The following is a 72,089-nucleotide window of genomic DNA, read 5'->3' as shown; positions in this document are numbered from 1 at the left end:
GGCATTATTTTACTGTCTATATAAAATAAAAGATTTTCACCATTCATATCTCCACGGTCTATATGGAGATATGTTGGCTACCTGGTCGGGGGTTAAGGGAACGGTTTGGTAAGAGTCTTGCCTTGTTCAGTGTATAGATCCTGCAAGGACCTAGGTCAAATTTAGTGGACCTCCTTCGATACCCACCGGTATTGGATGGCGGGGGTCCAAACTCTTTAATCCCCTCATATGTAAGCTACTATTAAAACTTTAACCCGGCTACTTAGGACTGTATCCCTGCTGACTCAGACTACTTAGCCGAGGGTAACGTCACCTTCAAAAGAGGGGCCTACCACATTATGCATTAATAACTTAATTAATTATCTTTCAATAATCCGACCCTTTAGGATTGTATCCTTGCTGACTCAAACTACTGGGTTGAGGGTAACGTCACCTTCAAAAGAGGGGCCTACTACAATAACTAAGATAATCTCTTAAAAAGTGCAAAAGTGCGGAAATAATCAAAGGTTACACTACACACGAGTCGGATCCAAGTGATTCATCTTGTCTATCTGTTTTTACTTTTATTTTATTTTTCAGCATTTTATTTAGTTTTATTTTTCTAGTTTAAAAACCTTTTTTCTAACTTTTGATTTGATTAGATGTTGAGGATAAACCGGTATTAAAAGCTCTTGTGTCCTTGGACGACTCGGTATCTTACCAACACTATACTACGCTCACGATGGGTGCACTTGCCCATATGTGTGTTTAGTGTTAGTAAATATCGTGTTTTATAAATTTAAAACTTGGCTAAAAAGTGTTAAAGGGCTTAAAATATACATTAAAAATATATAACACCACACACACATCACTATGTAATCAAACTTGTATATTCTCCGACATTTGTGTTGATTTGATTTTAATACATGTTGCAGGGAATTGATGATGATATTCGAAGAAATCTACTTAGGGTGGATTAGAAATGCACCTAAATACTATGTTTTGTATTTCCTTGTTGTTTGATTATGCTATGAACAAGTTGTTGTAATTTCCTTCCAACGATGTATTTTTTTATTAGAAATGAAATGAAATCTTGTTGCTTAAATGATTGTCACAATTAGTTGTTATGAAGTCACAAGCAATCTCGTTTTCGTCTCACTCCGATGTTTCCACCATTGGTTGGGGTATGACAAGGTTGTTCAAAGAGCAGTGAAACATATAATTCTTCAGTTCTTCACAACCATTGTTGCCTTGAATTCTAACTGCCAAACATCATATATCAAATTCACATCATAAGTAATTAAAGTAAGCAATGAATGGTGCCTAAAATTTCTTAGTTGATGAGCATTTGGTTTACTTTCACATTAAGTTTGTGGAACACCATTTTAACTTTTTATGTCAAAAGTGCTAATTATTGTCTAAAAAACATAGACTCCTCACAAATATATGATACATGAATCAATATAAGCAAAATTGTAAATAAGACAAGGCTTAAATACATTTGCAAGACCACATAATGGGAATCCAACAATATATAATGATACATGAATCAATATACGTAAAGTTGTAAATAAGACAAGACTTAAATACATTTTCAAGACCACATAATGGGAATCCAACAATATTTAACAAAATCAAACTATAGGCTATAGGTGTTTCTGCATAGCAATGTGCGACTCAAGCGATCATCTCACATATTGAATAAATAATCATTTGAATAGTAAATATCACATAATAGTAATAGGTTGAAACATATTCAAGTCAAAATGTATCTTATAAAAACATGTCCAATCATTTGGCCTTATCTCAATCTATGTTATAACTCCTTAGTCACGTGTAAAGAAAATTGTGCTTAAGAAGTGCAGGCCATTGACTAATAAGATGCTTACTATATTGCATATCCTTCTATATCTCTTGTTGTATCAGCTCCCTAATGGGCTGATAGGCAGCAGTGGTACACAAATTTTGTATTCTCCCAAAAGCCCTTGGTTAAATTTAGTCAAGTTTGCAGATAAACAGGTATTAAACCAAAATACTACCTTGAGATCACTTGATGTATATCCTTCTGCCATAATGGAAAGGTCTCTTGAATTCAATCCATCATCAATCTGTTCTTTTTCCAAAAGAGTCTTCAATATCATTTCCCTATTTTCCACATATGGTAGTCCAACCATAAATCAAGCTTTTTCATCACATAAAAAGAACACCATTTGTCATTTTCTTAACTCTAAGAATGTAAATTATGCAATTAGATAGTTATGTTAGAATTCCTATGATCTTTATGGAAAGAAAAACGTTATTTAAGCTAATCTGAGTTGGTTCCCGTCAATATGATGATGGCGACAACTTTGACCATGTATGCATACAAATTAGTGGTTTTCCAATAACCTAATTGTTAATTTAATCTATACAGTCAAAAATTTCCTAAAAAAAGGCATATCAATTAGGGCATTTAGTTCTACTTTATAAACATGTAATCAAGCATGCTCAATTGAAAATAATGTATCATCCACAAATTTGAGTTCGATCAAGCTTCGAACTTACCAAATTGGTCATGAAAATCAAAGCAGGGTATCGTTGATTCATCATCTGCCACTAACGATGAATTCGCTGATTATTGGTCATGACACAAGAAACTAAAAACAATTTGGGGCGAAAGGTAAAACCTTGTCATCGTGGTGGGCGTCGAAATTTAAAACAAGGCAAGTGATTTTACGGTTTGAATGAGTTCAGAGTGTTCTTGATGAGTGTTGGTTTCATCAGACCCCTCTCGGTGATGGTGGAAAGTGATGATGGCGTTAGGAAAAGATGAGACATACCCCTAGTAGTATAGATAACAATGTATTATACCTAGATTGCCTCTGGTAGGTATCTTAAAATTATGTTGAAATTACCCTAATGTCCAAAAGATGCTTTATTTAGTATATAGATACACACGCATAATGATGTTCAATGGGGAACCTTAAAAAGTTGGGAATTGGGAAACCAATAATTTTAAATGTAAAACACATATTAAATAAAAATAATTTTTACATATTTTTTAGAGCTTTTACATATAAACATACGTAGAAGCTATTCAAATAAAAAAAACTAATTTTGTAAATAAGAAAAAGCGTATGCTTTTTAAGCTGTTTTTTATTTTTTTATTAAAATTATTTTTACATGTGTTTATATGCAAAAACTTTGAAAAAGATTCGACGAAAATCATTTTCTTACACATAGAAATGATTTTATATGAGTTATTTTATTTATTTTACACATGGTTCTCAGTGTTTTGTTGTTCCCAACGAAATCAGATATATATATATATATATATATATATATATATATATATATATATATATATATATATATATATATGTGTGTGTGTGTGTGTGTGTGTTTGTTTATGCATGTTTGTATGCATGTATAAAGTTCAAATACTATAAAATGAAAAGGGAGTTGTTTTGATTTTTTTGAGTAAATTGCCAAAATCGTCCCTAAAGTTAGCGCATGTTTGCCATTTTCATCCAAAACAACTTTTTTGTACCATATAGTCCTTCACTTTTGGGAATTTTTGCCATTTTCATCCAAACGTCTGACTTATCTTTTTGCCAAAATCGTCCTTGAGATTTGATATTTTTTGCCATTTTCATCCAAATGTTTGATAGAAAAAATAAACCAAATTAGATGTTTGGATGCAAACTGCAAAAAAAATCTCAAAACTGAAGGACTATATGGTACAAAAAAAGTTGTTTTGGATGAAAATGGCAAACATGCCCAAACCTCAAGGACGATTTTGGCAATTTACTCTTTTTTTTACTCAAAAGTTGTTCAACAATTAAGGGGCTCACCAGTTCAACAACTATCTGTAAAAAGAAAATATAACTATTCCAAACCAGCGTTGGTTCAACCCATACAACTCGACCAGTTAGGAGTTTAGTTCCACGTGTTGCAACCCCCGACCCCTAACTCTGGGAACGGGCGGCCGCGAACCAGTATCAGTGGTATCAGTGTTTATCAATTTGTCAGCGGAATTTACATCAGGACTGTAGTTAGGAAATAGTTTATCAGAGTGAAACATCACATCTTTTATAATAATAAATACATGGGAAATTCCCAAGTTTCCATTACAAACATGTTTATAGGGATAAACCCTAATTTATTGAAATAAAACATCTTCTTTATTTAGGTAACTTTTATAGCCACTTTTCCAAGCCTTCAATGCTGTCCAACTGGCTTCTAATTGGCTTTCACATTTTGTTACCTGAAACGCGTTTAAAAACATTTTATCAGCAAGAAATACTGGCGAGTGAATCCCAGTTTAATCAAGAAAAGTTTTATCATTTTACAGCATTGAGGGCTATCCAGCAATTACATTTGTTTACATCTACTTTAATTACCACCCACGGTACTGTCAATCCTGACTGGTGGTAATGTTACTACTCACAGTGTAGTAACAAATTTTGTATACAAAACCCCAACATACCGATGATAATTGTAGAACTACAAATACTCAATCACTGTTAATTATAATGTAAAAACACAATTGAGGTTTTGTATAAACAGTTTACAAAAAGAAGGAATTACTCACATTGCTAATTTAGGTATTTCCTTGTGATTTCCTAATTATAATCTAATAAATTAAACAATGCACACGCGTTAGTATAATAACCCAATTTACATTAGTTATACCCTCCCTGAGACAGAACTCCAACGACTGAGTCAGGCAGAGCCTTGACATGCGTTAGGGTATCCGGAGTGGTGATCGGCAAAAGTCGGCAAACGAGTTTACCGACGCAGTAAACCACCGCCAACAAGATGTTTGCCGATTTTGACTTGTTTGTGTGGTGATGGTATGCCGATGCGGGGAGGGAGGATAGGAGAGAGAAAGGGGGTGTGTGGGGTGGGGTCCATTCCAATCTCAACCAATCACACTTTTTTCCTTTTTTTTAAAAAGAAATAGTTTACCACTTCACCAAGTGTCTAACCATTGCCAACACTTTTGAGCATATTTTACCACTTTGACATGGCACACTCTCATTAGTTGATTTTTTAGTTTGCCACTCTCAAGTGTCTAACCACTCCTTATACCCTTACGGAGCACTAGATCGATCGTGCAGCGTATCTTTAATACGTAACCGGGGGTTATGATACTTACAACGAGGCAGAGCTTCGCTAATTAGGGGGGTATTATACCCTATATAATAATTACTATTCCGAATTTTAGAGAGAAAGATCAATTGTGAGCGATTTGTGAACTGAAGCCAATGGCCTCTATTTATAGGGTTGTTCGGATGCTTTCTCGCGCCTCGCGACGGAGGCCGTCGCACCCCGCCAGGGCCGCTAGGGTAGGCCCTATCTTGGCTGACTCAAGGGGTAGCCTCGACACGCAGCCCGCCACGTGGTGGCACCGGGTTAAGCCGGGTGGCCAGCTGTTGCGGCCCGCGAAGGACTAGGAGGGATATGTCGCGCCCCGCGAGCGACATATATTATTGTTTTTATTTGATTTTTTGTTAAATTAAATGTATTTGGGGTCCACTTTTCGTATACGGGGTGTATTTTAGGGCGTATAGGGGTGCTATAAGTATTTTAGGAGAGTTGTTATATCCTCCCCACCTTGTTTTAGAACTCGTCCTCGAGGTCTACTGGAACAGGTGTGGATATTTCCTCTGCATCTCTGATTCAAGCTTCCAAGTGAACTATGGTCCTCTCTTGGAATCCCATTTTACTTTGACTAGAACCAATCTCTTGTGTTTGAGATTCTTGATCTTTCTGTCTTCAATCTGTAGGGGTCTTTCTACAAATTTAAGTTTCTCATTTACCTCTATGTCCTTAAGAGGTACCACTAATGATTCATCTGCTAAACACTTCTTGAGATTACATACATGAAATACATCATGTATTCCTGCCATTTCCTCTGGCAGTTGTAGCTGGTAAGCTACTGGTCCTATTCTTCTAATAATCTCCAAAGGTCCAACATACCTGGGGCTTAGCTTTACCCTTTTGATGAATCTAACTACTCCCTTCCATGGCGAAACTTTTAATAATACCTTATCTCCTACTTGAAACTCCAATGGCTTTCGCCTGTTATCAGCATAACTCTTTTGTCGATTGCGTGCTGCTTTTAGCCTTTCCTTGACTTGAATAATCTTGTCCGTTGTTTCTTGTACTATTTCTGGTCCAGACAGTTGCTTTTCTCCAATTTCTGCCCAACAGACTGGAGTTCGGCACTTTCGTCCATAAAGTGCTTCAAATGGTGCAGCATTGATACTGGTATGATAGCTGTTATTGTAGGAAAATTCTATTAATGGTAAATGATCGTCCCAATTTCCTCTGAAATCAATTACACAAGCTCTAAGCATATCTTCCATGGTCTGAATTGTCCTTTCGCTTTGTCCATCCGTTTGAGGATGATAAGCTGTGCTTAGATTTAACTTGGTTCCCATTTCTTTTTGGAAACTAGTCCAAAAATGAGAAGTAAAACGGCTATCTCTATCAGAAATAATAGATAAAGGAATTCCATGTAATGAAACTATTTCATTTACATACAACTTGGCTAACTGTTCCATACTGAAAGTTTCCTTCATCGGTAAGAAATGAGCAGACTTGGTTAATCTATCTACAATCACCCAGATTGTATCATTACCTTTTCGTGTTTTGCGTAATTTGGTAACAAAGTCCATTGTTATCAATTCCCATTTCCATATTGGCATTTCTAATTGCTGCAATAAACCTGAGGGTTTCTGATGTTCAGCTTAAACCTGTGAACAGGTTAGACACTTGGCAACATAAGCTGCTATATCCTTTTTCATTCCTATCCACCAGAAATTCTTTCTTAAGTCTTGATACATTTTATCACTTCCAAGATGTATCGTATATTTAGACTTATGGGCTTCTTTTAATATTCGGTGGCGTAGGTTTCCTTGTTTGGGTATCCAAATTCTTTTCTGATGGAATCTCCAAATTTCATATGTTCCTTGTTCTAATTCCTTAATCATTCCTTTCAATTTTTCAGTATCATCCTTGATTACTGATTCCTGTACTTCTCTAATTTGCTCGTTTAAATCTATCTACAGATTTAACTTAAGAGAACGTACCCGTCTAGGCTTTTCATGATACTTTCGACTTAAAGCATCAGCTACTACATTAGCCCTTCCTGCATGGTACTGGATATTACAATCATAGTCACTAAGAATTTCCATCCAGCGTCTTTGTCTCATATTTAACTCCTTTTGGCCAAAAACATATCTTAAACTCTTGTGATTGGTGAAAATGGTAAATTTACTACCGTAAAAGTAATGTCTCCAAATTTTAGGGGCAAAAATTATGGTTCCTAACTCTAGATCATGGGTTGTATAGTTCTCTTCATGATTCTTAAGTTGTCTAGAGGCATTAGCTATAACCTTTTGATGTTGCATCAACATACATCCATAACCTAATTTACACGCGTCACAAAAGACTACAAAGTCTTCAGTTCCTTCTGGTAATGCTAGTATGGGTGCGTTGGTTAATCTTTGCTTAAGGATTCTAAAGGCTTCTTCCAGTTTTGGTCCCCATTCAAACTTAACAGATTTACAGGTCAGTTTTGTTAAGGGAATGGTTATTCTAGAAAAATCTTGGATAAACCGTCTATAATAACCTGCCAGTCCGAGGAAACTTCTCACCTCCGTTGGTGATTCAGGGACTTTCCATTTAGTAATCGCCTCGATCTTTGTGGGATCCACATGAATTCCTTCATGATTAACTAAATGTCCAAGGAATTGTACTTCTTCTAACCATAATTCGCATTTCGAAAATTTAGCATAAAGCTTTTCTTTTCTCAGTAATGTAAGGAGTGCATGCAGATGCGCTGCATGTTCCTCTTTACTTTTAGAGTAAATGAGAATATCATCTATAAAGACAATTATGGATTTTTCCAGATATGGTTTACATATTCTGTTCATCATGTCCATAAATGCAGTTGGGGCATTGGTTAAACCAAATGGCATGACGGTAAATTCATAATGGCCATACCTTGTCCTAAAAGCAGTTTTATGAATGTCCTCTTCCTGTACCTTCAGTTGATGATATCCTGAGCGTAAATCAATCTTTGAAAAGAACCGAGCTCCTTGCAGTTGATCGAACAGATCATCGATTCTCGGTAATGGGTACCGATTTTTAATCGTGACTTTGTTCAATTCTCGGTAATCAATGCATATACGCATTGATATGTCTTTCTTCTTGACAAACAGAATTGGTGCTCCCCATGGCGATGAACTAGGCTGTATGAATCCTTTCTCTAGAATTTCGTCCAATTGTTTTTTCAGTTCTTGCATTTCTGCTGGGGCCAAACGGTAAGGTGCCTTGGCAATTGGTGTTTTTCCTGGTAGCAGGTGAATTCTGAATTCAACCTCTCTATCCGGTGGAAGTCTAGGTAGCTCTTCTGGAAACACATCTGAGAATTGAGATACTACTGGAATATCTTTTAATTCCTTTCCTTTAGTGTTAATGATTATGAAAATCATATACACTAGTGATCCTTTTCTAGCATAACTCGCTGTTTTCATCACAGAGATGAATTTCGTGGATCGAGATGGCTTATCTCCTTTAATTATGATATTTTCATCCTTTGGTGAATTTACTTGTATTGATTTTTGATCACATAAAATACTGGCTTTATTGGCTAACTAACCAATCCATTCCTAATACAATATCAAATTCAGCCAAATTCATTGGGTTAAGATTTGCAATAAAATTTTGGTTTAAAATTTCTATTCTTGCTCTCTGCAAGATTTCAGTGATCTTAATGGATTCTCCATTTGCCTTTTCAACCAGACATTCTTGTGGAAGTTTAGTTAGTGGTTGATTGAGAAGTTTGCAAAAGGAAGTATTAATAAAACGTTGGTTCGCACCAGAGTCAAATAATACTTTAGCAAAAACATCATTAACTAAAAACGTACCGGCAATCACGTCTGGAATCATCTTAGCTTCTTCGGCTGTCAGAACAAATGCTCTAGTATTTTTAGTAGTCTTGTTATTCATGGCTGGAGCTAGTTTCGGACAGTTCGGCTTAATATGCCCCTTTTCTCCATAATTGAAGCATACTCCATTGCTGGGTTTCTTCCTACAGTCTTCTTCCTTATATCCTGGTATTTTGCAGAAGTTGCAGTATGTGGACCATCTTCCTGAATGCTTCTTCTTGCAGGCCTTACAATAAGGTGCAGAAGTAGAACCTACATTCTTCCCACGGTTGGAATTACCGTAGCGAAATTCTTGGGTAAGCTTTTGGGCTAAGTTCTTCCTCTGGTTTTCTTCTTGTGTACGTACCAGTTCATTAATCAAGGTATTTGCTAATTCTACAGCTTCTTCTATGGTTTGTGGTCTAGCTGCCTTGACTACGTGTCTAATCTCACTGATTAATCCCCAGATGTAACGGAAGATTAATACTGGTTCTGTTGAAGCTAGGGTTGGCACTATTCTAGCATATTCAAAGAATATGATAGTGTAACCCTTACAGTCAACTCCAATCATTCTAAGGTTTAAGAACTTATTAGCTATTTGTTCTTTCTCATTGGGAGGACGGAATTTCCTTTCGACCATGTTCTTAAACTCAGTCCATTCCATATTATTGACTCTGTCACTCCCCCTAGACTGGAGAATAGTGTTCCACTATTCTAGAGCGGCATTCTTAAAAAGATTGGAAGCAAACATGATTTTATCTTCCTCTGCACACTTGCTGATTTTTAAGACTGCCTGAGTCTTTTCTATCCAACGTAGAGCTGCAATGGCTCCTTCATTGCCAGAGAACTCCATTGGTTTGCAAGACCAGAATTCTTTGTAAGAACAACCATAAGACATGGTTCTTCTTCTTTTTGGAATAGGCAATTGAAGTATTGGTCCATTGTTTACGTTGTGACTGGGTTCAGTAGGTGGTCATTTACTTCCACTATTAGTTTTGTTATTTTTTGCTTCTTTAATTGTTTTGATAATATATGGCATAGCGTCTATAATTCCTTGTGCCACTATGTGTTAGATGGCACAGTTATCTAATTGGTTCCCATTATTATCGTTATTCTGGTTTTCCTGATTCACTTCGTTGTCCATCTGGATTATAACATTTACCATGTATTAATATCACAGAATAAGATCTAATGCAAACAATCACGCAAACAAACACATTGATCAAAATCGTCGAGCATTGCGACATATACTCTTTTTCATATATATCTATTACAAGCTACAACCGGAATTTAAAACATACTAGTTATGCATCAGTAAGTATTAGGTTATCTATTTAATTGTTTTTTTTCAAACTACACGAATTTATATATATATATATATATATTACTAGGGTTTCATCCAGTATTGCATATTTCGCTCGTCGTACTTCCACACGAGCTTTTCCCCTATTTGTCTTATCCTTTCTCCTTCATCCCCTAACTCCTCACCAAATGTGCGGAGTTCCTGCACATTTTCTGTACTCATGGGTGGTGGTGGTGCGGGTATTGGGTCAGGGTACTGGGGCATCGGTTCTTCATATGGGTATGGGTTCTCTAGGATTTCCCGAATATACTAGTCGTTATCCCAATATGGATCTAGAGGGTCAAGGTTAGGGTAGGGTGCTACAGGGTTGGGTATGGGCTCCTCCCGTGGGTAGAGTTCTCGATAATCCCTATGGTCGTCCTCCCATGGGTCATAGGCTAGAGGATTTGGTGCTGGGACTCTAGGGATTTCGTTTGAGTCGAAGGCGGGTATGGGAATCTGGTCTCCTTGGCTATGCAGTTAATAGCGGCGCTATAGCGGTGCTATAGCGGTTAGCGGACTCCTGGGCTCGTAGCGGTCCAAATAGCGGTTGGGCATAGCGGTTCCACTATTAGCGGTGCTATAGCCCGCTATTTGGCCGCTATTTGTAGACCTGTATAGCGGCTAGAATAGTGCTTTTAGCGGTCAGCCCAAACTTAATGAAAAGCCCAATTTATTTAATTAAACCCATTACTGTAAAAGGCCCAGATGTTTGATAAAACCTAGATACGACCAATTAAACCTAAATTTATTATGTTCAACGACCAATGTTGGAGCGCACACTGGTTTGAGGTCTCTGGAAGCAGTTCATCATCATCATCAGGAAGCTGTTCAAAGCTGATAAAAATCCGAATCAAAGTTGTTCATCACTTTATGTTTTTATGTTTTAAAGTGGAGACATTACCACTAATATTTGGAATGATAAAACTATGAATTTTGATATTACTATTAATATTTTTCAAAGACATATATATATATATATATATATATAAATACATAAATTATACATGGTATAAAAATTACCGCTATTTTACCGCTTTAACTGCTTAGCTCCTTGGTTAGGTTCTATCTCCATTGGTTGTGTTGGGAATAGTGGTAGTGGTTGTGGTGCCAGTATCTAGTCTAGGTTTGGGTCTGCTGCAGTGGTGGCTAGTATGTGAAAGTTGGCTAATCGCCTATTGACTATGTCTTGGGTCTGGGCGTTCATCTCCCTATTAGTTGCTGCTAAAGCTCGTTGCTGCTGTAACTTCCTCATTCTTTTCCTACGCTCGTGTGCTCCCTGACTGAACCATCCTCTCTTTTTGGTAGGTAATGGCTCTTCGGATTGCGCCTTAAATATGAAAATCCCCTCTTCTGTGTCAGCTGAATACCTGAAGGGGTAGGCTGGGAAGAAGTTCCTTCATTTTTAGGAGAACTAGAAAGTTGACGATAGGCGTCCGATGGTCCTTGATCACTCATACTGTAAACTAACAAATTGTCAAATAACACAAAACAATAATACACAGATATGCACATAATTATTTCCTAACACAATTAAAATTTTGGTGTCAGCAGAACACTCATGTGGCTGAAATCAGTGGCTGTAGCTCTGATACCACCTCCTGTCGCAACCCCCGACCCCTAACTCTGGGAACGGGCGGCCGCAAACCAGTATCAGTGGTATCGGTGTTTATCAATTTGGCAGCGAAATTTACATCAGGACCGTAGTTAGAAAATAATTTATTAGAGTAAAATACCACATTTTTTATAATAATAAATACATGGGAAATTCCCAAGTTTCCATTACAAACATGTTTATAGGGATAAACCCTAATTTATTGAAATAAAACATCTTCTTTGTTTAGGTAACTTTTATAGCCACTTTTCCAAGCCTTCAGTGTTGTCCAGCTGACTTCTAATTGGCTTTCACATTTTGTTACCTGAAACGCGTTTAAAAAACAATTGAGGTTTTGTAAAAACAGTTTACAAAAAGAAGGAATTACTCACATTGCTAATTTAGGTATTTCCTTGTAATTTCCTGGTTATAATCTAATAAATTAAACAATGCACACGCATTAGTATAATAACCCAATTTACATTAGTTATACCCTCCCCGAGACAGAACTCCAACGACTGAGTCAGGCAGAGCCTTGACATGCGTTACGGAGCACTAGATCGATCGGGCAGCGTATCTAATACGTAACCGGGGGTTATGATACTTACAACGAGACAGAGCTTCGCTAATTAGGGGGTATTATACCCGATATAATAATTGCTATTTAGAATTTTAGAGAGAGAGATCGATTGTGAGCGATTTGTGAACTAAAGCCAATGGCCTCTATTTATAGGGTTGTTCGGCTGCTTTCTTGCGCCCCGCGACGGAGACAAGAGGGGCCGTCGCGCCCCGCCAGGGCCGCTAGGGTAGGCCCTAGCTTGGCTGACTCAAGGGGTAGCCTCGACACGCAGCCCGCCACGTGGCGGCACCGGGTTAAGCCGGGTGGCCAGCTGTCGCGGCCCACGAAGGACCAGGAGGGAAATGTCGCGCCCCGCGAGCGACATATATTATTGTTTTTATTTGTTGTTTTGTTAAATTAAATGTATTTGGGGTCCACTTTTCGTATACGAGGTGTATTTTAGGGTGTATAGGGGTGCTATAAGTATTTTAGGAGAGTTGTTATACCATGTCTGGCCAGTCAGTGGCGGAGCTTGACCAAAAGTTCCGATTGGGCGAAAAGTCATGGGACCCAATTTATATATTGTATAAACATTTAGGCAAAAATAATTGGGGGGAAAATCCTATATAATTTTAAAAATTTCAGACGAAAAATATGAAATTTTACACTTCTAACCGAAACATTCGGGGGGGGGGGGGGGTGCACCCCCACTTTACACTATGCTCCGCCATTGTGGCCAGTCCAACTGGTTTTAATAGCACTAATTAAACCTCACGTGTGCCTAATTAATTTCGAATGACTGAAAGTTTGATCGAGAAAATTTTATTGTATCAATCCTTAATAGAATACACTACAAGAAAACGAGGCAATAGAGGCGACGGTTGTCTCCTCTAATGATCCAGATAGTCGCGCTATTGGTAATAGTGGCGACAAATCGTCGCTATTGTAGTGCCTCTATTGATGGGATTTTATTGACAACATGTCGCTGCTATTGGTCTGTGTCGCTGGCGACACTTCGTTGCTAATAAGACGTCGCTAACGATCTTCATCGCTTTTACCTGATGAGTATTAGTAGCGACATGTCGCTGCTAAAAGTCTTTTTTTTCAATAGTTTTGGTGCTTTTACAATATTTCTCGTGAATATACAAAACCTGGTGATTTCACGTTTTCAAAAACACACAAACAAACTACATAAACACAACAAACTACATAAATACAATAATTATATGTTCATACATACTAAAATTCATTACTTAAAAGTTAGTCGTTTAATTCGGACAAAACATCCTAAAATTTCATAAAACATGAAAAACTACATCATGTCGTCGTCTTCATGGATATCGAAAATGTCATCATCATCGTCCGTGGGTTGCTTTCCCCTCGAACCGAGATAGTCTTCAAGGCGGCTCAAAAACGACGGGGTTTGGAACAACCCCGAAACAAATTCCTACGATAAAAATATATCAAAACCCAAATTAGCATATTAACATTCTACTAACATAATATATACCAAAGTTACCAAATTCCTAACAAAACTACTAATATAACCCAACATTTACCAAAGTAAAATATGATAATTTATACCTCGGAATATTGTTGTTGACTTTGAGACTGCGCACCAACATTGGAGGGCGTATTGGAAGGTTTATGCCTAATCCCTCAGAACCATCCCCGCCGATCACCCAAGACCTTTTGAAACGAGGCAACCTCACTCGGCGGTCGACAACTACCGTCTTCTTTGGCACGTTCGTTTTGACACATAATCTTTTGTTCCAAAGCTAGCTGTATTTTAAGATGATCATTATATATATATATATATATATATATATATATATATAGGGTAGGGCTAGGTAGAAAACCCTAAAAATTTGAGAAAACCCTAGAAAACCCAACCTCCCGACTTTTTTTTTTTGAAAAAAATAACACATGTAATATACATGTTTTTAAGAGTTTTGAGCCAAAAAAATCAAAAAAGCACCGAGTGGTTTTTTTTAAAAAAAAATAAACAAGTTTCAGCACTTTTTTGTCTAACACATGTTAGTGACGAAAGTTGCTGAAACTTGTTTATTTTTTTTTAAAACATCCACTCGGCGCTTTTTTGATTTTTTTGGCTCAAAACTCTTAAAAACATGTATATTACATGTGTTATTTTTTTCAAAAAAAAAAAGGTCGGGAGGTTAGGTTTTCTAGGGTTTTCTCAAATTTTTAGGGTTTTCTATCTAGCATTGTCCTATATATATATATATATATATATATATATATATTATACTTCAAATACTTACATAATTCTGCTCACCTACCGTGTCAAGCCAATTCCCATCTTTATTCGTGTGCTTTTTCTGGTATGTATCGAGTCGTTTCAAACCCTATTTAACATTAAAAATTAGATTTGACATTAAATAAACTCACACATACACACATGCATATGCATATATATATATATATATATATATATATATATAGTGGAGAGTTCAAATGAGAAGAAAAAATTTGTAAGAATAAAAAGAATAAGTTTTAAACCAATAGAAATGCTCCATTTTACTTCATTTAATATGTGTATTCAATGTTATTAATAAGGGCATATAGGTAAATTTCTAATTGTAATTAATTAGCTAACTAATTAAACTTGTAATTCACCTTTAATTATACTCTTTCAAGATAAACTAATTTAAGGTGAAGGACAATTTTCGACATGTGTAGGATAAATTTTAGTATGTGTAAGATAAATTCCTAAATGTGTATGATAAATTTAGATATGCGTAGGGTAAATTTCGGTAAGTGGAAGATATATGTAGGATAAATTTTAAAATGTGTAGGATAAAATGTTTTTATGCTTTATTAATGAGAGATAACATAATTAATGGGAGAAGTTATAAATTATTTAATGTTTTACCATTATGCCCTTTCTTCTTTTTCTTCTCACATTAAATTTCTTCTCAAATGAACCTTCCCCTATATATATATATATATATATATATATATATATATATATATATATATATATATATAAAGTATTACATTTTTGTAGGCAGTGCTACTGCATGACGATGTCCCCCCGCGGTATGGGAATTGTTAGCGCTGGCGAACGACTGCGTTAGCCTCACATATTGCTATATATTTTGGGTCCAAGAAACGATCAGTAGTTCTTTGCCAATTTTCATTAGGCATATCCTGGGGGGGTGCCCTTGCTCTTTCAACATCATTGTACCCTCCACTTTTAAGAAATTTTCTTTTAGCCAAATTCTTGCTGCCAGAGTATCGTTTCATGAGCATATGCTCAAAGCGTACAAACCAAGTGCTATTTCTACATACTTAAAGTTCATTATGTTATGTAAAATCTATGCAATCATTTACTATTTATGATGCTGCAATTATAGCCAAATGAATGAGTATGAATGATAACGACATGTAACGTAGTATACAAACATGTTAATACAGAGTCTGGCTTCCTGCTAATATAAAAAATGTGCCATGTATCGTTACGATCTACCTAAAGTAAGCATATAGCAAAATGAAGGATTAACACAAAATTATATATTCACATATATTCTCATGCTGGATATAACAAAATTACATGACAAAAATAGGTAATGTTATTACATCCTAATAGGTGGTCAGCTAATCTATGTTCTAAGAAAGCGAGTAATGCACTAGGTTAATTTGCTGGTCAGTTATGCTAAGGTCAGGTAATCTATGTGGAGACATGTGGACTTGCCTGCCTGTGTTTTTTCGTAGCAACGCGGTTAGACTAAAACTCCAGTGCTTAGTAACAACTTAAACCCGATAACTTGATTAGTTAATTTATTTAGCACCAAGACATGCATCAAGATATAAACCCTTTAACTCAAAGTTCTATAAGTAAATTATACAAAAGTTTAATCCATTCCTAGTAGAATAAGAACAGTAGTCGGATGTATAAAAAACTATCTAAGACCAAACTAACCAATATGTTGAAACTGATAATAAAACTTAAATAGGATGATTGATATGGAGTATATCATGCCTTCTTCTGGTTGTATCAAAACAGCCCTTTTATACTCAACTAAACAACGACTAGGGACGAAAATCATGCGGCCAAAGATGGAAACCAGAACCAGCGAGTAAACAACCCTTTTATACTCGACTAAACACCTTTGATTGATTTGAAGACAGCCTTGATAAGAACTCAAAAGGTATGAGGAGCAAAATTAAAAGAAAACTAACCTTATTTGAAGCTCCTGTAACGTGGTGGTGATGTTGGAGACGAGGTGAGTGGCCGGAATTTTCTAGCAAACACACATACATACATAAAAAAAGTAAAGAAATTAACAAAAATATAACAAATTAATGAAGAAATTCGACACAAACTAACAATACTAACCGACTTGGGAGAAGAAATTGTGAACTTGAAGTGATTTTCACGATTTGATTTTTTTTTCGGTGGGAGAGATAAATGGATTGGGGGGAAATGGGGAAAGAGGAAAGAAATCCCACTTTTAGATTGCCGTCTCGAATTGCCCGCAGAGTTGAGTGGGATACATAGCACGTTCCATGTATCACATCTCCGGAAATGTCTAGCTGACGAAACCGCGTATATTCACTATGACGACATCGAGGTGGATAATAGTCTCAACTACGCGGTGAGACCAATTGCTATTCTAGACCGTAAGGTGAAAAGCTTAAGGAACAAGATGGTCCATCAAGTAAAGGTCAAATGGGAACACCGAAAAGGATCAGACACCACTTGGGAGTCTGAAGAGGAAATGAAACGACTATACCCTACACTTTTCGGTACGTATAAGAAACTTCTGTCATATACATAAACAGGTTTCGGGGACGAAACCCTCTTTAAGGGGGGTGGACTTGTAACACCCCGAAAATATTAATGTTACATTTTAAACGAAATACCAGTAGTAAGTTAAGATAAAAGACTAGGAAAGATAACCTAGTTAGTAGAAATCTTAACATAACATGACAAAGTATAATTAAAAACCCTTGTTCTATAGCCCATGTATAATTGAGGGACCAAACTTGTCAATTCTGGAACTTAATTTATTATTAGTAAAAATAACACACCAAACACACACCTAAGTGTGTGTTTGATCGATCAGAACGCAGGCAACAAAAGGGGATTCCCCTCAAACCCTAATGTTCACAAAATCCATCAATTGAAGGTTCAAATCGAGTCCGAATTGAAATCTGAATATAGATTTGTGATCACCTTGACTAAGGGATCGTAAGGTATGCAAAATTTCATGATTTGGTTCTACCTTAGATTTTAGATAAAATCATGAGGTTCAAATCTGAGCATGCATGATGTTTGTTTTAATTGAAATAGTGTATAGGGATGAACCCTAGTAGATATCTTGTTGAAATTTGGTTTAATTCTTGTGAAGTTCATGATCACCATTAGAGGTGATATGTGGGTTTTTGTAGAAAAGTATGAGACATTAGGATTATGATGTATCCTAGAGTAATTCAAGCTTTATGAACAAGATTCAGAAATTATTGATGTAAAAATTTAGCGAAATTGCTTAAATTGATGTTTGCCATGGCTAAATGATGAATGTTAAACTTAGTTACAAATTGTAAGAAATTATGCACACAAGATGCTTGACAAAATGCCTAAAAGACATTGATCGACACAAATGTGGTGTTGGTAAAGTAACAAGCTTAATCATGAGCCGAATGGTTCTAATGATAATTGGCTTGTATGTTTTAGGCAACACGAGTGAGACGTCGGGAAGTCAAGCCGGTGCGGACGCTCGCCAAAAGGGAAAGCTCTAAGGTACGTAGTTAACGCTACTATAATATTGATGATTTAGTTTTCATATTAATGAGTTGCTAGTTTGAACAAAATAGAATCGTGTTGGTTTGGTTGTCTAAAATGAGGGACTTCATAATGGCAACCCCAAACGAGTTAAATATGATGGGTACAAACCGGGTAACGGAAGTACCTCATCCGTAGACCATAAACCCGTGTGTCGGGTAATGGGAAGAATATTAGTATCACGCAAACCGGTAATGGGAGCGTGTGTGTTGAAACAAGGGATCCAAAACGGGTCGTGCTTGTTGTAAAGGAATGCCCCGTGTTGCGCTTTGATGGCCGAAAAGTGCAGGAATTGGTATAAACGGGTCAAAACAGCAAACAGGAAGAATATGCAGAAGCCACCGTAAATTACGGTACCACCGTAATTTACGGTGGAGGGTAAATCCTTACGGCGATTCTCTACTGTCTTACGGTGGAACCATAAACGCCCAGCGCCCACCGTAAATTACGGTGACCACCGTAATTTACGGTGGAGCCCTGCCAAAATTTTCTGGTTTTGCAAAACTGCGTATATCGAATTCGTTTTGAGCACACACTTATTTATGTGAAATTTGAAGGACCCTAACATTATTGTTTTGTTAAATTTCCAGCTTTCAAGTAAGTCAATCAAGCGGATGGTGATCAACACAAGACTTATGAACCGAACACACTCAAGAAGATGATCTTCACTTTTGTCTTAGAAGTTCATTTGTGATAATTTTGTAATTAAAGGATTACCTATGTGTCCTTTAAGTTTAGTGGTAGTTTCCAAACACTTATGTACTAAATGTTTTAAATGACTATGACCTCTCTTATCTAGTCGGTATAAATATTGGGCATTTTAAATTGGAGTGTTACAAGTTGGTATTCAGAGCTAAGGTTAAAGAGAATTGTGTTCGGTTCAAGGCTTGATCAACATCCGGTAAGAATTTACTTAAAGCAAATTAAATTTAAAAAGATTAAAAAGGGTAACGATTTATTGTGTATGGGAGGAGTATAGTGATATACTCGAACCCGAGAAGTACACTTAGTATAGATGATAAGGCAAAGTTATATACTTGGCCGGATAATAAGTACGAAGTCTCATGTAAGAGCATGAGAGCGATTGAACAAGATTATTTATCGGATCATTTTAACATTTCAGTAAGAAGATGTCGGGAGGTGCTAGTAACAATGTTCTATCCCTCACTACCGACGAGTTGAAAGAGAAGATTGCCGAGGAAGTTGGTAGGGCCATCGAAGTTAGTCTACCAAGATTTGTGGAAAGAATGCAAAACACCTTACTTTCGACTATGGAGGAAAGAATTGGTGAATTAAGAGAAGACCTTACCAGTGATAGAGGCAAGACTAAGGAAAAGAAAGGTTGTTCTTACAACAAGTTTATGGCGTGCAAGCCCCCGATTTTCAATGGAGAGGTAGATCCAATTGCTTGTCAAAGGTGGATAAGCGATATTGAGGGTGTTTTTGAACGAACGCATTGTGATGAAAGTGACTTCGTGGCATATGGAACTGGCCAACTTAGAGGCCAAGCCAAGGATTGGTGGGACAACCTCAGAAACGAAAGGGGTGTTGAAACAATAAGGGCGATGACTTGGGAAGCTTTCAAAGTACCATTCCTCAAACATCATAGCCCCAAGGCAGTGATAAATAAGATAAAGGAGGAATTCATGCAATTGAGGCAAAAGGGTGAAACCGTTGATAAAATTACCGGAAAGTTCATGGATAAGCTCAAGTTTTGTGATGACTTGGTCAAAACTGAAGAACAGAAAATTTATTATTATCACACCATGCTTAGGGCTAAATATAGGGAGTTCATGACTCCCTCACATTATGAAAGCCTCACCGATATAATCAATGCGGCGCGGGAACGCGAGATTGAACTAAAAAGGCAAGTTGAAAGAGGTGAGAGGAGGGCCTTGGATGAAAACCCGAGTCCCACAAAGAAGCCGAAGGTAGCTGAATCTTCAAAGAAAGGAAGTGCAAAAGGAGGATCTCCGAGTTGCAAAACATGTGGACGCACTCATAAAGGTGAATGCTACTTCAAGAACAAACCTTGCGTGGCATGTGGCAAGATAGGGCATGGGGTTGCAAATTGCCCAGACAAAGTAACGGTGTGCTATAAATGTTACCAACCGGGTCATAAAAAGTCAGAATGTCCGGAATTGGTGGGAAAGAAAGAGAGGGCCGACTCTAGGGATGAGACCCCAAAAGCTAAGGCAAGGTCGTTCCAAATCACTGCTGCTGAAGCAAAAATGGAACCTGACGTGGTTACAGGTATATTTACTATAAATTCGATCCTTGCACGTGTTTTATTTGATACAGGTGCGAATAAGTCTTTTGTTTCACATAGATTTATTCAAAACCCCATGTTTACATTAACGAAATTACCTATGCCAATGGAAGTAGAAGTAGGTAATAACATAAGTTTTCTTGTTTGTGATGTATGTCGGGAATGCAAATTGAATATCGATGGCGAGGAATACTCCATTGATTTAATATCCATGTCCATGGGTGAATTTCAAGTGGTCGTCGGAATGGATTGGCTATCCCGCTACCATGCTAAGGTGATATGCTTACGTAAGGAGATACACCTAATGTCTCCGAGCGGAAGGCGTGTCATCATCTATGGGGAGAAGGCTTGTAATCCCATGATATGCTCGATGATAGAAGCCCGCAAGTTTATACTACACCGGTGTAAGGCATATTTAACTTATATACGTGACGTCGAAAAAGAAACGCCAAGAATCGAAGACGTACCTGTGGTGCGTGAATTTAAAGATGTCTTTCCCGAAGATCTTCCGGGAATGCCACCAGAGCGCGAAATAGAGTTCGGGATTGAACTGACCCCGGGTGCTAAACCGGTTGCTAAGGCACCGTATAGATTGGCACCTTCAGAACTGCAAGAGTTAATGTCTCAGTTGCAAGATTTACTAGAGAAGGGATTCATCCGGCCTAGCGTGTCTCCTTGGGGAGCTCCCGTGCTATTTGTAAAGAAGAAGGACGGGAGCATGCGGATGTGTATTGATTACCGGGAGTTAAACAAACTCACGGTAAAGAATCGATACCCACTTCCGAGAATCGACGACTTATTCGATCAATTACAAGGCGCTAGCTGGTTTTCAAAAATCGATTTGAGATCGGGTTACCATCAATTGAGGGTAAAGGAAAATGATGTACCAAAAACGGCATTCCGGACACGATACGGACATTTCGAATTTCTCGTGATGTCTTTCGGATTAACGAATGCGCCCGCGGCTTTCATGGACCTCATGAACCGGGTTTGCAAACCGATGCTCGATAGATCGGTGATTGTTTTTATAGACGACATCCTCGTTTATTCAAGGAACGAGGCGGAGCACGCTAACCATTTACGTGAAGTATTGGAGGTATTAAGGCGGGAAAGATTATATGCTAAATTCTCAAAATGCGCCTTCTGGTTACGAGAGGTGCAATTCCTAGGGCACGTCATAAGTGCCGAGGGAATATTGGTGGATCCGTCGAAGGTGGAAGCGGTGTCAAAATGGAGCCCTCCAAAGAATCCATCCGAAATTAGAAGTTTCTTGGGGTTGGCAGGTTACTATCGGAGATTCATTCAGGATTTCTCCAAAATCGCAACGCCACTGACCAAATTGACCCGCAAGAATGAGAAGTTCGTCTGGGGAGGCGATCAAGAAAAGGCATTTCAGACATTAAAAGAAAAATTAACCTGTGCACCGGTGTTGACTTTACCGGATGGTACGGAGGATATGGTAGTGTACTCGGATGCATCGCACCTAGGCCTTGGGTGCGTACTAATGCAAAGGGGAAGGGTGATCGCCTATGCCTCTAGGCAACTTAAGCCGCATGAAACAAAGTACCCAACTTATGATCTTGAGTTGGCAGCCGTGGTCTTTGCCTTGAAAATCTGGAGGCATTACATGTATGGTGTGAAAAGTACTATTTTCACTGACCATAAGAGTTTGAAGTATTTCTTTGATCAAAAGGAGCTAAACATGAGGCAGAGACGCTGGTTAGAAGTGGTGAAAGACGACGACTGCGAGATCCATTACCACCCCGGAAAGGCTAATGTGGTGGCGGATGCCCTTAGCCGAAAGGACGAATGCGCTCCAATACGAGTACGGTCTATGCAGTTGGTAGTAACTTCAGGTTTGCTCGAGCGTATCCGAGAAGCCCAAACCGAAGCGTTAAAGGAAGAAAATTGGAAGAAAGAACGTATAAAAGGAATGGTAAAAGACCTTACGGAAGGAAGTAATGGGATGAAATGCCGGAATGACCGGATTTGGGTCCCAAACACATGTGGTGTTAAGAGTCTTCTGCTTGACGAGGCTCATAAGTCTCGCTATTCGATCCATCCCGGGGCAACTAAGATGTATAGGGACTTGAAGCAAAACTATTGGTGGCCAGGGATGAAAAGGGATGTGGCTAAATACGTGGAGAAGTGTTTGACTTGTTTACAAGTCAAAGCGGAGCATCAAAAACCCTACGGCAAGTTGCAACCATTAGATATTCCGGTTTGGAAGTGGGAACAAATTACAATGGACCTGCTAACCAAGCTGCCCAGAACTAGCCGTGGTTTTGATGCCATTTGGGTAATCGTGGATAGACTAACCAAAAGTGCCCATTTCATCCCTATCCGAGAAACTTATACGTCAGAGAAGATGTCAGAAGTGTACACTAATGAGATAATAGCACGCCACGGAGTGCCGGTATCCATCGTGTCCGATAGGGATACCCGGTTCACTTCAAATTTTGGTGCGATTTCCAAAAACAAATGGGAACTAAATTGTTTATTAGCACCGCGTACCATCCTCAAACGGATAGTCAAAGTGAAAGAACAATACAAACATTAGGGGATATGTTACGGGCGTGTATAATTGACTTCGGGGGTAGTTGGGATATTCACCTACCGTTGATTGAATTCTCATATAATAACAGTTACCACACAAGCATCGGTATGGCTCCGTATGAAATGCTATACGGAAGGAAGTGTCGAACTCCGGTATGTTGGGGTGAGGTTGGCCCGCGTGAACTTGAACATAAAGATATAGTCGGACTCACGAATCAAAAGATCGACATAGTCCGAGCTCACCTAAGGGCGGCTCAAAATCGACAGAAGGCGTATGCAGACAAACGGAGAAAACCGATTGAGTTCCAAGTTGGTGATAAGGTGATGTTGAAGGTATCACCGTGGAAAGGAATAATCCGGTTTAGAAAAAGGGGAAAGTTAAGCCCAAGGCTTATCGGGCCCTTCAGAATCATCGAGCGAGTCGGTAGGGTGGCTTACCGTCTCGAATTGCCCGCAGAGTTGAGTGGGATACATAGCACGTTCCATGTATCACATCTCCGGAAATGTCTAGCTGACGAAACCGCGTATATTCACTATGACGACATCGAGGTGGATAATAGTCTCAACTACGCGGTGAGACCAATTGCTATTCTAGACCGTAAGGTGAAAAGCTTAAGGAACAAGATGGTCCATCAAGTAAAGGTCAAATGGGAACACCGAAAAGGATCAGACACCACTTGGGAGTCTGAAGAGGAAATGAAACGACTATACCCTACACTTTTCGGTACGTATAAGAAACTTCTGTCATATACATAAACAGGTTTCGGGGACGAAACCCTCTTTAAGGGGGGTGGACTTGTAACACCCCGAAAATATTAATGTTACATTTTAAACGAAATACCAGTAGTAAGTTAAGATAAAAGACTAGGAAAGATAACCTAGTTAGTAGAAATCTTAACATAACATGACAAAGTATAATTAAAAACCCTTGTTCTATAGCCCATGTATAATTGAGGGACCAAACTTGTCAATTCTGGAACTTAATTTATTATTAGTAAAAATAACACACCAAACACACACCTAAGTGTGTGTTTGATCGATCAGAACGCAGGCAACAAAAGGGGATTCCCCTCAAACCCTAATGTTCACAAAATCCATCAATTGAAGGTTCAAATCGAGTCCGAATTGAAATCTGAATATAGATTTGTGATCACCTTGACTAAGGGATCGTAAGGTATGCAAAATTTCATGATTTGGTTCTACCTTAGATTTTAGATAAAATCATGAGGTTCAAATCTGAGCATGCATGATGTTTGTTTTAATTGAAATAGTGTATAGGGATGAACCCTAGTAGATATCTTGTTGAAATTTGGTTTAATTCTTGTGAAGTTCATGATCACCATTAGAGGTGATATGTGGGTTTTTGTAGAAAAGTATGAGACATTAGGATTATGATGTATCCTAGAGTAATTCAAGCTTTATGAACAAGATTCAGAAATTATTGATGTAAAAATTTAGCGAAATTGCTTAAATTGATGTTTGCCATGGCTAAATGATGAATGTTAAACTTAGTTACAAATTGTAAGAAATTATGCACACAAGATGCTTGACAAAATGCCTAAAAGACATTGATCGACACAAATGTGGTGTTGGTAAAGTAACAAGCTTAATCATGAGCCGAATGGTTCTAATGATAATTGGCTTGTATGTTTTAGGCAACACGAGTGAGACGTCGGGAAGTCAAGCCGGTGCGGACGCTCGCCAAAAGGGAAAGCTCTAAGGTACGTAGTTAACGCTACTATAATATTGATGATTTAGTTTTCATATTAATGAGTTGCTAGTTTGAACAAAATAGAATCGTGTTGGTTTGGTTGTCTAAAATGAGGGACTTCATAATGGCAACCCCAAACGAGTTAAATATGATGGGTACAAACCGGGTAACGGAAGTACCTCATCCGTAGACCATAAACCCGTGTGTCGGGTAATGGGAAGAATATTAGTATCACGCAAACCGGTAATGGGAGCGTGTGTGTTGAAACAAGGGATCCAAAACGGGTCGTGCTTGTTGTAAAGGAATGCCCCGTGCTGCGCTTTGATGGCCGAAAAGTGCAGGAATTAGTATAAACGGGTCAAAACAGCAAACAGGAAGAATATGCAGAAGCCACCGTAAATTACGGTACCACCGTAATTTACGGTGGAGGGTAAATCCTTACGGCGATTCTCTACTGTCTTACGGTGGAACCATAAACGCCCAGCGCCCACCGTAAATTACGGTGACCACCGTAATTTACGGTGGAGCCCTGCCAAAATTTTCTGGTTTTGCAAAACTGCGTATATCGAATTCGTTTTGAGCACACACTTATTTATGTGAAATTTGAAGGACCCTAACATTATTGTTTTGTTAAATTTCCAGCTTTCAAGTAAGTCAATCAAGCGGATGGTGATCAACACAAGACTTATGAACCGAACACACTCAAGAAGATGATCTTCACTTTTGTCTTAGAAGTTCATTTGTGATAATTTTGTAATTAAAGGATTACCTATGTGTCCTTTAAGTTTAGTGGTAGTTTCCAAACACTTATGTACTAAATGTTTTAAATGACTATGACCTCTCTTATCTAGTCGGTATAAATATTGGGCATTTTAAATTGGAGTGTTACACTTAAATGGTATAATATTCGAACCGCAACGAGACTTGGTATAATAATTTAATTTAAACTGAATAGTATTGAAACAGTATAATATATTCGAACCGTACCCGGATATTTCAAAATATTTAACGGTTTTAATTTAAACGGTATAGTATTCAAACGGTATAATATATTCGAACCGTACACGAGTATTTAAAAATAATTAACGGTATGATATTTAAACGTTTATAGTATTCGAACCGCACTAGACGTGGTATAATAATTTAATTTAAACGATAACAATATAATATATTCAAATCGTATACATGTTTTATTTTAAATTTAACGGTATATAATATTAATGGTATAACATTAACGGTTATATATTTTAAGCGATTTAACGTTGGAACCGGGTGAGAATTTATAACATAAATACATCAAAATAACCAAACAAAATTCTGATGGGTTATATACGCTGCGTATAGCTCTATACGCAGCGTATATAAACCCTAGTTGTCTATGCCTATAATTGCTTGGCAGGCTCTGAATTCTGTGCACCTATACGCTGCGTATAACTCTATACGCAGCATATATAAACTCTAAGTGTGCAAATAGTCAACACCAGTGTGCGAATAGTTTGTGCCATTTTTTATCTACTTTTATAGATACAAATATTCATTTTAGAGCATCTTCAACGTAATTGTTATTAGGGGAGTGGGGGTGGTCACTAGTGATAGAATTCTGTCACTACCAATATCCAATCAACTCATGCCATGTCATCACCCAATATTCTATCACTAGTGATAGAAATGTAGTGGGTGGTCACTAGTGATAGAATTCCATCACTCACAATTTTTTTTTATTTTTTTTAAATTAGAAATTAACAATAAAACACTAAAATTATAAATTTCAATTAAATTAAAACATACTACTTCAATTTAACATACTAGAAATATTTTAGGCTACAAATTAAAAAAAAAAAACCTACTCCTCGTCCGACTCATGAAACTCCAAACCTAGAGAACCTACTAGTTCGATTAAATCGTATCTCAACCGAAAATGAGTTTCTTCATTACGCAATTCTAGTTGGATATTTTGTGGAACTTGAACTTGTGTAGGAGGATCCGGCACCCAATCCGAGGATATTGCACGTCCGTCTTCTTTGATTATCATATTGTGCAATATGATACATGCATACACTATGCTATGTATTGCTTTCTTGTTCGTCGCACGAACCGGTCGGTGTAGTATACCCCATCTAACATTTAAAACACCAAATGCCCTCTCAACATCTTTTCTTGCCGATTCTTGCAATTTTTTGAACATGATTTCTTTAGGCTCGACAGGAAATGAGGGAGCTTTCACAAAAACAGACCATGACGGGTAGATACCATCCACAAGAAAAAAGCCTCGTTTGTAATGTCGCCCGTTAACATAGAAAGGAGAGGAATGTGCGGTACCATCCGTTACGGTTTGAAACAACGGCGACGTGTGCAACACATTGATGTCGTTGTTTGAACCTGGAACACCGAAATACGAATGCCAAATCCATAAATCATTCGACGCCACCGCTTCTAGTATGATGGTTGGTCTTCTGATGTCTCCCCTAACATACGCCCCTCGCAACTCTCTTGGACAATTTTTCCACTCGATATGTGTACAATCGATACTACCGAGCATCCCGGGAAAATGCCATCTAACCTCATGTGCGGCGTAAATACATGAGATGTCGTGGCTCGTCGGTTTACGTAAAAACTCTTTAGCATACAACTTAATGACCGCGTTGCAAAAAAATTGCAAACATTCACGTGAAGTTCTGGCCGACATAGCTAGGTATTCATCATATTGATCGGGAGGGTTACCTGTCGCTAGTTGGCGAATGGCGGACGTGCATTTTTGTATCGGCGTGAAACTTGGTTTGCCTCTCACATCGTAACCTTCTTGAAACCATTCCTCGCTTGCTTCGATGTCTCCAACAATCTTTAAAAATAATTCTTTGGGTAAACGAAACCGATCTCTAAACGTTTCAGCATTGTAGAGCGGATTTTCCACAAAATAATCGTCCATCAACACTTCGTTGGCACGTATACGATCACGGTCTACCATCTTCTTCTTTGGGCGGGACGACTCGGCATCAAGTTCGTTATACACCGACACAAAATATTTTAGCGTCTCATTGTCGGAAGACGACTCGGTATCGCTATCGCTAGACATCGGAAACGTCGAATCCGTAGGGAACTCCATTTGAGAAATATGTAGATTGTGTGAAATTGGTTTATGTTTTGGTGTGTGTAAAATGGTTTAAAATGGAGATATATATAGATAAAAGGTTAAAGGTTAATTTTTTTTTTATTGAAGTTTACCGTTGAATAACGGTCAAATACCAAGCCAACGTTCGAATTTTTTAAACTTTCAACGCGTGATTACTTCAACGGGTTTAAAATATAACGCGTGAAAAATAGGGGGCGGCGGTGTTCGTTATTATATAACGCGTGGCCGGGCGTCCATCACGGACCGCCCCGCCTGGCCTTAAAGCTTAAAAGAGACCTAGTTATTTGTTAATTTAGTAATGTATATATATAGGGTGGGAGTTGGCTAAAAAGTCTATTTTTCCTACAAAGTGTGAAAAGTCATAAAACACCACAATTTCAGCCATAAAACACACCCAAAACTCACAAATAACAAAGTAAAGATTACTAAAACGCCATATTTGTGGGTTTTGTGTTGTGTTTTGGATGATAAGGCTTTGATTACCGAATGACTAACATTAGTGTGTTTTATGTTGATTATCATGTTGTGTTTTATTTTCATAGTTCTACAATAATGTGTTTGAAGTTTTTATGGAATGTTAGGGTTTGGATATCGTGTTTTAATGATCTTCACTTTCTTATTTGTGTGTTTTGAGTGTGTTTTATGACTGAAATTGTGGTGTTTTATAACTTTGTACACTTTGTAGGAAAAATGGATTTTGTAGTCAAGCCCCGCTCTACTCTTAAAAAGCAATTAATACAAAATTAAACAAACAACAAATATTGAATCTTACTCAAGGTTTAAACTTTTTTTCTTGTTTATGATTTAGGGTGTGTTTGGGATTGCTTTTTCAACCTGATTTTTTGATTATTGTGTTTTGAAATCGCAAAAAATCTATTTTGAGTGTTTGGTAAAAAATTAATTAAAACTGATTTTTTTACGTTTTGTAGAGATCAAAACGTGATAATCCAAAAGTAGGTCACCCCTGACTGCAGGAAAACGTGATAATCCAAAAATTGATTATCTGCGTTTTCACTTATTTATTTTTTAAAATATATATACTTGCCAAACACTCAAATAGTTGATTATCTGATTATTGTGATATCAAACAACATAATCAAATCCAAACACTGTTGATTATCTGATTATTGTGATATCAAACAACATAATCAAATCCAAACACTATCTTTCTGCAGCACGTTTTATTACAGCTAATTATCTGATTCTGATCATTCATAATACATAATCTATTTTCAAAACTCAACATCAAACACCCTCTTAATTCCACTAGAAAGGACCATTACAAGGTATTTAGTGAAGAGTAATTAGTCAAAATACATTAAAAGAAGAGTAAGACAGTCAAAACTCAAACTACCTTTTTAACATATTTTAAACATTTATCATGCATATAACCCTTTTTCTAAATTCAAATTCATGATCAAAAAAAGTGTACAAATACAAAGAACATATTAAATAATTTCTACATATTGAAACATTGAATGTACATATACATTAAACAAATCTTGATTTACTACCTTTTTAATTTCTTTCTAATGAAGTTTACTGTTAAAAAAAAAAACTACCTTTTTAATTTCGTTTTCCATACATATGCAACATAAGTTCATTTTATACGGGTCAAAAAGCAAATCCGTTTTTAATGACTGTTAGTTAATTCAGTGACAACTCTCCTTTATCGAAACCAAGAAACAACATTCTCATATCTCAATCTCACTATATAAATAAACCATCAAATTATCATCAAATGCCAACACTATCACTATCACTAATACTCATCAGGTTCATTGCAAAAAAATGGGCGGTATCGATCAAGTTAACGAAACCCGACTTGCACCCGCGGTTGCCAACGAAGGTAACACCGTCGAGAATCGCGACAGTGTTACCAAAAACATACCAACGGATGCTATCATCAACTTAGACCAGTGTGTATCATATACATTTTTTATTTATTTATTAAAATGTTTTGTTTTCTTTTTAATATTTTATGAACTTGGTTTAATAAACATGTGAAATTTACAGTGGGGATCCAACGATGTACGAGGCTTTTTGGGAAAAAATGGGGGACAGATGTACGGTTGAGATTAAAGGGTGTGATTCTTTGAGTTACTTTTCAAACCCTAAAAACCCTTGTTGGTTTCTTGAACCAAAGCTTGAGGAAGCGATCAGGAGCCTGCATGGGGCTGTAGGCAATGCAGTAACTGATGGTTATTCGATTGTGGTTGGGACTGGTTCGAGCCATTTGGTGAATGCAGTGCTCTATGCGCTCACATCAAACCACCAACCTAACCAGATCAGTGTTGTGTCAGCAGCTCCTTATTATTCGGTACATATATATGATCTAATTCAAACTTTTTTATATATTTTTTTTATCTGGGGTAACTCCTTTTATATCCAGTCACAATGTGGTAAAATCTTGGCTATGTTTCATATGGGGATCGTTGTGAAACATGCAGTGGCGGATCTTGCCCGTTGAACGTCCCAGGGCCGAAAGACACGGGCACTAAAAAATGCCCGGGCCGAACATAGTATATACAAAAAATTTCGATCGAAATGCGGAAAATTAGCACTACGGCCGAAAAACTTGCCAGGGTCGTGGCCCTTGCACGGGCCTTCTAAGGGTACCCGGGGTACCCACCGAAACCCCCATCGGTGAGCCCCTTTGCCGAGCGGGATGGTACCGCCATTAAATCTGTGAGGTAGAGAGAGGGTGGAAAACGGTGGGGAGCTGCCGAAGAGAGGGGGAGGAGAGAGAGAGGAGAGAGGGAGAGCTTGACCAATCAATGCTTTTCTTTTTTTTTTTTTTTTTTAAAAAAAACCAATTCACCTAAGAGGTGAGTGCCGCCATCAATTTAGGGTGTTAGGGGAGTTTAAGAGGGGAGTTGACGTGGCACACGAGGATTGGTTGGGCGTAAGAGAGGGGACTCACCTCTTAGGTGAGCACCCCTTACACCCTAAAAACCGCCCCTGGAAACATGGTCAAACGTTTACCCCTTATTTAATGCCAGAATTTGGTACCCTTAAATAAAAGAATCAAATTTATACATTAAAATGTATAATTTCCTATATTGATTAAACGATATAATTTGAATGAATTACCAAATGCAGGCATACCCGGAGATTGCGGATTTGGTTAGGTCAGGATTATACAAATGGGCAGGTGATGCGCGCCAGTTCGATAAAGATGAGCCTTATATCGAACTGGTGACGTCACCTAACAACCCCAATGGTGTGATCCAGGGATCCGTGGTGAACCGTGATGGCGGGATCTTAGTACATGATCTTGCTTATTATTGGCCTCAGTACACCCCTATCACTTCTTCATTAGAATTCAACATCATGTTGTTTACTGCTTCCAAATGCACTGGTCATGCCGGTTCGCGGATTGGGTAAGACATCTTCTATGTATCTTAAAATTATGGTGAAATTACCTTAATGTGCAAAAGAGATGCTTTATATAGTATATAGATAAACGCACACATAACGATAACGATGTTCAATGGTAACCTTAAAAAAAGGGCACTTATATATTGACTATAATTTTCTTCAGGAAATACAACGGTTTTTTGAAATAATATTACTATTCAACTAACTTATTCAGTTCCCAACTAATTTATTAAAAAAAAATAAAAAAATAAAAAAACTAATGATCTTTCATATGTTGGTAAATCTATGTTGATAGCTGATATTATAGGTAGATACATTTTATATTCTATGATAATTACATTACAATATATTATTGACTAGAATATTGTATATTGATTATATGTATAAATGTATAATATAGTTATAATTTAGGCTAAATTATGTGTAGACTTTATTCTCATGATTTTTTAACAATAGATGGGCACTTGTGAAAGACAAAGAAGTGGCGAAAAGGATGATAAAGTTCATGGAAGTGACTACAATTGGGGTATCAAAAGAGTCACAACTGAGGGTTGCAAATATCTTGCAATTCATTGCTGATGGATGCAAACAATTTGGATCTCCACAAGGCGATAACTTTTTTGAATTTGGGCAAAGTTTGATGAAGAAAAGATGGCAGATTTTAAGGGAAATATTGAAAGAGAACCAAATGTTTACTATACCAAAATACCCTCTTGATCAACATTGCAATTTCTTCGGAGATATCACTAATGCCCATCCAGGTAATTACTTCAACATCATACAAGTTTTACTTTATATGGTCAAACAAACAAACAAACGTACTCAATAATATATCACACGGCATTTTAGTGACGCACCCTATCTTCACCGAGGGATCATTTACGTCCGTGGTTTAAGGTCTAGTGTGAATGCTAAACACTGTCCATAACTCAAAAATAATTATCATGCAATCTTTTTAATTAGTTTAGTTTCTATGTTAGATTGTTGGTTTTTATTCTTTATTTTAATTTAATTTAATTATTAAAAAGTGTTAGTGTAGAGTGTTAGTTATTTAGATGAGTATAGATTTTTGGTCACGTTTATTATTTCGTTCAACCCTACCATCAATATGTATATTTTGACTGAACTTAATGCTTTGTCACTAGGGTAGCCTATATAGAGGGTATATATCTAGTAATGTTTGAGACAATTTGATAATACACTTTCTCTAATCTGGAATTAATTTATCTAAACATATCAAGTTTTTTTCTCGCTACCGTCTTGCATTAGTAAATAGTGGCGGATCTAGAGTGTAACAAGGGGTAACCCCCATTGCCCCTTGACACTCCGGCGGCAGTGCAATGATTTTCTAGATCCGCCACTTTTAGTAAAGTGTTTGGTACAAATGATTGATAAGTACGTCTTAAATCCATAAATTAGTTAAGATCGAAACCATAAAGATTAAAGAGCAAACTGAAATTTAAAATCGAAAAAGATTAAAGATTCTTAAGTATATTATTAATGTGAAGTGAAACTATGATGACAGCTTTTGCATGGATGAAATGCAAAGAAGAAATTGAGGACTGTGAGAAGCTATTGAGAGGTCACCAGATTTTAGCAAGGAGTGGAAGGAGATTCGGGTCGGATCCTGGGTTTGTTAGGGTTAGCATGGTTGGTAGAGAAGATGAGTTTAATCTGTTCATTGATAGGCTTTCAAAGATTCAAAGCTTCAACAATGGTGATGAGAAAGACAAGGCTAATGCAAGTGGAAATCTTGTTTAATATGATACTAAAATTGGTGTGGAGATCCAGAATGAGAGGTGTATGACTCATGATCCAGCCACCATTTTCAAATTTATATAATAAATCTATGTTTTGTTACATGTTCAGTCATGAATTTTGATCAGTTTTACTAAATGTGGCTCTTTTGGTTTTATTTTGGAGTTTTTATTTTGTCAAATTTTTTTACCGGCAAATTTGGATCACAGACCACTAAAGTATCATTGTGTCACCAGTGAAACCACACGATCTATCTCCACTAGGCATAATGTCTATACACCAATTTAGGAGGAAACCTAATAAATATGAGAAAAAATCTTCCTTGTAGGAATCAAACTCAGGACCTATTAGTCCAAAGCCTTATCATACCCTTAAAATATCACTAGACTATAATGTCATGGGCTCATATTTTGTCATGACGCATGATGAAACGAAGAGTATAATCTATTCTAATCAACTAAAATGCTATGCTTTATTTTTATTATTATTATTTGGTGAAAATGATTCATGGTAATTTAACTTAGTAATATTGTTATTAAAAAAAATTAACTTACTAAACTTCAATTATATATTAGATTCATATATAGAGTCATAGGTTTATTTATTTTCTCGTGACAAAAACTTTATTTGTAATTTTTAATATATAAATAAATAATTATATTTGTATGTTTATTTAGCAGCGATTCAAAAGATCTAAATTTTATAAGTTTCGACACAGGTAAAAAAGAATTTATAAGATTATAATGCTTTAAGATTAATTATTAGTTTACAAATCTTAAATAGTTATATAATATAGTTATTATAACCTATTAAACTATTAACTACGTATAAGTGCTTTAACAATATAAAATGTTGTGCGGTGTGGAGCCGCACCCTTGTCCACATGAGCCCATAGCGCCCCTACACATCTTGCAGGGGAGCCAAGGGGGGCGCCATGAATGGATTCGCGACGATGATAACGAACGCCAATGGTTGAATTTGGTGTGCATTTAATATTTGATTGTTTTACAAAGGTTCAAATTAAAAAATATATATGTAATATTTTCTTCTAAAAATCTCCGCTATATAACTCACATTTTTTTATTAATTTATACCACAAACTCTCTCACTTTTTATACTACAAAATCAATCAACTCTCTCGTATTTTTTGTTCTTCAAAATTCAAATGGCGAGCCGATGGACCGAGGAAAAGGACATCGCTTTGGCTATGAGTTGGGTGCATGTCACCGAGCAATGGCAGCCACCAAATTCTATTACAACTTGGAACGTGGTTTTGGCACACTTTCATCAACAAGTGGGTGCAAACAATCATAATGTGCATCACATTACTACTAGCTTTATGATGATTCAAACAATGTGCGAGAGATTTGGGAGGCTCTTTATCGATTGACGCGGCCCATGTTAAGTTCCAACACCTTCTAAACACTAGTTTTCGTCATCTTTCGGCTTGAAGAATTTTGTGAGGCCGTTACTTTTATGTATTGTTTTTATTAAGTTGGTTTGCAATTTTTTTATTCTAGTTTAATGGTAATTTTTATGTTTTACTTTAGTCATTGTTTTAAAACTTATGTTTTTTATAATTTTTATTAATTTAAAACACATCCAAACTAAAAAAAATAATTAAGTAATGATGACAGAGGGATTATAGATACTGCTACATGATAGCTAATAATAAAGTTCTTTGCTGATTTGTCATCTACGTGGCGCTAACCACCTACTTAGTTTTAGTAATATAACATAACTAATAATATATTATGATATTAAACACTCGTTAACTTCTCTTCTTATTTTGGTAAACTAATTTTTCTTCTTAATATATCATCTCAAAATCGATACATGTCAATTAATATGTTATTGCAATACATATTTCTATAATTTTAGGTCTAACCCAACCCATGCCAAAAGTTGCATGTTTAAAAGTCCATTAAACCCAAACCCAAACCAAAATCTAAATGTAGTAATGGTTTGCTTTTGCTCAGTTTCACTTTTTCAACCGGTTGCCCCTTATGTGGGGCACGTGACCAGGAATTAACGGCGGAAATGGATGGGGTTTGAGGCGTTGAGTAAAATGGTGATAAGTTATAAAGATCAGGGAGTAAAATGGTTATTTTTAAAGAATTGGGGTAAAACATTAAAACGACCAAACCACGAGGAGCAAAACGGAAGTTTACTCAAAAGATTATAAATCGTTACTAACAGTTTAAGTATAGGGATTATTACATATATCCCCTTATTTTCACTCTTAATTACATATATACCTAACTCAAAATTTAAATTACATAACAAAATGACCAAAATACCCTCTTAAACTTAGAAAATAATGAATTTTCATTCCTCCCTGTCCGCCACCTCTTCCACCCATCGGCGATGCCTATCGATTCGTTAACAACCGTAACCACTAAACCGGAGACGATTATACATGTGCATTTGTTTGATTGTATTTTTTTATTCCGGTGCGATTCTGATTATACAGTTCTAAAGACCTTTTTTATGGAAATTGTTTGAAAAAGTTGAAAATGCACTTGAAGAACAATAGTTCTAAAGACCTTTTTTTATGGAAATTGTTGTGAACTTGGTTCAGTAGTTTAAAAATGCAGTGAATTGATATATTAAATTGAAAGTTTATTAAAAAGTAAATGTAAAATAAAAGATAGGGTAAAATAGTCATTTTATATTTTATTAATAATAAAATAATTGAAAATGAGTGAATCTGTAATTTTTATTTTTTAGGAAGGGGATATATACAATTTTGGTTTTGAATTAAATATATATACATAATTAATGAATTTTAAAAGAGGATATATGTAATTGCCTCTTTAGTTTACTATTTCACATAAACACCAGATTAAAAAACACCTCTACCAAACAATTTCCAAACATATATTTATTTATATTATAAATATTCAAAGATACAGAAAAAATAAACGACTTAAACTCAAAGTTACAAAGACCCTGCTTCAATTTTACATATGTTATGATTAAATAGTTGTTATGATTAAATAGTTAAATCTTTTTCTTTCCGGACATCATTCGATTCTTTTCATTAACAATAGAAAAAATTACATAAGAATGGCAGGTAAACGGTCAACAAGCTACGTTGCAACCCTCTTTTGAATAGTTAAATCTAAACACCTGTAATACAAGGTGGCGGCGGTGGTGGCGGCGGAGGCGGTGGCGGCGGAGGCGGTGGTGGTGGTGGCGGAGGTGGAAAAAAGAACCCCTGATTCCGAGCTCGATTTACCTTAGGTGCAGGTGGTGGCCATGACCGCGTTCTAAGCATTCTATTTCTGCCGGAAAATACAGTTCCTACACGTAAATTCCGAGTCGGTGTAATTTTCTCAATAGCCATTGCAATTTAAACTAGGGGTGCTAAACGGGTCATGTACGCGGGTTGGTGGGTTCAACCCGACCCAAACTCGAAAATTTTAGACAAACCCGGTCCGAACCCAAAAATTGTGTCATACATGATACATATGAACCCAAACACGACCCGAATATTTGCGGGTTAACCCGTACACGACACTTTCAACCCGATCTTTTTAATTTTGTCGTAATTTAATATGTTAATATTAAACTTATACTACAAAACACACACAAATGTATATAATACAATTACATTTAAATTATAAAATGTTACGTTAGTTTCTTTTTTTAATCTAAAATTATGGCATAAAATACACACCCAATATTGTAAAATATATAATATAATATAAATGGGTTAAACAGGACCGGGTTGACCTGAACATAACCCGTTTAGCTAAACTGGTTTGCGGGTTCAACCTGAAACTGACTCGAATCCATTTAGACTAAACCTACACCCGCGAATTTCGCGTTAAGGCCGTGTCGTGTCAAAAATTCACACCCCTAATTTAAACTAACGTTCAACAAAATTAAGCATGAGAAGTGATTAAAGATTAATTTACCTAGATGTGGTTCCATTGAAACAGAAGTTGCTTGAAAAACTTGATCAATAATTAGAAAAACAAGCAATAGAGCAAATCGTTTTGCATAAAACGTCGTCGTCTTCTTCATAGGAGTAGCTAGCTTATCCTTTGTTTTAATTTCTTCAAATATTCCCTGATGATATCTTTTCAAAATAATAATTGTAACATTCGAAATTGTTTTATTCGAAAATGTTATGTGTGGATGATATGTTTTGTGAGACACAAAACTCCAAAAATGAGTCCTAGAGGTGTGTGTCGGGTTTAAATGGGCCAGACCAAAGCTTTTCGAAGTATTTTGGAAAATGAGACCGGACCATTATAGGTTGGGTCGGTTTCATGTTGGGCTAAAACCGAAATTGAATTATTATTTTTTTTAGTAAATTACAAAAATCATCCTATACTAGATTGCAAAGTGTGTAGTTTATCTTCAAAAAGTACAAAAAACGTACTCGATGTTTGCAAACCCCTACACATTATGTTCTTTATCCCTAACTTAGTTATTTTTCATTGTTAAGTGGGTGTTAAATGACCTAAATACCCTTACTGTTAAATAAATAACTAAAAAGTTAAAAGAAATATAATTAATATTTAAAATTTACTGCGTTAGGGTCAAAGGACGCAATATGCAAAGGTTTGCAGACATTTGGTACGTTTTTTGTAATTTTTTAAGACAAAGGACAAACTTTGCAATCTCGTGTCAACATAAAGGACTATTTTTTTTGTAATTTACTCCTTTTTTTATTGTAAGATGTTTCATTAGTAGCTTATAAACTATGTACAGTAGAAACTCTATAAAATAATACACTTTGGACCACCAAAATTTATTAATTAAAAGAGTTATTAATTAATCGATAAATTAATAATTATTAATTTATATATTAATTAATATTTTATTAATTTATAGTAGAATACTTAGTTTACAAATACCTTTCAAACTTCCACTTAATTATTGTATACAATGCATGTATATCAAATGAACGGCCCAATTTGAAAGAAACCTTCAATCTCCCACCTTATTATGCTTCTTGTGTTCAATGTATAACTTTATGGACATTAAAAATATTTTCTATATAAATACAAGATCAAAATAGGTTAACACAAACAAATCATACACACAACATGGCTTCCCATCTTAAAGGTGTGAAAAAAACAACAATGACAGACGAGATTCGAAGAAATTATTGAAAGCGTTATTGGAATTAATAAAGATGATATCGATGAAGAAGATGATGAAAGTTCTACAATCAGTGGCGAAGCTTGAAATTTCCGACCGAGGGGGCGGAAGTAACCGGACCTAAAAATTTCTATAAAACTGGGGGTTCGAAAACGTATATACCCAAAATTTTCTATACGAAAACTACACATTCTCCACTACTGAGCGAAAAGTTCGGGGGGTCGGCCGTCCCCTCCCGCCCCTTAAAAGCTTCGCCCATGTCTACAATGGAGCCCCCTTCGCGAAACGAAGCTATTAAAGCGGCAATCACATTGAACAATTTCTTGTTGAGCTATGAGAAAACAACACTAGAAGTTCTTACCATGCTAAGGAAAATTAGAGACGAGATTCAAGGAGAAATTGATTTCAACAAAAAACAAAAGACAATTGAGTCATTTTTCAAGAAACCTTCATAAATCATTCATGTAATATGCTATATATAAGGAATTATTAATTTATATTTTATATGGGGTCTAAAGAAATTATCAAAAATGTATTATCTTATAATTTTAGCGAATTATTAATTTAGCACCCTATCCCCGAGTCGGGACCGGCAAAAAATATTATCTTAGAAAGTTTATTTAATAATCGAGTATTAATTTATCGAGTTTATAGTGTATAGTCTCATTATAAATAAGACAGGAGAAACATGTATTATATATTTTTTATGTTTCCATATGTGTAGTGTAGTCTATCACAAAAACAAGAAAGTTTTTTGGATTTTAGTTGGACCGAACCGAACCTAATAAGCTTAACCATTTTGATCTTGGGTCGGTCGGGTTTGATATTTGGGTTACTCATCCAACCCGAATCGTGGTCAGCCCAATGTTAAAATTTTTGGATAATTTATTAGTATCTTCGGTTATGTAGCAAATTTTAATATATGCATTATAATTTAGTTCATATACTGAAAAGGCAACGGGTTACAGATTATTCGCTTTATTTTGACCAGACTTGTGACTCAACCTAGTAAGATGTTTAGTTTTAAAATAACACAACCCACACAGAGGTAATAGGGTCCCTAGAGTCAGTGGCTAAGCTTGAGATTTCTGACCGTGGGGTCGAAAACGTATAAACCCAAAAATTTCTATAAAACTGAGGGGTTGGAAACGTATATACCCAAAAATTTCTATACGAAAACTACATAGTCTCCACTACTGAACGAAAAGTTCGGGGGGTCGGCCGCCCCCTCCCGCTCCCACTTTGTTGCACCCCTGCCTAGAGTTGAGACGCAAGGCGACAAAAGAAGGTGCATTCATCACGTACATGAGGCACATGGTGTTTATATAATATTTATATATATGTTTCTATAATCACCTACCCAAAGTTTAGAAATAACTAACCATTACGTATGATTTTGTATATAATTAATTTCTCTGTATAGCCTAAGAAACTATATATACACCCTGATGCACAAAATATGCCCATGTACAAGAAGCTCATGACGTGCCGCCTCGCACAATTTTGACAAGCGCATCATGTATGCTTGTCATTTCAAGCGATCATAAACGCTTCAATCGGTTAACTGAGTGCACCTTGAGTCGAGAACACTTTTTAATAATAATACCAAACTCTTTGATGTATTGTAAAGCGTATAAATTTTGTGGGCCATGACGTCCTAGCTAACTAAATTTCTTAATGTTGCCAAAACTTGTTTTTCTTCACAACTTGTGTGACGCTCGTTATCTCCTAAAGCCCAACTGATTGTGGCTGCATAGGCCCATAGCTACCGAATCCAATGAGATAAATTATTAATGACTGGCCCAGTTGGGTTGGGCCCAACTTTCTAATTTGGAATTTATAAAGAATCCAGCAGTATGTTTGAATGTGTGTGATTATTCTAAGCTTCAAACCTTTCTGATTATTAATATACTCGTAATTCAAAAGTATGTGAAATTACATTCGTAAACTCTTCTGAAAACCCGAATTCACAACCCGCCCGTTGTAATATAGCAGGAGTTACAAAATAACTAACGACGGTTATCTGTGTGGAGTTGTTTTTTACTAATAGGTGTTCAATACAACTAAATAAAAATAAAATAAAAAACTAGCTATTGGGATTACGAGTCAAGTAGACTAAAAATCATAAAAAAATATATTAAATACTTATAACCATCTAAAACACATTACTTTTAAAAAATAAATAAAATAAAAAAACAAGAAAAAAAAGTCTACATATCAGCACAAACATTTTGACCCTCCAAGAAAGTTTACCAATTTTGACCCTTTACCAACATATCCACCCATTTGGCACATCTAACCGTTCTTACATATTTGATTTTCTATAAAACAACGGCTATTTTGGTATATCGTCACTCTTAATTAATTTTGGTGATGTAGGTAGCTTAAGCTTAAGAAACTAACTATAACTGCAATATAGCTTAAAGGATTAAAAGGTTAAAAGGTTCGAATGACAACCAGCTGTGGTGAACAGCAAAAAGCATGGGACAGGGTCACGTCCCATCACACTTTACGTGTAACTTCCCCACTCAGCTGCAAAAGAGCATGTGGGCGAAGACACTCTTTTATCCGCATGTCAAAGCCTTCAACCCTCCAAAACGGGTAACCCTCTCACTGTATACATGAATCGCTTAGTCAAAGGTTTCCCTTCTCGGCACAATCCTTCTCTATAAATGACCACACTTGGTCATTCAATGGGACATTCCGAAATCTGACTCTCTCCCCCTAGAACTTGTACTTTGCATGTTCTATTCTTCACACATCAAAACATCATCACATTGCATGCATCTGTCCAAGGTTGAATCTTCTTCAACCTTGAGCTTAAAGCAAGTGATAGATAAGTGATCCGACCCTACGTATTACATACGTAGGGGGCCCGTGACTTGCGTTTGGTAAAACCAGACTCGCGAACCCTTTTGCCTTACCAATCTACCCACTATCCTTGGTCTCATATTTGTTGTAGCAACAAATTCCATTACTAATTTATTAATAACAGCGACAAGTAACATCATGGTTTTTCGGGGTTAGAGGACAATCAACATGAATTTTAGAGAGGGTAGTAAAGGTTAATTTTTTTTTTTTTTGAACGGCAAATTTTCTTTTTATTGCAGTCGTTTATGAGACTTGAATCCAAAATCTTGTTCTCCTAAGGTGTAAAAGTTTTGTCTTTTCCAATGACCACCACCGTGTAAAGGTTAATTGTTAATTGGCCCAAATAGAGTTAGCTTAAAAAACTATGACAATTTTATAACTAATGCACTTTTTAGTTTTTTTTTAAAGGTACAGCATCCAACTACGGTTATATCATACGGATACGTTTCTATCTAGCTCGAGCTCAGCTTATTTATTACTTGTTAACTATTTTATTTATTTACATTTATTGTTATTATTTATTTATATATTTATAGCTATAATTTTAATGAATAAATAACTGATTTCGAATAACTCATGAAAAACTTAACTTATTAACACCCCTACTTTTATCTCATCGCAGCTCGTTCAAACTGAAAAAATTAGGTTCTTTCTATTTTAAATAAAACTAGTTCTATACCCGTCCGGTGGACGGGTAGTTTAAGGTCATCAGGACGAACACACACAAACACACACTCTCTCACTCTGATAAGAACTTGAAATCGGCGATTAAAATTAAAACAACTGATAATCGGCCTATTTGAGATGAGCTAATCTCCAAATACAATAAACAAATACTGAGTTTTTCAAAGACAAAGAACAAAACAACGATAGTCTAGTCTAAATAGTAAACTGGAAAATAGAGATAACTGTTGCTCATAACTTCCTTCCCCTCTAACCCAACATAAGCTGAGACTTCTCTTTTAATGGGTTGAGTGTTGACCCGGAAAATAACTCTAGCTGCTCCATGCTAATCGGGTGGTCCTGCTATTGTATCACACACACATATATGTTAATGAGAAGTTAAAGGCGTTTATATATTATATTATATAACTATTAAAAACCAAAGGGGTTAGATCAGGCACAGCGCCCCAAGACCAAATACTAATATAGTTTCATGGTGACTTGAATTACTTCTATGGGTCGCAGTATGGGCAGGTTCAGATCCAAATGCAAGGTTTTTTATGGACCAACGCAAGCCGGAATCCCAATTTTTTTTAACTCGAAGCAAATTTTATCAAGACTTTTAAATTTTGCTATATAAAATTAGAGTGTCAGCTATATCAATACAATTAATCTTGTTTTAAAAAAAAAACAAATTTCAGAAGTTCTATGCATTAAAAATACATTCGACTCAACAGAACCAGAGTGAAGTCGTATATAAACCAACAGATTGAAATATAACCCAAAATAGTTTAAATAAAATATGCCAAAGTTTGCAAGCTTCTCTTTTTCCATGAAAACAACAAATGTAAAAACAACTTTTAACGCAACTAATAATCATTAGTTTATAGCGATGATGTTCAGTATGTTTGTTTGATGTAATCCCTAAGACCAAATAGCAAGTTGGCCTAATAATCTTTAGATAAACTTACATAATCGTGACACAAGTTATTAAAAGAGAGTACAAATTCTTGTTCAGTATATGCAATTTAACCACTATGATAATTGTTGATTGCATACATGACTTAAGTGAAAAGAACAGACCTTCCATTAAATGACTTCATTTTCACGGCTTCAAACAAACAGGATGTGAGTTCTCTTCATGAACCTGCAAATACCATATAATAGGCCAACAAATTAACACAGATTTGACATGTATTTCAGCAAAATAGCTACTTTAATGAGATGTAACACACATACATAATAACTAACATTAGTTAATTTAAAATAAGTACCATAAAATAAGTAACAAATGTTCTTCTTTAACATGAAATTAAGGCTACAAAATGAAGTCTTCCATGCCAGTTGACGTTTGGTCAAGAAATCAGTTTGACCTACAATTTCAAAAATAATTATGGTTAAAAACTAAATGGATAAAACTACATAACTCAGGGATAAAACATTTTTTTCTTTACTATAATATACCTTCCCCTTTTGAAGATAAAGTTAATGCAATTATGACTTTAGGAGGTAATAAACTTTGTGGGTACCAAAGAATATGTGATCATTCAGCATTCGACGAAACCTAAATGATTAGGCTCCTCGTCACACGATTAGAACTTTCAGCCGATCAAATGGAAATTTTTGCATACACTCATCAAACTTCAAATTAACAACATATTCCAAAAGATTTGTAAATGGGGCAGGGCAGAATCCAGAAAGTGTTTTGGGAGAAGTTGCCATCTTTTTCTTGCACACAAGACACCCTTTATTTCCTCCCTGCAACAATTAAATTAGTGTGGAAGCATACCAAAAGTCTACAAATCATATTATTCACAAAACAAACACAAACACTAAACAATCATTATAAGACAAAAAGCTATTCGAAAAATATTAACATCACCAAAATATGGAGGTAACAGTACACAAACCTGTAGGGCATGGTGTAGCGATTGAACATCCAGAGGCTTTTGATTATCGGAGTGAGCTGACTGAATATAACGGATTTGCCTTTTTCCCACTGATCGAGTATTCAAATAAATGCTGGGATCCCCGACGGGGCGGTGAGTGTTGGTCGAAAACCGAAAACTAAACTCAGATAAAAAGGAAAACAAAAGTTATTGATTGTGCGACCTGTAACACATTATCGTTAGTATATGAACATGATCAATCTTGTAATCAACAATTGAAATAATAACTAACACACAGTTCACAAGTGAATATATGCACATCATAAAAAACCCAAAATTGACATTTCAAATCCTTTAATTAAGTATGCAACATATTTACAAGGTAATTACCTGAAGTTAAGAACGAAGATGAGATTCAAATCCAATCAGCAATTGTATGAAAGAGATTAGCCCGCATTGAGATTTTGCAATTTATATGGAAGGGTTAGGGTTATTGCCAATATCTCCTGCGTGTTTTCTCAGGGTAGATTATGCAATTAAAGGAGCGATCTTTATGAAGAGAGAAGGAGACTGAGATTATGGAGAAAAAATGAAGAGGGAGAACGTGGTTAATCCACGAGAAATCAGGAAACCACCGCAGGTTAAGGAGGAGAGCAAAACCTCTCTGAACTACTCCTTCTAGAAGAAATATGTGAATTTACACGGTCCAGATTAAAAGTTAGGGAATTTGAATCGTCAAGATCAACATAAGAATATATAACCACTTGTTTAGGTCAGTTATAGATCGTGGGGTATGAGAAAGTCAAAGTGAACAAAAAAAACCTCCCCTTCTTTTTCTGAATTATAAGGGTCAGGATTTAATTTCATCTTCATCTAATGGCTGAGATTGCATTTTGTTCCCTTTGACTTTAAGGGGAACATCTATTATCTATATTAAAACAAAACACTTTGGTGCCACTTGGCATAATTTTAATCCATCTATTGCCACCTGGCATCCTATTATTCTATTCTTAATCAATTTGAGCGCTAAAAGGAAAACACGCTCTCCCCTTCGTATTCACACTTCACATTCACAAACCCTAATATACTGAATTTACGGCGTTTTTTGCTTCATATTTATGCGGTATCTTTTTCTAATAGATTTTCTATTTGTGTTTCCCTAATCCCTGGAAACAAACCCTAGAACTCTTCCAGCCGCATCACAATCAAGATATGTTTATTGCTTCAAAGACAATCGTTCTTCAAATATTGAAGATCTGTGGCATATTGTGGTGTTGCAAAGGACTATTGATCAATCAATCAACTGATCATATATCACCGAAAGTTCTCAGTGTTATCAGCTTACAATCGACTGTTTATTACCAGGTATGTTCTTCTCGATCCTCTCAAATTGTGATTGATGATGTTTGTCCGTGTTTGTTCTTCTAAAGTAACTGATCGTGTTTGATATTTTACGTGATTTTGAGTTATGTATGTTCATCATCCGCTTTTTTCCTTAGCCAATTTCATTAACAAAATACTATCAAAACCCTAATTGAAACATCAAACCTAAATCTCAGCCGGAGTCCAATCGGCGATTTCTACTTTGGCGCTTTCATATGTCGATTTCATATACATCGATTTCATATTGAAAGAAACAAGGTAAGTTTCTAAATGAAATCTTTATTGGTGTTTAGGGTTATTGTTAGTGCGTTTTCGATTCATGAGTTTTTGCTATTGTTTTCGCGTTTTCTATATTTATATATTATAAATAAACCTTTTTTAAGATAATTTCTTATACATATATAAATGGGGTTACCAGGTTTTTTTTTGCAGGAAAGCCACGTTTCTAGCTTTCTCTAGCGTGTTTAATTTGGAGCTTTTCCTTTATGCTGGCAACCCCCAATGAAGCTATTTGTCGATTGCAATTGCCATTCTATAACATGTTTTTATTTTTATTTGTAAAGGGTGATTATTAGCTCATATTGCAGGTTGCATTGTTGTTAAGGGGCCAGACTATCGCTTGGATTCTTGGTTAGCTTGCAGGTGACATTTCGTGGGTAGATCGCCACATGGAGTTCTGGTCAGCTGCAACGGGTCAGATTGCATATTGGTTGCAACTCGCATCTTATATGTGATGGAACGTTTCTTTTATTTCAACTTTATGTCTAGAATAATGAGTGATTACAAAGTTGAGATGATCAATGATGGGATGCAAAAGTCTTATGTGCATTTCCATAGGTTTAATTTATGGAATGTGCCGGTACGTTTTTTTTTTTACAAATTATATACAGTAATCTAGGTTTTCTGGTTAGGTTTTGTAACGATTTAACGTAACTGATATTGATGATACATTACAATAATTTGTTAGGGTTTTTGTTTGAAAAGAAGAAAGAAGAACTCTTTGATATGGTTTAGAGGTATGTACTTCATTACTTCTTTCATTCAAGCTACATGGGAAGATTAATAGTCATTTTTCATGTAATTCGGCAGAGTTTATCTGGCTCGTGAATCAAAGGTAACACACACGTTTCAAATTTCACAACTGTAACTTCAATTTTCATAAATTAGGGTTTTTTATCGAACGAATTTGATTCTAATTGGTGTATGTTGTGTGAGATTAGAGCAAGTATATAGTTTCTTTGAAGGTGATATTCAAAGAGCAGATTGAAAAGTACGGCTGCAACACCAGTTGAAGAGAGAAATGGCGATTCAAACGAGCCTTTGGCATCTGCATGTTTTGAGGCTGTACTTTAGCTAACCGTGTTGTGGGACTGGAACAAATGGACTTACTTTAGCTAACCGTGTTGGAATGGTAATGTGCTATTACTGCTTTTCTATGATATTGATGATAGGTTGTAAAATATGAATTATGAACTAAAAACTAATAGTGTATGTTTTTTGTGTTTTGAATTGAACCAAAACAAGTTTAGAGTCACTGTAGGTGATTTTTATATTTTTTTTTGTTTGACCAATGACTAATGACAACCAACTTACAAATTGGCTTGGTTTTGGTTTAGCTATTTGAGATCAGCTCGGCTAAAAGCTCGAACGAGCCGAGCCATAACGAGCTCAAGCCCGAGCTCGAGTCTGTAATAGAGCCCATTTAGTTATCGAACACGAGTTTGGGCCGAATGATGGATTCTTGGCGTATGCCAGTAATACTAATGCATGTGATCATCAATTATTTGATTACGGAGCCTATTGTAAAGGTAGATGTAGTTTTAATTAATAAACTTTAGTTAAATGGACGTGAGTAATAATTAATGTATTAATGTTTAATCTTTTTTACTCTTTTTAACAGAAGATGGCAGAGTGGCTTTTAAAAGGGCCTTTAAAGCTTTCTGCCAAATGAAGTTTGACATAGTTGGTCTGAGGTATATTTAAACACCAAACCCTTCTCTCATCACATGATTAAAAGCCACTCTATGTGATATGTGCTCACAAGAGTTGTTGGTCACAGGAAGTAATGCAATAAAAGGTGTTGCAACATGAGAAGGCTACTTGATCTTCAAATAGGTTGAATAAAAAATTGCATGATCATAAGTGGTTGTGTTTTGTGTGGAACATATTACTAATGCCATTAGAAGACATTGATGCCAACTCGATGAAGGAGATGTAAGTTATATTTTTATATTAATTAGTTAAAACTTCATTATGAAGATTTGAAGATGTTAATATGATTTTATATTAATTAGTTTAAGCATACTGTATTAACCATGATCATGTGGTGTTTTTGTTCTTCAAGGGTCATGTGACAGGCCTATGCGATACTAAATGACGTTGAATCTGTTGTGCGGACAATAGATATTGTGAGGATATCATTACAAAATGCACTCGATTTGGATCTTGCTTTGAGTAAGAAGCCTTTTGGGCCAGGTGTTGTTGAAAAAACTGTCAATAATTCCCTTTAGAGTTAAACGAGCTTATTTACTAGAGAATTGACAATATCACAACTTTATTTTTCAAGGTCTTCTTTGAGTTATACTGAGTTACTGTACTTATTGTACTAATATCCTAACGAATCGGATCTTTTTTATCTACATTTTAATGTAAGTTCTGCTTAAAACATAATTGGGTGTGGTAATGTACAAGTCATCTAAGCATAGACGAACAAGTCATTAAAGCCTTTTTAGTTTTTTTGTTTCTTTTTTTACGTGGTTTAGTTATGGTCGTAACGAATCAATTTATTTCCTTCAAAATGTTTATTTTTCGGTTTAATGGTCTCGCAGCAATGCGCGGGTTTCCTACTATATAAATGGAACCGGAAGCATAAGCATTGGCTTGCTGAATTGATAAGCTAGAGTTTGGCTTTTATGTTATACAACTGATTCCTCTGTATGATATATTCATCTATTCATCTTGTGACTTCCTTTTTTTCTTATAAAAGTCAATTAATAGTTTATGATTTGACCCCTATAAATTTTGTTAATTTTGTGAAGATATGGTGTTAATAAGTTGTCAGTTTCTGAAATGTGATATGTTGATGCTTCTTTCAAGTACTGCAAGTGTGAGGTGCCTTATAATCATGCAGGTTACATCTTTTGACTTTGGTCTGGTCAACATCATAATGAAGGTTTCATATTCAAAAACTTAATGTGTAACGAACATCATGTAGATGTACTACTGGGACGTGTTGAAATCTCTCAAAATATTAGGCTTAACAAATCACACTTTAACACTTTTATGTTTAAATTATTTTATGTGTTTAGTTGGTGTTTAGCCACCCGCGAAGCTCGCGGGGTCTTAGGCTAGTAAGAATATATAATTGTGTACTAGGATTAGGTTGTATCCATTAGAAATATATTCTTTTAAAAGATCTTTAAATCATACTTTAGAACTTTAGAAATATATTCTTTTAAAAAACCTTTAAATCATACTTTAGAACTTTAACATCATAAGAATAAATGGTATACATTTTATTATTCATTCATTTATGACAATGACGTACTAAAAAGAAAAAAATACGACTGTATAATCAAAGAAAACAACAAGACCGTTTAACGCAGTAATCCACGGCAAGATAAAGTTGGAAAGACCGCATGAATAATAATTTTATTTTTCTAATAATTTATAATATTATAATATGCTTATTATTTCATTTTAATATTATAACAAATTTTATTATTGTATTTACTTTTAACCTTAATATATTAAAAAACATTATTATTTTTATAATCGCAATACTGGTACCATAACGAACCGAACCGATATCAACTGAACAACACCAGTACCAGTACCGATACAAGTATTCATTTTTATGGATTTCAATTGATGCAAACACGAGTTGATTGTTGTGCCGATTGCCGATATCAATACGGTACTGTAATCAACCAAATCGATACGACTTAAAACCCGCCACAAAACGCAGAAGACTTGCATGATATAAACCACATGGTACAAATAACAAAGCTAAGGTTACAACCTACACTACTATGAAAATGTGGGCATAAAAGATAAAGCCAAAAACAAAGTCAATAGAATAGATGTTCGTGTTCCTGATTCCTGCGTGCTGCCCGCGGTCAGGTAGTACCCCACGGGCACCCTTTTACCCTTTATATATTTTTATACCATATTATTAAGTTACGTCTTTGATCAGCTCACGGTTTCCTCGGGGTCCCCTTTTTATCTCAATTCAATACTTGTGAATTGCATATATGCACATAATTAACCCTTCATTCATTACTTTCTTTAATTTTGTCCCATGTAGTTGTGTTACCTCGAATTACATCTCGTTTAAACTCGAACTTGTTTATTTTTATGATAGTCGTGAGAATTCGCTACCAGGAAAATTATCAAGCGCCCATGGCATTATAGCATAATGGTATCTTGGAAGTGGGATAAGGTTTTGGGACCATTAGGTCCTGGGTTCGATTCTCATAAATGGTTTTTTTCTTTTTCCAAATTTATTGGGTTTTATCCTGAATTGGTGTATAGGCATTATAGCCTAGTGGAGATGCATATGATCGGGTGGTTTCGCTGGTGGCATGATGATACTATAGTGGTCTGTCAGTGATCCAAATTTGCCGTTAAAAAAAGGAAAATTATCGAGCACAATAGGAATGTTCAAGTAGCTCGTAGCTCGAAACTCGTTAGAAAGACCTTGAAAAAACTCACTCGAAATCGGCTTGTTTGTTTGTTGTAATCAACTGATGTTTATTGCCAGAAGACATTATTTCCATGAAAAAATAATATATATTGTTATTTATATCCTAATTAAAGCCAAATACTTAATACTAATTGCTTCCCGCTTGTCACTACTTTTTTTTAACTGGCCAACAAACTCAATCCCGAGCACTCTCGGGGTACCCACTGGACAAACGGAGTACTCCGAGAGTAACCCGAGTCCACCACCAATTCCGGGGAAAACCCGGTAACCCACCCGCCCGTAGGCACGACAGTGAAATTACCGGTAAAACCCGTTTGGCTCAAGGATCCAACCCAGGTTTCCCCGGGTCTCCTATCATTGCCCACCAATGCCTCACTCTGCACCAAGTGGGAGTCGAACCTGCATCTCACAAGAGAAATGCAAGTCCTCCACCACTTGATCTAGAGTATGTCTAAAAATGTTCATATAGCTCGTGAGCCAGATCGTATGCACATAATTAATCCTCCATTAAAAAAAAAATTACTCAAAATTCGCTCGTGAGCCAGTATGGCTCGGATCGGCTCGTTTACAAAACAAGTCCACTCGACTCGGCTCATAAACAACCCTATACCACAAGCTAACAAAATCGACATGCACTTTGCATTTGACCTCTTAGAGGCTTATGGATTCTAATTTTAAATATGAGAGTTTTGTTAAAGGGACTCGGATATTTAAAATTGTTCCACCCCTTGAAGGTTATTTGTGTAAGTTAAAGGAGTTCGATCTTTACTCATGAACAATATTACCATTTCGAGCTCAATTCGACTTATTAATTAGTTAATTATTATATGTCGTATATATATATATATATATATATATATTATATATATATACAACATACTATATATAATATATAATATATATTGTATATTGATTTTTTTCATCATAATTATGCATGAAATGCTCGGTTAGGCTCACAAATCTGACCAGAATTGGTGTATAAATATCATACTTGACCTTGTTTTATTAAATAACCTTTAGTTTAGACTTGAGCTTGACTCAGATTCGTTGAAGCTTGACCGTGACCTATAGGTAGATCACGGACGACTACGTTTACACACATGTGGCTAAAATGTAAAAGAAAACATATTATTATTGTTTATTTTTGTAGTGTAAAATATAAAGGAAAAAAAGATAATATTTATTATGACCAAGTTATGTTTTTTTAATGGCATTGCCATACCCTAGGTAGAAAACCTTCATCCTTTGCTATCTCTCACCATAAAAATCTAAAATGTTAGAGAGAAAAACACATTTATTGTACTACTATGTTTCATTCTATACAATGCTATGTATTCATGATTAAGAAAAACTAAAAATTAATAATAGACATCTAAACGAGTAATAAAACTTTAGGGTGTTGTGTGTCAAAAAGTGAAACTAGTGGGGATTATATGTCAAAGTTAAAAAGTGGAACCACCCTCCCCCTCTCATTGAAAATCAATAATAAATTCATCCACACTTCCTTCTTTTTTCCTCTACTTTAATCAACCATTTAACATATTCTTTCATGTCTCCTTACCTCCATCAACCCTCAACTCCTATTCCTATTCCAATTCCTCTTATTATTCCATTCCCACTTTAAAAGCCACCCTCCCTTATTTCCTACCACTTTCCTCCACAAATATTCCATTTCTCTACTTGTTTAAAAGTTAAAGTTACAACCACTCTTCACTATTAACTAACATGGGAATTGTAGAAGAAACAATGGAAACGGAATCAGCAACCAAGAAAACATGGGTCATCTCCGGAATCCAATTCATGACTCCGTTGAAGCCTATATACACCAAGAAAAGAATCGATAAAGCGCATGAAGTTGAAGAAGAAGAAGTAGAAGAAGAAGAAAAGGAATGTTGCACGACTCCAACAACACCGGAATCAAGGATTCCGGTGTTGGTATGCCCTGGAGCTCCTAAGAAAAGAAAGAGTGTTTCAAGAAACCGTTGTAATGGTGTTAGAAATTACTTCAAGCCTCCGGAGTTGGAAAGTGTATTCCTACGTTGTGTTGAAAGAGCATAGATTAATTAAATTAATTTAGCTCTCAACTCTCCATCCTTGTAAATATAGCTTCCAACTCTAGTTAGTTTTTGTTGATTAATTCCTACAATAAATTAACTTTGTTAGTCTTATTATTATATTTTTGTTGTAACATTAAAGTTGTAACATTAAGGAAAACCTTAAATCAACGTCGTTGAATGTGTTTTTTTTTTCTGTTAAGGTGATACGTACCCAAGAGTAGACCCCTATCTACCATTCACCTCAAGACTTACGCCTACCATACTCATACACCCGTGTGGGTGTATGCTAGACGTGGGTCTTGGGTGGGCGTGCGTATCATAAGCTTATTCAATTTGTACCAACTTACAACCTCTTAAAGTTTGGATTATTATGTTTGGGATTTCGAATATTTTCATTTCACATAATTAGATGAGAGATCTTGAAATCTCCGTCGGTCTTAAACTCTTTAGAAAGGTAAAGAAGATCTAGGTTAGACGTTTAGACCATTTTGTTAGATCAATCCTACTTGTCGGCTTTCATAGGCTTCAATTATATATAAGGTGTTTTATTTATCATAAAACACCTCGAAAACAACTTGTAAATCTCATATAAAAACAAAGTGTATCTTGTTCAATTTAAATTGTAGGATCGGAGTAATATTTGACTTGATTAAGATTAAGTGTCATGCAACAAACTTATAAAGAAAATCATACAATTATATATTCCTGTCTAGTCACTTGAATCATTATTAGAATTATAATTATAATTATTATACCACTCACTTTATCAAGATTAAAAGTGGCATACAACTTATAGAGGTAAGTAGTAACATTGTAACAACATACATATATACAATAAAGTTTTATATTTTGAATGACTAGTATTTGTTAGCATAATACACTTTTAGGGGGCTGTTTGGCAACTTCTGAATGATTAAGTGCGGAATTAATAAGAGGTCCGAACCATTAAGTGCTGAATCAGTAAGAGGTCTGAACCATTAAGAACCAGTATAATGCTTAACCGTTTAGAGGCAAATGTCTTACCAATTCAGATTAGAGATCTTAACCCTTTAGACTTAGTATAATGCTTAATCATTCAGAGACAAATGTCTGAACCATTCAGACATCTGCTCGGAAAACAAACAGTCTGAACCATTAAGTGCTGAATCAGTAAGAGGTCTGAACCATTAAGAGTCTCGTTAAGAGGTAAACAAATAACCCCTAAAACTTTTATTCATAGTGACACGTGTGCATTAAGAAAAAGTAAAATGAAATGCTAAAAGATGAAAAAGAACAAGGGAATACGATTTCTCATTTTCTTTTTCTAAAAATGTACCTTTATACTTCATGTCTCGTCGTAAAAAAGAAAAAGGGTACAGATGTTAAAAGCTGATACGATGGGGACTGATCCCTAAATATACCCTTCTTCATGTATACCACCTTATGCTATTTTTATATATTCTAGATAAAAATAATCAATAAAAATATAAATCATCATAATAAATAATATAACCAATTTTAAGTTAGGTGAATGAATTAATATACAACAAATAATGTTGTGAGCATGTAAATATAAATATATATGGTTGTGGAAATGTGACAGTTTGGTTGACAATTGCATTCATTTCAAATCAGTGGCGGATCTAGAAGATATATATAGGGGTAACGTTTCAATAAATAGAGGTAACGAAATCGAATAAACGTCAATTTTTTCTAAAATTGACACTACCGTCGGAGCATCACCGGGCGTCAAGGTGCAACGGAGGTTACCCCTTCTATCACTCTAGGTCCGCCCGGTTTCAAATAAGAAAGTTTAAGATTGTAGAATTCCCAATATATTTTTTATTTTAACCTCTAATATCTTTTTATACTAACCGTAATACGTGTATTCGAGAATTCGAGAATGCTTCATCCCGGTTAATAGTATTATAAAAGACATTAAGGAAGCAGTTAATAGTATTGTAGAAGACATTAAGGAAGAGTCTTTTATTTGGCTTAGAAGTAGATCTAAATTAATATTTTAAATTGGGATCGTTGGTGTGATTTTAATGTCCGGGATGTAATCTTGTAACTGTTTGGGTTCAGTGGCGAAGCTTGACCCGAATGACGGGAGAGGGTCGAAAACATATATACCCAAAAATTTCTATAGAACCAGGGGGTCGAAAACGCACATACCCAAAAATTTCTACAATTGCTTGTGGACTCAATTTCTATATTTATACAGAAGTTCTTGCCGTTAAAAGAAACATAACAAACAAGTTTATGTAATAACTTCATATTTGTTGTTTATTGAATGAATGAATGTGCCTCTTTAGTTATACTATTTCTTTATTTTCAAATTTCTAAAAAGTGTTTATGTTTAAAGTCTAGTATTTTTCTTTTTTGTATGTGCACGAAATTGATCTAGAGATTTGATTCATGCAAATCAATTGCCAAAGTAGAGACGTTGACAAAATTATAATTAGCTGATAAAATGAGAAAAAAAAAGGAAAAATCATGTTTGTTTGATTTTTGATCTAGTTTCATATTTTTTAAATGTAGATAACTTTTGTATGTTTCATTATTATTTTAATTAAATTACACCTTAATATTGATAACTTATTATCTTTTAACTCGAGTATAGTAATATTATAGTTAAAAGTTACGTGATTATTTTCCCACTTTGTGTGTATTAAAATAGTGAGATATCTAAAAATAAAATAAGAAAACAAACAAAATCAATGTTTATATGTAAATGTTTTATTTATAATTTGATTCGTTAAATAAAGTCTGGAAGAGAAACCCCCACGTATGCCGGTAGAATTTAGGGGAAATTCGTCAGCCAAAAAGTATTTATTTATTTAATGAAGTAAGTGACAAATGACAAATACAAATGCGAGAAAGAATCCTATGTCATTTCTTTTTATTATCTGTTGGACCCGCCTAGAGAATGAAAATGTTGTATATTCACTCAATTTATGAAATAGATTCAACAAAACATATTGTCGTTTGCAAATAATAATAATAATAATAATAATAATAATAATAATAATAGTAATAATAATAATAATAATAATAAATAATCGAATTGAATAGAATTGATTCACGCTTGTATATCGTCTTTAAATTATGCATTATGATTTCAATATTTCATGGCCATGTTAGGATAAAACTTATAGTTTTGAAAGAATTCTTTTTAGTTACCATTTCATGATCTTTTACCATCATATATCTTTTTTACAAGCCTATTTTTATCCATTCCATTTGTTGTTCTCCTTGATGAAAATATTTAGGGCATGTTTGGCTAAGTTTTTTAAAACAACTTATTGATTTATTGGCTTTTTGAAAAGTCATAAGCTCCAAAATGATGTTTGGCAGAGGGTGTATATAAGGTGAAAAAGCTAATAAGTCAATAAGTCACTCCAATACTGACTTTTCTAAAAAGTCAATAACTTGTTTCAAAAAGTTTAGCCAAACATGCTCTTAGGGTGAGAGGGGCACTACCCTAAGAGGGGAGTCCCCTCTCTTACGCACTCCCAATCAGCATATGTCACGTCAACTCCCCTCTTAAACTCCACTAACACCCCAATTTGATGGCGGCACTCCCCTCTTAGGGGACTTGTGTTTTTTTTATTTGTTGTAAAATTATGCATGTTTATAAATTAAAAAAATATTAATAAAAATAAAAATTAAATAAAAGACATTTCATTAAATTAAAAAAAAAATTACATTCAAACTAGAAAAATAAAAATTACATTCAAACTAGAAAAATAAAAATTACATTCAAACTAGAAAAATATAAAAACAAACTACTCGTCGTCGGAACTCACTTCAAGGTGAGGTAGATCTAAACTTCCGAGATGCTCAACGAGATCGTGTTTTAGTCTCCAATGCGTTTCTTCGTCAAACTACTCGTCGTCGGAACTCACTTTGGAAGAAAATTAAGCTACCATCGCTTGACGATGAATCTTCATCGTCGGGAAAGTCGGGTAGGGGAGAAAAAAACGGAAACTTGGAATCCATTTTGTGTTGTATTTGATAGATTTTTTTAGAGTGAGTTTGAGAGTGGTGGGTGTGATAAAAAATTTGATTAAGTTGGTTATATTTATATTGTTAAAAAATTGAATTTTTTTTTTTTTGAATTTAAAAGAATCTTAAGGATCTTATACGTCCAACAAATTAAAGAAAACTACATAAAGAATAACAGGTTAACGGGTAATAAACTACATGTTTCCATCTAAGAAATCTCTTTACATCTCTTAATAAATCAGTAAAAATACTACATTACACGTGTAATACAATTCATACAGTTCTATATTTAAAAAGTAGTTATGTATTTAAACGTGTCACTACTAACATAGTTATATGTTCTTGTTTTTTATGTTTCATTTTTGTCTCTTCTAATAAAAAATTTATATACTATAAGTCTATAACATAAAACTATACAAATTATATTTATATAAGAGTAAATTACTTTTTGAGTCTCTGTGTTTTAGTGGTTTTAACCACTTGAGTCTAAAATCAAAAAGTTTAACTCCCTGAGTCCCTAGTCATTTATTTTATAATGTTTTGAGTCCAATTTTGTTCATTTTATAACGATTTGAGTCCAAAAAATTGGACTCAAAAGGTTAAAATTTGGACTCAAAATGACTCAAATGGTTAAAGAAAATGCTTATAGGGACTCAGGTCGTTAAACTTTTTGCTTTTGGACTCAACTAGTTAAAACCACTAAAACACAGGGACTCAAAAAGTAATTTACCCTTTATATAATAAGATTTTAATTCACGTGAATAAAAGAAAATTTATATATCAGCTCCTACCATAGGTATACGAGAATTGAGAAACATTGTAAAACCTTAAAAACATTATTTATAGTCTATTAAATAAGCTAGACTTTTTAATTTAAGGACAATGTAGAGAGTTATAGATGTCTTATTCGGTTTATAAGAAAGTATTCCTTTATCAAATATATCTAAGTACATATGTTAGAAAAATACTGTTTAATTGTTTATATCATTCGTTGTGCCAAACGTCATTTTCTTTTGAAATATTAGTACTAAAACTAGTTAAAACATATGTATAAACTAGCAGAATGCTCACGCGATGCGACAGGAGCGACAACTCGAATTGCGATACTCGTTTTGGTACTTTTCTTATTCATATAATATTTTTTGTAGCATTATTGTGATAGATATACATTAAAAAGCGAAATAATCGGATAATCCATTTCATTGTGTTGTGCATGGTTTGGTCGGTTCGGTTATTATCCTCGACCGAAGCTGAAACCAAAGTTATCGGTTAGTTTATTTTATTAATCAATCGGTTTTCGGTTAATCACTTCGGTTTATTTGTTTAGATTGGTGGTTTTTTGTTTGCTTTATTTAATTTCAATTAATAGCAAAAATTAAATTTGGCCTAAAATTTTTGCTTGGAAATATATGAAATTGAGTTATAAATACATGAAATAAAAGTATAAATATATGAAATGGAGATATAAAATATGAAATATATGAATCGGATGTATAAAAGCTAGAAATATATGAAAATATGGTTGATTCGGTTCAGTTCAACTAATTTTGGTTAAACGAAAGTACAAAAAAACTGATAACCGGTTTTTGGTTAATTCGGTTTTCAGCTAATTCAGTTTTTGGTTGATTTCAGTTTGGTTTCGTCTGTTTTTGGTTTAGGTTAACGATTTAATTATTGCTCACCGATAACCGGTTTTAGTTAATAACCAATAATAACGCGCGATGCGACGGGAAACACAAATATTGTCACGGTGTGCATTGTTCGGTTGGTTAGATTATACCCTCAACCGAAATCGAGGTCATCGATTAGTCTATTTTATTAACCAATTCGTTTTCAGTTAATCGGTTTGGTTTATTCAGTTAGATTGACTGTTTTTTGTTTGATTCATTTAATTTCGGTTAATAGCCAAAACATACTTGGGCTAAAACTTTTAATTAGAAATACTTGAAATTTAGGTATAAATACTTGAAATGGATGTATAAGTACATGAAATTGAGGTATAAATATATAAAATGAGGGTATAAATACGAAATAAATGAACTAAAGGTATAAAATCTAGAAATATATGAAATATGAATGGTTTCGTTCAATTAATTCTGGTTAGTGAGGGTACAAAAAAAATCGATAACCGTTTTTGGTTAACTCGGGTTTCGATAAATCAGTTTTTGGTTGAATTTGGTTCGGTTTCAGTTAACGATTCAGTTATTACTCACCCTTAGACACTGTTAATCACGTAACATATAATTTTTTTTAATTAAAAAACTATAGTAATATTATATTCAAATTAAAGATAAAAATACTTGTTTATATGTTGTAATTAAAATATATATATATATATATATATATATATATATTAACGTACAAAAATGTTATGACTGCTTAATAATCGGGGGGAGGGGGAGTTAGTTTTTATAAGTGGATAAGCTGTAACTACTAATTAGTTATCTATAATTTTGTTAAAGATGAACAATTAAAGTGTAATCTAGATGAGAGGATTAAATTGACGGTATTTAATCACTTGACATTCTGTATGTGACAACTCGTTTTTCCAAACCGACCTCTGTACTTTGATGTAACGTTACGTGCCTATGTGATACTTTGATTTAATGAATGCTATGTTATTAGGTGCATTATGTGTGTATGTTATGTATGTGAATGTTACACGAACCGAACCGCACAACATGTATCAAACGCACAAGGCCATTGGGCCGTATTGTTTGTACTCGGACCATAGGGCAGCCGAGTTGGGCTCGGCCCACTCCTTCCAAACGTGTAAACACCCACCTATGGGGTTTGTGATTTCATTTGTTACAATTTACCTCACACACACAACCCTAGCTCTCCTTTTTCTCTCTCACGAACCGAAGGCAGCCAAAACATCTACCCCATCGAAGTTCTTAGGGTTCGAATCATCCTCTTGCTCGGATCAACTCTTGTTCCTTCTCTACTCGGTTAGTATGATTAATTAATTGTGCTTGATGTTTTGATGTGTGTTTATAATAGCCTTGCATGATGATCTAGGGTTCTTGATTAATATGATTGTTTATGTTGAATGATAGTGTTCTTGATAATCGGATCCCATGTACACTTGATTTACATGTTCAATAATGTTTATACGATTTGGAATGGATGATCTAGTAATCGGCTGTTATGAGTTGTTAATCACATGATGCTTGAATTAACCGGTTGTAATATAGTAGAACTCGGATAGATGATCAGGTTTAATTCGATTAAATGTTTATAAGTTGTGTTCATGTATGATTCGGTTAGGGTTCTTGGGAAAACATTTGAATTAGGCATGTTTGATCGATTTTGTGTTATCAGATTTGTTAGAATGGTGTTGATTGATTTTGTTAATTAGTTTGGTAAACTTGGAAACTTGGATAATTGTAACTGATTGCCTAATATCCGGAAATTAAACACAATCACACAAATCTGATTTGAACGCACAAGGGTCTCCAAACGCACAAGACCACTAGGATCGCACAAGTTACATATAGGTTGGGCCGGGTGTTCAGTTGGGCTGGACTAGCTCGAGCGCACAACCCAAACAGACCGCACAAGTCTGCCTGGATCGCACAAGACTTGTGTTGTCCAAACTGGGCCAAGCAGCCCAACCTCCAATCGCACAACTCGGCCGGACCGCACAAGTCGCTTATACGTTATTTTTATCCTTGGGCCAATATGTTTTGGGCTTCTTATGTTACTGGGCCGGGAACTATTAAATTACATCGGGTGGACCGCACAAGGATGTTGGGCTTGCGCGAGTCCAAATATTGCATACGTTATTAACTGTTGAACGTGTTAGTGTATGATGCCATGATCAGTGTGTGTTCTTTATCTGCTAGCCTATATGAAACATGCGTGTATTACTTGAACCAAACCTGACTTGTATGGTAACCCTGCTAGGACGTGGTTGACCACTGTTAGTTCAAGAACCCTTTTCTTTTGTGTATCTGCCGAGCAACCCAAGGTGAGTTCACACAGCCAAGGCATGGGGTTCCCAGGGTGGGAATGGGATTGGATGATTATTTCGTGCGTACATAGTTAATGGAACCTAATGATATGGTCCTCAGGGTGAGGATGGTAAATGATAAGATACGGCTAGACTAGGATACCTACTTGAACTGATCTTCGCACACACGCCAAGGGTTGGCTGCGATATTATGACTGATCTTCGCACACATGCCTTAGGAAGGCTGCGAACTACACATACTAAACTTCGCACACATGCCAGGGTGGCCAGCGATACAAATATACATAGTCTAGAATACTTGAGAACTTTCCCTAATCTTCGCACACATGCCTAGAGGGCTGCGATACGAACTAATACGATACATGATTAAATGAACGAACGCAATGCTTACTATACCATTACTATTACTGAACTTACTTTCTGTGAACTCGCTCAACTAGTTGTTGACTCTCTGCTGCATGCCTTGCAGGACCTTAGGTACTTAAGGAGCTTGCACAAGGAGGAGCGGGTCGTTGTGGGGATTGGATCGTGAACAAACACTTATTACTTTTCATACATTAATACTTATGTTGGGTTTTTTACATTAATGCTTCCGCTACACTTACTTATATTGGTTTTGATAAATACCTTTCGTATTGAGGGATAACATTTGCTATTTATTTATATGTTCAATATGATTGGTGGCTTGATCCTGGTCATGTCACGCCTCCAAGCGATGGTACTCCGCGTGTGGATTTTGGGGGTGTGACAGATTGGTATCAGAGCCATTGGTTATAGAGAACTAGGTTTTAATATGGGGAAACGTTCTTATTAAAACCAGTCTATAACCAGAACAGTGCTCTCAACGATCCACAACGACGCTTCGCTCCACGTGCAAGACTCGACATCCTAGATAATATGGTTTATGTTTGTTACCTGCATGCTAGAATTATATAGAACTTTGCTCGTAGAACACTTAGATACACATGACTTTATTACATGAGAATACCTACGTGCTTACGCTTTTCTGTCATCGCCCTACTCGCGAACCATTCTCACTTACGCTACTTTTACAATGAAGATCATGTCTGGACGGATTAACATGACTCAAGCCCAGCTAGAGGCTCTCGTTCAAGCTCAAGTTACTGCGGCACTTGCAGCTGCTCAAGCAGGTAGTATACCCTGCAGTTTAGACTCACACTAGGATCCTTAGATCCTGCATTAACCCTCGTATTTAACTTCGTCCTATTCATACACAATAGGTCAACACGCGCAACAACCTGTCTGCACTTTCAAGAACTTCATGGACTGTCGTCCAAGTACTTTCAGCGGCACAGAGGGGGCAGTTGGACTCCTCCACTGGTTTGAAAAGCTCGAGTCTGTGTTCGAGATGTGTGAATGCCCTAAGGCTCGCAGGGTGAAGTACGCCACTGGCACGCTAGAAGGAATAGCACTAACTTGGTGGAACGCCCAAGTTCAGATCTTAGGGTTGGCGGCTGCTAACGCCACACCCTGGAACGACTTCAAGGAACTCATTAAGAGGGAATACTGCACGCGTGATGACATCCACAAGTTGGAGAACGAGCTTTATCACTTGAAAATGACGGGGTCAGAGATTGAAGCCTATACAAAGCGGTCAAATGAACTGGCCATTCTGTGTCCAACTATGGTGGACCCTCCAGTGAAGCGCATTGAGTTGTATCTCAAGGGACTTGCGCCAGAGATCCAGAGCCATGTTACATCGGCAAACCTCGGACAACAACCAAGACATCCAGCGTCTTGCCCATCGACTCACAGATCAGGCAGTAGAACAGAACAAGCTGCCCAAACGCGTCAGTGCAACTACTACTCCAGCTGCTATTTCTGCTACACCCAACGACAACAAACGGAAATGGGATGGGGATTCCAGCAGGGGATCAGTTTCCGTTCAGTCTCAAGCACAGCAGCGCAGGACGAATGACTACCAGAATTCGAGTCAGCCATCATCTGGCAGTCAAGGGCCGGGTGGATACCGGGGAGTTCACCCACTATGCAACAAGTGTAACAGGCACCACAGTGGAAGGTGTCGCAAAGAACGTTGTCAGAGATGTCTCAAGCTAGGGCACGAAGCCAAAGATTGCAGGAGCTCACGACCTGCGAACCAAAATCAGCAACTTCCGCCACCGGTTCCTCAAAACCCACAGCAGCAGCAACCACAGCGTGGAAACCGGGGATGTTTCCAGTGTGGGGCAGAAGGTCATTACAAACGCGATTGTCCTCAGTTGAACCAGAACCAGAACCGCAACAACAACAATAACCAGGGCAACGGGCACAACAACGGTGGAAACAATAACAACAACGGGAATGAAGCTAGGGGTCGTGCATTCGTACTAGGTCGGGGCGACGCAGTGAATGATCCCAATGTGGTTATGGGTAAGTTTCTCCTCGACGATATTTATGTTACTGTGTTATTTGATTCGGGTGTTGATACAAGCTATATGTCTTTGAAAATGAGTAAATTGTTAAAACGTACATCAACACCCCTAAACACCAAACACGTCGTAGAACTAGCTAATGGTAAGAGTTTAGAAGCCACGCAGATAGTCAGGGGTTGTAGTATCGTCTTAGCCGGTCAAGTTTTCTCCATCGACCTTATTCCCATAGTCTTGGGAAGTTTCGATATCGTTATTGGGATGGATTGGTTATCCCAACATCAGGTAGAAATCTTATGCAGCGAGAAGATCATCCGCATTCCCCGTACTGGTCAAGAATCTCTTGAAGGTCAAGGCGACAAGAGTGGTGCTGTGGTTGGCATCATCTCTTTCTTGAAGGCTCAGAAATGTTTGCGGAAGGGTCACGCCGCTATCTTGGCACTCGTTACAGACGCATCAGCAAAGGAAAAGAAATTGGAGGATATTCCAATTGTTCGCGACTACCCTCAGGTGTTTCCTGAAGACTTACCTGGCTTACCGCCTCATCGTCAGGTCGAATTTCAAATCGAGCTCGCTCCAGGAGCAGCACCCATAGCTCGCGCACCATACCGTCTAGCTCCATCAGAATTGGAGGAACTGTCAAAGCAGCTACAAGAGCTCTTGGAAAAGGGCTTCATTCGTCCAAGCTCTTCGCCATGGGGAGCTCCAGTGTTATTTGTGAAAAAGAAGGACGGTACCTTCAGGATGTGCATAGACTACCGCGAACTCAACAAGGTGACGGTGAAGAACCGTTATCCTCTTCCGCGTATAGATGATTTATTCGACCAGTTGCAAGGGTCGTGCTACTATTCGAAGATAGACCTGAGGTCAGGTTATCATCAGCTGAGAGTCCGGGAGGAGGACGTCTCCAAAACAGCATTCAGAACTCGCTACGGCCACTACGAGTTTCTTGTCATGCCGTTCGGGTTAACGAACGCACCTGCCGTATTTATGGACCTCATGAACAGGGTGTGCAAACCCTATCTTGACAAGTTTGTCATTGTTTTCATCGACGACATCCTGATCTACTCTAAGAGTCAGGAGGAACACGAGCAGCACCTACGCCTTATTTTGGAACTCCTTTGGAAGGAACAGCTGTACGCTAAGTTTTCGAAATGCGACTTCTGGCTTCGTGAAGTCCACTTCTTAGGCCACGTAGTGAACAAGGATGGGATCCATGTCGATCCATCCAAGGTAGACTCGATCAGGAACTGGCCTGCACCACGTACGCCAACGGAAATACGCCAATTCTTAGGTTTGGCGGGTTACTACCGACGGTTTATTAAAGACTTTTCAAAGATTGCTCAGCCGCTTACGCTACTGACACAGAAGGGTGTCACCTATCGCTGGGGAGAGCCCAGGAGACTGCTTTCCAGCACTTGAAGGATAGACTTTGCAGTGCACCTATCCTCTCTTTGCCAGAGGGCACAGACGATTTCGTAGTATATTGTGATGCATCCATCCAGGGTCTTGGGCGTGTATTGATGCAGCGGGATAAGGTTATTGCCTACGCTTCTCGTCAACTCAAGGTTCACGAACGGAACTACACGACGCACGATTTAGAGCTGGGAGCTGTTGTGTTCGCGCTTAAGATATGGCGACACTACCTGTACGGTACCAGGTGCACGATTTATACCGATCACAGGAGTCTCGAGCATATCCTTAAGCAAAAGGATTTGAACATGCGCCAACGACGATGGGTCGAACTACTGAACGATTATGAATGCGCCATCAAGTACCATCCAGGCAAGGCCAATGTTGTGGCTGACGCCCTCAGTCGAAAGGACACTCTACCTAGACGCGTACGAGCCTTGCAGCTCACTATACAGTCCAGTCTTCCTGCACAGATACGAGATGCACAGGCAGAAGCATTAAAACCCGAAAACGTCAGGGCTGAAGCCCTACGCGGCTCACGACAGCGGTTAGTACAGAAGGCAGACAGCGCCTACTATGTAACGGGGCGTATTTGGGTCCCACTTTATGGCGGTCTACGCGAGCTGGTAATGGATGAAGCTCACAAGTCTCGCTATTCGGTACATCCAGGATCGGATAAAATGTACCACGACATTAGAACTACTTATTGGTGGCCTAGCATGAAGGCCCACATTGCTACTTACGTCGGCAAGTGCTTGACCTGTGCGAGAGTCAAGGTTGAATACCAGAAACCAGCGGGTCTACTTCAGCAACCCACGATACCGCAATGGAAATGGGAAGAAATTTCCATGGATTTTGTTACAGGCCTACCCAGATCCCAGCGTGGGAATGATACCATATGGGTGATCGTGGATCGACTCACCAAGTCTGCACACTTCCTAGCTATAAAGGAAACGGATAAGTTCTCCACTCTCGCAGACATCTATCTCAAAGAAGTTGTTTCGAGGCACGGGGTGCCCACCTCCATCATTTCGGATCGGGATGCACGATTCACATCAGAATATGGCAAGCGATGCACAAATCTTTTGGCTCACGGTTAGACATGAGCACAGCGTATCACCCTCAGACGGATGGGCAGTCTGAGCGAACGATTCAAACTCTTGAAGACATGCTTCGGGCATGCGTTATAGACTTCGGCAACGGCTGGGAAAAGCACCTCCCTTTGGTGGAGTTCTCATATAATAACAGTTATCACACCAGCATACAAGCAGCTCCATTCGAGGCATTGTACGGACGTAAATGCCGGTCACCTCTCTTGTCACGGCCCCCGACCCGGTTTGACCCGTTTCAGGAGCCGCGGGACAGAAATCCTACGGTATTTTAATTTAGGCGACAGCGGAAGTCTTTTAAAACAGGATCTTTAGTATTAAAACTGCTCATTACATATTTTAGGGATAAAACCCAGTAATTTACAATAATGTGATTTCCATGGAAATCTTTATTTTCAAAACATGTTTCTTTATTTATTTACACTGAGCCACTTTTCTAAGCTGGTAGTGCTTTCTGGCACTTTTCTTTGCTCACAACAGATTACCTGAAACATGTTTGAAAAAGGTTTTGTCAGCGGGGAAATACTGAGTGAGTTCATTCAGTTTTTAGGAATTGACCCATAGTTATAAATTACAGCATAAGAGCGATTACAATGGTTTATATCTTATTTTTATCTGGCTTTCTGTCACAATGGTGACAAGTCACAATGGTGACGATGGTCATACCACTATTAGGTCAATGAACTCTAATAGTGACGTTTCTCCCTAGTAGGTCAATGAACCTAACTGGGAGAAATAGTAATGTGCACAATACCCCACTAACCAATAAATCAAGATATCCACGACTTAGTCCCTGTAATTATAACACTTTGAAAATAATTTGGAGTATTGTAAAACAGTTGATAAAAAGAGAATGACTCACATTGCAGATTTAACGAGCAGTGTATAAGCCTACTGATTAGCCTTGATTATTTCTAATTTAACAATAATGCACACAAAACAGGATTAGTGATCAATACAGCAGTTACGATAACTTCCGAGATCAATTTCTCACAATGAATGACCAAGTGCAATACTTCAACTCATTTATCAAAATGACAAACGACAAAGTATAGTACTTCAACTCATTTATCGAATTATCGACAAACGACAAAGTACAATGCTTCAACTCATTTATCGGATTACCGACAAACGACAAAGCATAGCCCAATGTGGGCGGCACTTAGACATTCTTTGAATGTATTGATTCCGGAAACTGAATCGTAATAGCGATCGAGTAATTACCCTGTTCCGCGGCAGCACCTCGTGATTAGTGTGTGTGTGTTGGACTGTTTCTGTGATAATTCGCTCTACGTAACTCAATTTTACGTCGTTCCAAAGACAGAATTCAAGTCCCAGACTCCTCTATTTATACACGAAATTTGACCCTGTCGCGTAGCGCGAGGGGTACCCCTATAGGCGTCGCGCTACGCGAGGGGTAACCTAGTTTCTATAGGTAGCCACGTCCCTAACTAGGCTTGCTGTGTTGTCAGTTTCCTAAAATTCGATTTTTACAGATAGTTATGAAGATAATCGTTGGCTAGGGTTTATCCCCCCCTGAGTTTTAGGGGCCCTGATCCTGATTCTGATTGTTCTGGAAATTTTAGGGTTAGTGCAGAATTACTTGGGTTCCTTAATTAGGGTTTTCTTAATAGATAATTAACATTCTAATTATTAAATTTAATGAGAGTTGTTACATCTCTGTTGGGCGGAGGTGGGGGATAGTCAGATTACGGGTCCAGAAATTGTAGTGGACGCCACAGAAAAGATTGCACAGATACGACAACGCATGGCGGCAGCACGCGACCGTCAGAAAGCCTACGCGGACAAGCGTAGAAAGCCTTTGGAATTTCAGGTCGGGGACCGGGTTTTACTTAAAGTCTCACCCTGGAAGGGTGTGGTACGTTTTGGCAAACGGGGCAAACTAAATCCGCGGTATGTCGGACCGTTCGAGATCACTGAGAAAATAGGCAAGGTGGCCTACAAGCTAAACCTACCAGCTGAACTCGGTGCAGTTCACAATGTCTTTCACGTGTCAAATCTGAAGAAGTGCCTGTCAGATGAGACCCTCATAGTTCCTTTGAAGGAGCTCACCATTGACGAGCGGTTGCAGTTCGTCGAGGAACCAGTTGAAATCACGGACCGGGATGTGAAGGTCCTCAAACACAAGAGAATCCCTCTTGTCCGAGTTCTTTGGAACTCCAAACGTGGCCCAGAGTACACCTGGGAACGCGAAGACAGGATGACAGAAAAGTACCCCCAGTTATTCGGAACCAATACAACCACTACTGAGGCTGAAGCTACTACTGCGGAATTTCGGGACGAAATTCCAGATCAACGGGGGGAGGATGTGACACCCCAGGAAAACCAGTGAACGATATAACTTACCTAGCTTCCTCAGTGAGTGCATACCAAATTTCGGGACGAAATTTCTTTTTAGTTGGGGATAATGTGACAACTCGTTTTTCCAAACCGACCTCTGTACTTTGATGTAACGTTACGTGCCTATGTGATACTTTGATTTAATGAATGCTATGTTATTAGGTACATTATGTGTGTATGTTATGTATGTGAATGTTACACGAACCGAACCGCACAACATGTATCAAACGCACAAGGCCATTGGGCCGTATTGTTTGTACTCGGACCATAGGGCAGCCGAGTTGGGCTCGGCCCACTCCTTCCAAACATGTAAACACCCACCTATGGGGTTTGTGATTTCATTTGTTACAATTTACCTCACACACACAACCCTAGCTCTCCTTTTTCTCTCTCACGAACCGAAGGCAGCCAAAACATCTACCCCATCGAAGTTCTTAGGGTTCGAATCATCCTCTTGCTCGGATCAACTCTTGTTCCTTATCTACTCGGTTAGTATGATTAATTAATTGTGCTTGATGTTTTGATGTGTGTTTATAATAGCCTTGCATGATGATCTAGGGTTCTTGATTAATATGATTGTTTATGTTGAATGATAGTGTTCTTGATAATCGGATCCCATGTACACTTGATTTACATGTTCAATAATGTTTATACGATTTGGAATGCATGATCTAGTAATCGGCTGTTATGAGTTGTTAATCACATGATGCTTGAATTAACCGGTTGTAATATAGTAGAACTCGGATAGATGATCAGGTTTAATTCGATTAAATGTTTATAAGTTGTGTTCATGTATGATTCGGTTAGGGTTCTTGAGAAAACATTTGAATTAGGCATGTTTGATCGATTTTGTGTTATCAGATTTGTTAGAATGGTGTTGATTGATTTTGTTAATTAGTTTGGTAAACTTGGAAACTTGGATAATTGTAACTGATTGCCTAATATCCGGAAATTAAACACAATCACACAAATCTGATTTGAACGCACAAGGGTCTCCAAACGCACAAGACCACTAGGATCGCACAAGTTACATATAGGTTGGGCCGGGTGTTCAGTTGGGTTGGACTAGCTCGAGCGCACAACCCAAACAGACCGCACAAGTCTGCCTGGATCGCACAAGACTTGTGTTGTCCAAACTGGGCCAAGCAGCCCAACCTCCAATCGCACAACTCGGCCGGACCGCACAAGTCGCTTATACGTTATTTTTATCCTTGGGCCAATATGTTTTGGGCTTCTTATGTTACTGGGCCGGGAACTATTAAATTACATCGGGTGGACCGCACAAGGATGTTGGGCTTGCGCGAGTCCAAATATTGCATACGTTATTAACTGTTGAACGTGTTAGTGTATGATGCCATGATCAGTGTGTGTTCCTGCTAGCCTATATGAAACATGCGTGTATTACTTGAACCAAACCTGACTTGTATGGTAACCCTGCTAGGACGTGGTTGACTACTGTTAGTTCAAGAACCCTTTTCTTTTGTGTATCTGCCGAGCAACCCAAGGTGAGTTCACACAGCCAAGGCATGGGGTTCCCAGGGTGGGAATGGGATTGGATGATTATTTCGTGCGTACATAGTTAATGGAACCTAATGATATGGTCCTCAGGGTGAGGATGGTAAATGATAAGATACGGCTAGACTAGTATACCTACTTGAACTGATCTTCGCACACACGCCAAGGGTTGGCTGCGATATTATGACTGATCTTCGCACACATGCCTTAGGAAGGCTGCGAACTACACATAATAAACTTCGCACACATGCCAGGGTGGCCAGCGATACAAATATACATAGTCTAGAATACTTGAGAACTTTCCCTAATCTTCGCATACATGCCTAGAGGGCTGCGATACGAACTAATACGATACATGATTAAATGAACGAACGCAATGCTTACTATACCATTACTATTACTGAACTTACTTTCTGTGAACTCGCTCAACTAGTTGTTGACTCTCTGCTGCATGCCTTGCAGGACCTTAGGTACTTAAGGAGCTTGCACAAGGAGGAGCGGGTCGTTGTGGGGATTGGATCGTGAACAAACACTTATTACTTTTCATACATTAATACTTATGTTGGGTTTTTTACATTAATGCTTCCGCTACACTTACTTATATTGGTTTTGATAAATACCTTTCGTATTGAGGGATAACATTTGCTATTTATTTATATGTTCAATATGATTGGTGGCTTGATCCTGGTCATGTCACGCCTCCAAGCGATGGTACTCCGCGTGTGGATTTTGGGGGTGTGACACTGTAGCTATTAAACATTATGGAATAATGACTAAATACGATGGGCTGTAAGCACTTGTACACTATCTGCTTGTATATTTTAATCCACACGTCAATACTGAACAAGACAACTATCAAAACATCGACAAAAATGAGTAGTCCGTCACGGTACTTTTGGTTTCTTTAAACATTATAGTTTATAAGATATGACAAGAATACGTACAAAAAGTATAAGTTTGTTGTGGATGAGGGAAAGTGTAACTAATACCTATAATTATGTTAAAACTCAGGGATTTAAGTATAATAAGATGAGTGACTAAAATATAATTATTGTTTAAAAGACAAATATACCTTCATTTTAGGAGTGGAGTGTATTTTATTTATAAAATAAGTGTAAAAAAGTTCTCATTTTTCTGATATCTTAAAATGACTCTCACTCATGCATTATAATATTGTATAGATATATAACATATCATCCACGTTGCTTTTGTCATACCAACATAACATCATTTAGAAAGAAAAGTTACTACACAAAACTTCATGCTTAAGACTACATTCGCCAATTATAACTTATAAGTACTATAATCGTACAACGTCAAAACACCATCAATCGTCAATGTCACCAGCCTAGTTGCCAAGCCTGCTACCCTGGTTGCCGCCACAGCCATATCCACCACGGTCACCACCACATATTGTTGCTGACAAGCGTACAAATATTGTTCTAAACTTTCGTTGAATTCAAATGTTAGTTTTTGTGTTCTATTCTTGCATGATAAAAAAATTAAAAAATTTAAGTTATAAAATATAAAATACATATGTTTTTATAACATTTAAAGAGATAATGATGAAAAAAATAAATGAGATAAATTCTCTAATTCTACGTAGGTTACTCTTGTGACTCCATATAATAAATTTATTAGTTTCAAGAAAGGGACATAATGGTACGAAGATTCTAATTTTATAATTAAATAGTTGGGCAAAATTCCATTTTCCATGGGGTGATTGAGAGAATTTGGTGAATGGGTCAAATTTTGGATGATTAAATATTTACCATCATATGTAAGTTAAATATTAGACTATATATCACTAGGTTAGAACCTCGTGTATTATACGGTTTAAATAAATGTAATTTTATATATTAAATAATGAAAAGTTATATTTTTATGAACCCCGTATATTGTACTAGTTAAATAAATGTAATTTTATATATCAAATAATAAAAAAAAACTTATATCCTTAAAAAAAACCCCAGTGTATTACACATATTAAATAAAACTAATTTTACATAGCAAATACTCGATACACGATGGATATGGTGATTGTGAAGATGATTCTTGAAAAGAAGATATGTTATTCAAGAAGCAAATCAGCAACTATTTGAGTGATAAAATGTTGGTACCAATCCGACAAATTGATTTATAAATTATGTAATAAAATTGATATAATAATTTTTTTAGTAATGAAAATAAAAATATTTGATATATTAATACAAAGTTTGGTTTTCGTGATACATGATTTGTTTTATTTAAAAATATCTTAAATTAATAATTTAAATTTTAGAATAATATTTTATTAGAAAAATAGAAGATTGGTATTCAAAATTTGAAGTAGGAGGAAATTTAATATTAGCTCATTATTCATTTATTTATTTAATTAATATAAGATAAGTTTGGAAGTGAACCAAGAAAATCTTAAAATAAATGCTTACAATGAATGATAGGTGTCACACATTAATGTTTTATTATATAGTATAGTATATATATATATATATATATATATAGAGTAAGGTTAACATACAAAAAGCCTTATCATACATCACGTAGGAGACAATGGTAACCGTTGGATCAGGGGTATAATCACGCATGGGACCACATAATCACGCATGGGACCACATAATCAAGCATAGGACTATAATCACGCACGTTCTATGATAATTACGCACGTTATATTTTTTGTCATGTATGTTAATGTAGGTTAAGCCTTGAAGTACATTATACTTATATTATATATATATATATATATATATATATATATATTTAGATTGATATAAATATATTATTATATTGTAGTAAAAATTTGTTAACGAAGTCTCGATAAATTTAACCCTTTATTTAAAACTTGTAAATGTAACGAAGTCTCAATAAATTTAACCATTTATTTAAAACTTGTAAATGTAGAAATGAAAAATAATATTAGTTAATTTTATTTTAAGTTTCGTAAAATCTATTTGATAACAGACTAAACAAAACGTTCAAATATATAGTTAATATCAAGAGTAAATTGCGATTTTGGCCTCTGTGGTTATATCACTTTTACCCTTTTAGCCAAAAAATGAATCTTTTAACATTTGAGCCTCTAACGTCTTTTTTTCTAATCCTTTTGGCCCCAAACACTAACCCCATCCATTTACTTTTAGGGGCCAAAAGGGTTAGAAAAAATGACGTTGGGGTTCAAGAGGGTTAGAAAATGGGCGTCGATGGCTCAGATGTTAAAAAATTCCTTTTAGGGCTAAAAGGGTAAAAGTGATATAACCACAGGGGCTAAAATCGTAATTTACTCTAATATCAAATTAGATAACTAAGTTTGAATTTGATGTAAATAGATAAATATAAAATTAATAATTAAACTAAATAATATTTAGTAAGAGGATTATCTATAATTAATTAGAAGAGATTAAACTAAAATAATAATTATCCATAAGACATGGCTTAATATGATGACAAGTGTCCCAAAAATGGTTTCTTTTATTATATACTAGGTTATAACCCCGTGTATTACACGGGGTTGGATAAATAAATTTTATATACTAAATAATAAAACAATATATATCTTTAAAAACCTCATTTATTGTACGGGTTGAATAAATATAATTTTATATATTAAATAATAAAAAGTTATATATATAAGAATCATATTGTACAG

At 36.3% G+C, this 72,089-nt stretch overlaps 2 protein-coding genes and 2 long non-coding RNA genes across 14 annotated transcripts; 2 read left to right on the top strand and 2 right to left on the bottom strand.

Annotated features, from left to right (window-relative positions):
* The first annotated feature begins 29,661 nt into the window (after positions 1 to 29,661).
* Positions 29,662 to 33,114, top strand: LOC110925437 (L-tryptophan--pyruvate aminotransferase 1). Its single transcript, XM_022169393.1, has 5 exons — positions 29,662 to 29,789; positions 29,887 to 30,190; positions 30,973 to 31,253; positions 31,708 to 32,012; positions 32,777 to 33,114. Exons 1-5 carry the CDS (start codon positions 29,662 to 29,664, stop codon positions 33,010 to 33,012), a joined length of 1,254 nt encoding a protein of 417 aa, XP_022025085.1. The 3' UTR covers positions 33,013 to 33,114.
* A 2,633-nt stretch (positions 33,115 to 35,747) lies between these two features.
* Positions 35,748 to 37,109, bottom strand: LOC110922860 (formin-like protein 20). The gene is made up of 2 exons (XM_022167060.2): positions 36,933 to 37,109; positions 35,748 to 36,315 (listed from the first exon to the last, which is right to left on the bottom strand). The coding sequence occupies exons 1-2, from the start codon at positions 37,039 to 37,041 to the stop codon at positions 36,134 to 36,136; spliced, it is 291 nt and encodes a 96-aa protein (XP_022022752.1). The 5' UTR covers positions 37,042 to 37,109; the 3' UTR covers positions 35,748 to 36,133.
* Positions 37,110 to 41,772: 4,663 nt separating this feature from the next.
* On the bottom strand, positions 41,773 to 44,224 carry LOC110923508. 3 transcript variants are annotated; one of them, XR_002584127.2, is made up of 6 exons: positions 43,941 to 44,224; positions 43,572 to 43,728; positions 43,126 to 43,419; positions 42,936 to 43,034; positions 42,745 to 42,808; positions 41,773 to 42,024 (listed from the first exon to the last, which is right to left on the bottom strand). It is a non-coding gene; the product is annotated as an uncharacterized LOC110923508 (long non-coding RNA). The 3 variants fall into 3 exon arrangements; XR_002584126.2 differs by having other exon boundaries at positions 43,572 to 43,773; positions 43,941 to 44,222; XR_002584128.2 differs by having other exon boundaries at positions 41,773 to 42,021; positions 43,572 to 43,773; positions 43,941 to 44,222.
* Positions 44,225 to 44,572: 348 nt separating this feature from the next.
* Positions 44,573 to 47,572, top strand: LOC110922023. 9 transcript variants are annotated; one of them, XR_004885509.1, is made up of 10 exons: positions 44,573 to 44,915; positions 45,110 to 45,191; positions 45,366 to 45,792; positions 45,901 to 45,949; positions 46,023 to 46,047; positions 46,154 to 46,344; positions 46,550 to 46,741; positions 46,834 to 46,906; positions 46,993 to 47,147; positions 47,278 to 47,572. It is a non-coding gene; the product is annotated as an uncharacterized LOC110922023 (long non-coding RNA). The 9 variants fall into 9 exon arrangements; XR_002582795.2 differs by having other exon boundaries at positions 45,352 to 45,792; XR_004885507.1 differs by having other exon boundaries at positions 44,574 to 44,915; positions 45,521 to 45,792.
* Positions 47,573 to 72,089: the final 24,517 nt, after the last annotated feature.

The sequence above is a fragment of the Helianthus annuus genome, chromosome 17 (assembly GCF_002127325.2).
Source record: "Helianthus annuus cultivar XRQ/B chromosome 17, HanXRQr2.0-SUNRISE, whole genome shotgun sequence".
In the NCBI taxonomy this organism is placed as follows: Eukaryota; Viridiplantae; Streptophyta; class Magnoliopsida; order Asterales; family Asteraceae; genus Helianthus; species Helianthus annuus.
This window is presented reverse-complemented; position numbering and strand designations above follow the sequence as displayed.

Excerpts from the sequence above, each read along its gene's own strand:
- LOC110922860 (XM_022167060.2), bottom strand. The coding sequence starts at position 37,041 with ATGAAGAAGACGACGACGTTTTATGCAAAACGATTTGCTCTATTGCTT. Across the intron at positions 36,316-36,932 it reads TTCAATGGAACCACATCTAG|GAACTGTATTTTCCGGCAGA; the intron begins GTAAATTAATCT and ends ATTTACGTGTAG.
- LOC110925437 (XM_022169393.1), top strand. The coding sequence starts at position 29,662 with ATGGGCGGTATCGATCAAGTTAACGAAACCCGACTTGCACCCGCGGTT. Across the intron at positions 29,790-29,886 it reads GCTATCATCAACTTAGACCA|TGGGGATCCAACGATGTACG; the intron begins GTGTGTATCATA and ends TGAAATTTACAG. Across the intron at positions 32,013-32,776 it reads TATCACTAATGCCCATCCAG|CTTTTGCATGGATGAAATGC; the intron begins GTAATTACTTCA and ends CTATGATGACAG.